Source organism: Microtus oregoni, unplaced genomic scaffold, assembly GCF_018167655.1.
Source record: "Microtus oregoni isolate MIOR12 unplaced genomic scaffold, Mior012 000041F_ref0000270, whole genome shotgun sequence".
In the NCBI taxonomy this organism is placed as follows: domain Eukaryota; kingdom Metazoa; phylum Chordata; class Mammalia; order Rodentia; family Cricetidae; genus Microtus; species Microtus oregoni.
In genome coordinates, this window is record NW_024543208.1 from 16,717,872 (window position 1) to 16,789,960 (window position 72,089).

General features: G+C 41.2%; 2 protein-coding genes and 1 pseudogene across 2 annotated transcripts; 1 reads left to right on the forward strand and 2 right to left on the reverse strand.

The window, feature by feature from the left end:
• The first annotated feature begins 9,001 nt into the window (after positions 1–9,001).
• LOC121433797 (golgin subfamily B member 1-like) lies at positions 9,002–33,658 on the forward strand. Its single transcript, XM_041632365.1, has 4 exons — positions 9,002–9,114; positions 18,231–18,409; positions 33,280–33,388; positions 33,614–33,658. Exons 1-4 carry the CDS (start codon positions 9,010–9,012, stop codon positions 33,656–33,658), a joined length of 438 nt encoding a protein of 145 aa, XP_041488299.1. The 5' UTR covers positions 9,002–9,009.
• Positions 33,659–43,393: 9,735 nt separating this feature from the next.
• On the reverse strand, positions 43,394–44,356 carry LOC121433798 (olfactory receptor 4F15-like). The gene has a single exon (XM_041632366.1). It carries the CDS (start codon positions 44,354–44,356, stop codon positions 43,394–43,396), a length of 963 nt encoding a protein of 320 aa, XP_041488300.1.
• A 27,072-nt stretch (positions 44,357–71,428) lies between these two features.
• The window catches only part of LOC121433861, a 945-nt pseudogene continuing 284 nt past the window's right edge, over positions 71,429–72,089 (reverse strand).

Consider the following 72,089-nt stretch of genomic DNA (forward strand, 5'->3'; position numbering starts at 1 on the left):
CCTGGATCTTTTCACAAGAGCAGCAAGTGCTAGTTGCCACTGAAACATTGCTAAACGTCTATACAGATCGCATTTGGGTTTTTTTTTCCTGTGGATGGCCTGCATTTACCCATGATCAAAGAATGGGAAGTGTTGCATCTCTTCTAATACTAGCTGCCACCTATTCCTGCAAATACTTCTTGTTTACCTTGGATTTTTCCCTATTTCACAGGAACATCAGATGTAGCTCTATTGCTGTCTTTTTTATCATTATTATTTTATATTCTCTAATGCCAAGAAAATCCCAATTTTTCTGGTTTGCCCTTAACTTGTTTAGTGCAAGGTTTGTAGGATAGTTTTTACATATTGTTACTGATTTCCATGTTTTTCTGCTCACTGTCTATTTGGTCTGTCTCTTTGCTATGTTAGCTTTCACCGAAATTGAAAAGCGTATTGCTATTGCTTCTGTCTTCTTCTGAAAAGTTTTGGCAATTCAATGATACTTTATAAATTAGCAAATAAAATTCTTTTTGCATTAAAGTGGAAATTAGTATAAAATAGGGTAGGTATTCAAGGCAAATGAGAAAGTCAAAAGAACTAAAAGTTGCCAATCCCATTGATTAAATAAATATTTTCCCCTTCATTTGGATAAGAAATCGGCTGATATGGAGGAGATTGTCCTGATGAAGCAGCAGCTTCAAGAAAATGAAGAACTCATTAGCACTTTCCGGACTGAGCTCAGGCAGACAAAGGAAGAGCAAGCTGCACAGGTAGGATGATGGCGCCTCCATTAGGATAGTATCCATGGGGTCCAGAATGGTGCAGGTGGCAAGTCAATCCCGGCAGTCACTTGAAAAACTTGGTAGATGAAAGTATGGTAGGTAGGATATTAAAGCCAAGCCTAGGAGGGTGTGGCAGAAGAAGCTACAAGTATACAAGTGGTTCATATCTTAGTAGGAAACATCAGAAACCCTCAAAAATGCCATTTAGGTTGGTGAACTTGCCCTAGCTTTATGATGACTGTTTTTATTCCTTGGGTCAAGATACTCCATTTTAATCGCACACAGAGATTCTGTATCTCAGGAACGGGCTCATGGCAGAACTCAAAGGAAACGGATAGATACAACAAAAGAAATCAAATCAATACCTCCATTCTTTTCTGATTAAAATCTTGTTAGGAAGATATATCTTAGCCTTAAAGCTACTTACTGAACATAAACTAAAGAAGTGGAGAGGGTATGAGGCTCATTGCTAATGACTCTAGTATGCAGCGTTCTTCTTCATGGTCATTCTGAAGCCAGAGCCAGATCAGTAGCTCTCTCCTGTCAGTCTGTCCCTCCCTGCCTGCCCCTCCTGCTCTCCCCTGCTTCCTGGTCTACTCATTTATTAGAGTTTGCATGTGTGTGTCTGTGTGTGTGTGTGGTGTTCTTGGTTGGTATTTGCACATACTCTGTGTATTCTTCATGTATGGATCGTGTGTTTTCAGAAACTCTTGAATTACATGATGCATATAGCATTCGGTCTGCTCCGATGCTTTCATTTTTTTCCTTGCAGGTTTCTGTTAACCTTTACTTTTGGTTGTGTGTTTTTTTTTTTACCAATTGTGATTAATATTTTTTTGATTTATCCTTTTTCTTATTTAACTCAAGGCATTCTGTTTTGTGTTTGGCTTTCTCTTCTGAAACGAGTTTTCTTTTACATCAACTTCATGAATTTTATTAATTTTTCAAACTTTTCTAACTCTAATTTTCCTTTCATTTCCTCTTCATTTTTCTTAAACATGTTTAACGATGATATAGGTTACAGTGTCTTTCAGCATATTTTTCTTCTCCTTATTCTTCGTGATTTTTGTTGTTTTTGAAGGAAGGTCTCACAATGTAGCCCAGTTTTACCTTGAACTTGTGGCAGTCCTCCTGTCTCAGCCTCTTGAGTGCTGGAATTATAGGCATGAGCCACCATGCCTGACTTTTGAATGATATTATGTAATTGTTCATGCATCTTTTGTGTGAATGTTTTTGCTTACATGTATGTATATGCACTACATACCCCCAGAGGTCAGACGAGGACATCAGATCCCCTGGAACTGGAGTTACAGATAGCGTGGGTGCTGTGATGGAACCTGGATCTTTTCACAAGAGCAGCAAGTGCTAGTTGCCACTGAACCATTGCTAAACGTCTATACAGATCGCATTTGGGTTTTTTTTTTCCTGTGGATGGCCTGCATTTACCCATGATCAAAGAATGGGAAGTGTTGCATCTCTTCTAATACTAGCTGCCACCTATTCCTGCAAATACTTCTTGTTTACCTTGGATTTTTCCCTATTTCACAGGAACATCAGATGTAGCTCTATTGCTGTCTTTTTTATCATTATTATTTTATATTCTCTAATGCCAAGAAAATCCCAATTTTTCTGGTTTGCCCTTAACTTGTTTAGTGCAAGGTTTGTAGGATAGTTTTTACATATTGTTACTGATTTCCATGTTTCCTCTCACTGTCTATTTGGTCTGTCTCTTTGCTATGTTAGCTTTCAACGAAATTGAAAAGCGTATTGCTATTGCTTCTGTCTTCTTCTGAAAAGTTTTGGCAATTCAATGATACTTTATAAATTAGCAAATAAAATTCTTTTTGCATTAAAGTGGAAATTAGTATAAAATAGGGTAGGTATTCAAGGCAAATGAGAAAGTCAAAAGAACTAAAAGTTGCCAATCCCATTACTTAAGTAAATATTTTCCCCTTCAGTTGGACAAGAATTTGGTTGAGATGAAGGATTTCAGCCTGATGAAGCAGCAGCTTCAAGAAAAGGAAAAAATCATTAGTACTTTGCGCACTGAGCTCAAGCAGACACAGGAAGATCAAGCTGCACAGGTAGGATGATGGCGCCACCATTAGGATAGTATCCCTGGGGTCCAGAATGGTGCAGGTGGCAAGTCAATCCCGGCAGTCACTTGAAAAGCTTGGTAGATGAAAGTATGGTAGGTAGGATATTAAAGCCAAGCCTAGGAGGATGTGGCAGAAGAAGCTACAAGTATGGTAAGTGGTTCATTTCTTAGTAGGAAACATCAGAAACCCTCAAAAATGCCATTTAGGTTGGTGAACTTGCCATAGCTTTATGATGACTGTTTTTATTCCTTGGGTCAAGATACTCCATTTTAATCGCACACAGAGATTCTGTATCTCAGGAACAGGCTCATGGCAGAACTCAAAGGAAACGGATAGATACTACAAAAGAAATCATATCATTACCTCCATTCTTTTCTGATTAAAATCTTGTTAGGAAGATATATCTTAGCCTTAAAGCTACTTACTGAACATAGACTAAAGAAGTGGAGGGTATGAGGCTCATTGCTAATGACTCTAGTATGCAGCGTTCTTCTTCATGGTCATTCTGAAGCCAGAGCCAGATCAGTAGCTCTCTCCAGTCAGTCTGTCCCTCCCTGCCTGCCCCTCCCGCTCTCCCTTGCTTCCTGGTCTACTCATTTATTAGAGTTTGCATGTGTGTGTGTGTGGCGTTCTCGGTTGGTATTTGCACATACTCAATGTATTCTTCATGTATGGATCGTGTGTTTGCAGAAACTCTCGAATTGCATGATGCATAGCATTCGGTCAGCTCCGATGCTTTCATTTTTTTCCTTGCAGGTTTCTGTTAACCTTTACTTTTGGTTGTGTATATTTTTTTTACCAATTGTGATTAATATGTTTTTGATTTATCCTTTTTCTTATTTAACTAAAGGCATTCTGTTTTGTGTTTGGCTTTCTCTTCTGAAACGAGTTTTCTTTTACATCAACTTCATGAATTTTATTAATTTTTCAAACTTTTCTAACTCTAATTTTCCTTTCATTTCCTCTTCATTTTTCTTAAACATGTTTAACGATGATATAGGTTACAGTGTCTTTCAGCATATTTTTCTGCTCCTTATTCTTCATGATTTTTGTTGTTGTTTTTGAAGGAAGGTCTCACAATGTAGCCCAGTTTTACCTTGAACTTGTGGCAGTCCTCCTGTCTCAGCCTCTTGAGTGCTGGAATTATAGGCATGAGCCACCTTGCCTGACTTTTGAATGATATTATGTAATTGTTCATGCATCTTTTGTGTGAATGTTTTTGCTTACATGTATGTATATGCACTACATACCCCCAGAGGTCAGACGAGGACATCAGATCCCCTGGAACTGGAGTTACAGATAGCGTGGGTGCTGTGATGGAACCTGGATCTTTTCACAAGAGCAGCAAGTGCTAGTTGCCACTGAAACATTGCTAAACGTCTATACAGATCGCATTTGGGTTTTTTTTTCCTGTGGATGGCCTGCATTTACCCATGATCAAAGAATGGGAAGTGTTGCATCTCTTCTAATACTAGCTGCCACCTATTCCTGCAAATACTTCTTGTTTACCTTGGATTTTTCCCTATTTCACAGGAACATCAGATGTAGCTCTATTGCTGTCTTTTTTATCATTATTATTTTATATTCTCTAATGCCAAGAAAATCCCAATTTTTCTGGTTTGCCCTTAACTTGTTTAGTGCAAGGTTTGTAGGATAGTTTTTACATATTGTTACTGATTTCCATGTTTTTCTGCTCACTGTCTATTTGGTCTGTCTCTTTGCTATGTTAGCTTTCACCGAAATTGAAAAGCGTATTGCTATTGCTTCTGTCTTCTTCTGAAAAGTTTTGGCAATTCAATGATACTTTATAAATTAGCAAATAAAATTCTTTTTGCATTAAAGTGGAAATTAGTATAAAATAGGGTAGGTATTCAAGGCAAATGAGAAAGTCAAAAGAACTAAAAGTTGCCAATCCCATTGATTAAATAAATATTTTCCCCTTCATTTGGATAAGAAATCGGCTGATATGGAGGAGATTGTCCTGATGAAGCAGCAGCTTCAAGAAAATGAAGAACTCATTAGCACTTTCCGGACTGAGCTCAGGCAGACAAAGGAAGAGCAAGCTGCACAGGTAGGATGATGGCGCCTCCATTAGGATAGTATCCATGGGGTCCAGAATGGTGCAGGTGGCAAGTCAATCCCGGCAGTCACTTGAAAAACTTGGTAGATGAAAGTATGGTAGGTAGGATATTAAAGCCAAGCCTAGGAGGGTGTGGCAGAAGAAGCTACAAGTATACAAGTGGTTCATATCTTAGTAGGAAACATCAGAAACCCTCAAAAATGCCATTTAGGTTGGTGAACTTGCCCTAGCTTTATGATGACTGTTTTTATTCCTTGGGTCAAGATACTCCATTTTAATCGCACACAGAGATTCTGTATCTCAGGAACGGGCTCATGGCAGAACTCAAAGGAAACGGATAGATACAACAAAAGAAATCAAATCATTACCTCCATTCTTTTCTGATTAAAATCTTGTTAGGAAGATATATCTTAGCCTTAAAGCTACTTACTGAACATAAACTAAAGAAGTGGAGAGGGTATGAGGCTCATTGCTAATGACTCTAGTATGCAGCGTTCTTCTTCATGGTCATTCTGAAGCCAAAGCCAGATCAGTAGCTCTCTCCAGTCAGTCTGTCCCTCCCTGCCTGCCCCTCCTGCTCTCCCCTGCTTCCTGGTCTACTCTTTTATTAGAGTTTGCATGTGTGTGTGTGTGTGTGTGTGTGTGGCGTTCTTGGTTGGTATTTGCACATACTCTGTGTATTCTTCATGTATGGATCGTGTGTTTTCAGAAACTCTTGAATTACAGATCCATATAGCATTCGGTCTGCTCCGATGCTTTCATTTTTTTCCTTGCAGGTTTCTGTTAACCTTTACTTTTGGTTGTGTGTTTTTTTTTTTTTACCAATTGTGATTAATATTTTTTTGATTTATCCTTTTTCTTATTTAAATAAAGGCATTCTGTTTTGTGTTTGGATTTCTCTTCTGAAACGAGTTTTCTTTTACATCAACTTCATGAATTTTATTAATTTTTCAAACTTTTCTAACTCTAATTTTCCTTTCATTTCCTCTTCATTTTTCTTAAACATGTTTAACGATGATATAGGTTACAGTGTCTTTCAGCATATTTTTCTTCTCCTTATTCTTCGTGATTTTTGTTGTTTTTGAAGGAAGGTCTCACAATGTAGCCCAGTTTTACCTTGAACTTGTGGCAGTCCTCCTGTCTCAGCCTCTTGAGTGCTGGAATTATAGGCATGAGCCACCATGCCTGACTTTTGAATGATATTATGTAATTGTTCATGCATCTTTTGTGTGAATGTTTTTGCTTACATGTATGTATATGCACTACATACCCCCAGAGGTCAGACGAGGACATCAGATCCCCTGGAACTGGAGTTACAGATAGCGTGGGTGCTGTGATGGAACCTGGATCTTTTCACAAGAGCAGCAAGTGCTAGTTGCCACTGAACCATTGCTAAACGTCTATACAGATCGCATTTGGGTTTTTTTTTTCCTGTGGATGGCCTGCATTTACCCATGATCAAAGAATGGGAAGTGTTGCATCTCTTCTAATACTAGCTGCCACCTATTCCTGCAAATACTTCTTGTTTACCTTGGATTTTTCCCTATTTCACAGGAACATCAGATGTAGCTCTATTGCTGTCTTTTTTATCATTATTATTTTATATTCTCTAATGCCAAGAAAATCCCAATTTTTCTGGTTTGCCCTTAACTTGTTTAGTGCAAGGTTTGTAGGATAGTTTTTACATATTGTTACTGATTTCCATGTTTCCTCTCACTGTCTATTTGGTCTGTCTCTTTGCTATGTTAGCTTTCAACGAAATTGAAAAGCGTATTGCTATTGCTTCTGTCTTCTTCTGAAAAGTTTTGGCAATTCAATGATACTTTATAAATTAGCAAATAAAATTCTTTTTGCATTAAAGTGGAAATTAGTATAAAATAGGGTAGGTATTCAAGGCAAATGAGAAAGTCAAAAGAACTAAAAGTTGCCAATCCCATTACTTAAGTAAATATTTTCCCCTTCAGTTGGACAAGAATTTGGTTGAGATGAAGGATTTCAGCCTGATGAAGCAGCCGCTTCAAGAAAAGGAAAAAATCATTAGTACTTTGCGCACTGAGCTCAAGCAGACACAGGAAGATCAAGCTGCACAGGTAGGATGATGGCGCCACCATTAGGATAGTATCCCTGGGGTCCAGAATGGTGCAGGTGGCAAGTCAATCCCGGCAGTCACTTGAAAAGCTTGGTAGATGAAAGTATGGTAGGAAGGATATTAAAGCCAAGCCTAGGAGGGTATGGCAGAAGAAGCTACAAGTATGGTAAGTGGTTCATTTCTTAGTAGGAAACATCAGAAACCCTCAAAAATGCCATTTAGGTTGGTGAACTTGCCATAGCTTTATGATGACTGTTTTTATTCCTTGGGTCAAGATACTCCATTTTAATCGCACACAGAGATTCTGTATCTCAGGAACAGGCTCATGGCAGAACTCAAAGGAAACGGATAGATACTACAAAAGAAATCATATCATTACCTCCATTCTTTTCTGATTAAAATCTTGTTAGGAAGATATATCTTAGCCTTAAAGCTACTTACTGAACATAGACTAAAGAAGTGGAGGGTATGAGGCTCATTGCTAATGACTCTAGTATGCAGCGTTCTTCTTCATGGTCATTCTGAAGCCAGAGCCAGATCAGTAGCTCTCTCCAGTCAGTCTGTCCCTCCCTGCCTGCCCCTCCCGCTCTCCCTTGCTTCCTGGTCTACTCATTTATTAGAGTTTGCATGTGTGTGTGTGTGGCGTTCTCGGTTGGTATTTGCACATACTCAGTGTATTCTTCATGTATGGATCGTGTGTTTTCAGAAACGCTTGAATTACATGATGCATAGCATTCGGTCAGCTCCGATGCTTTCATTTTTTTCCTTGCAGGTTTCTGTTAACCTTTACTTTTGGTTGTGTATTTTTTTTTACCAATTGTGATTAATAATTTTTTTTATTTATCCTTTTCCTTTTTTACTGAAGGCATTCTGTTTTGTGTTTGGCTTTCTCTTCTGACACGAGTTTTCTTTTACATCAACTTCATGAATTTTATTAATTTTTCAAACTTTTCTAACTCTAATTTCCTTTCATGTCCTCTTCATTTTTCTTAAACATGTTTAACGATGAAATAGGTTACAGTGTCTTTCAGCATATTTTTCTGCTCCTTATTCTTCGTGATTTTTGTTGTTGTTTTTGAAGGAAGGTCTCACAATGTAGCCCAGTTTTACCTTGAACTTGTGGCAGTCCTCCTGTCTCAGCCTCTTGAGTGCTGGTATTATAGGCATGAGCCACCATGCCTGACTTTTGAATGATATTATGTAATTGTTCATGCATCTTTTGTGTGAATGTTTTTGCTTACATGTATGTATATGCACTACATACCCCCAGAGGTCAGATGAGGACATCAGATCCCCTGGAACTGGAGTTACAGATAGCGTGGGTGCCGTGATGGAACCTGGATCTTTTCACAAGAGCAGCAAGTGCTAGTTGCCACTGAACCATTCCTAAACCTCAATACAGATCGCATTTGGATTCCCCCCCCCGTGGAAAGCCTGCATTTACCCGTGATCAAAGAACGGGAAGTGTTGCATCTCTTCTAATTCTAGCTGCCACCTATTCCTGCAAATACTTCTTTGGTACCTTGGATTTTTCCCTATTCCACAGGAACATCAGATGTAGCTCTATTGCTGTCTTTTTTTATCATTATTATTTTATAGTCACTAATGCCAAGAAAATCCCAATTTTTCTGGTTTGCCCTTAACTTGTTTTTTGCAAGGTTTATAGGAATGTTTTTACATATTGTTACTGTTTTCCATGTTTTTCTGCTCACTGTCTATTTGGTCTGTCTCTTTGCTATGTTAGCTTTCAAAGAAATTGAAAAGCATATTGCTATTGCTTCTGTCTTCTTCTGAAAAGTTTGGCAATTCAATGATACTTTATAAATTAGCAAATAAAATTCTTTTTGCATTAACGTGGAAATTAGAAAAAAATAGGGTAAGTATTCAAGGCAAATGAGAAAGTCAAAAGAACTAAAAGTTGCCAATCCCATTGTTTAAGTAAATATTTTTCCCCTTCAGTTGTATAAGAATTTGGTTGAGATGGAGGATTTCAGCCTGATGAAGCAGCATCTTCAAGAAAAGGAAGAACTCATTAGTACTTTGCGTGCTGAGCTTAGGCAGACACAAGAAGAGCAAGATGCACAGGTAGGATGGTGGCGCCTCCATTAGGATAGTATCCATGGCGTCAGAATGTTACAGGTGGCAAGTCAACCCCTGCAGTCACTTGAAAATCTTGGTAAATGCAAGTATGGTAGCAAGGATATTAAAGCCAAGCCTAGAAGGGTGTGGCAGAAGAAGCTACTTTTTGAACATAGACTAAAGAATTGGAGAGGTTGTAATGCTCATTGCTAATGACTCTATTATGCAGCGTTCTTCTTCTTGGTCATTCTCAAGGCAGAGCCACCCTTTTTGCGCGGGCTCCCTCTGATCTGTTTTTCTCAGTTTTTCGTAATTCTCCTTTGAGGATGCTTTTGTGCCATGCTGTATTTTCATCCCTGGAGGTCTTTGCACACAACACGCAGCTGATCTTAGCCATCAGACATATTGGTAATAGAGGTGTCTTCCATGTAGTGATGGCTGACAGTTGAACACAGAGAGTTTTATACCCAGAAATTGATAATCTGATCCTATTAACTTCTATTGAAGCTTTCATGCTTCATATATATTGTAGAATAGGGAAATTTTACACATTTTTTATTCTTTTCTTTTATTGATAAAAGGAGAATAAAAACAAATTTCCACCTCTTCCCAGCCTCCCATTTCCCTCCCCCTCCTCCCACTCTTCTCCCTCTCTTCCCATCTTTCTCCCCCTCCCCTCACTCCTCTCTCCCTCCCTCTCCAGTCCAAAGAGCAGTCAGGTTTCCCTGCCCTGTGGTAAGTCCTAGGTCCTCCCCCCTCCGTCCATATCTAGGAAGGTGAACATCCAAACTGGCTAGGCTCCCACACAGCCAGCACATTAAGTAGGATCAAAACCCCGTGCCATTGTCCTTGGCGTCTCATCAGCCCTCATTGTTCGCCATGTTCAGAGAGTCCAGTTTTATCCCATGCTTTTTCGGTGACAGTCCAGCTGGCCTTGGTGAGCTCCCAGTAGATCAGCTCCACTGTCTCAGTGGGTGGGTGCACCCCTCGTGGTCCCGACTTCTTTGCTTATGTTCTCCCTCCTTCTGCTCCTCATTGGGACCTTGGGAGCTCAGTCCAGTGCTCCAGTGTGGGTCTCTGTCTCTATCTCCATCCATCACCAGATGAAGGTTCTATGATGATATGCAAGATATTCGTCAGTATTGCTCTAGGATAGGGTCATTTCAGGTTCCCTATCCTCAGCTGCCCAAGGAATGAACTGGGGACCTCAGCTTGGGCACCTGGGAGCCCCTCTAGGGTCAGGTCTCTTGCCCACCCTAAAGTGGCTCCCTTAACTAAGAATTGTGCTTCCGTGCTCCCCTATCCAACCTTACTTTATCCCAATCCTCCTGTTTCCCTATGTCCCCCCTCCTTCCCTTCTAGCTTTTCTCTCCCCATCTCCCCTTACCCCCATCCCACCCCACCACCAAGATCCCAATTTTTTCCCCGGCAATTTTGTCTACTTCCGTTAGCCAAGAGGATAACCATATGTTTTTCCTTGGGTTCACCTTCTTAGTTAGCTTCTTTAGGTTCACCTATTGTAGACTCCGTGACCCCTATTTTTGGTTAGAAACCAATTATGAGTGAGTACTTCCCATGTTCCCCTTTTTGGGTCTGGGATACCTCACTCAGGATAGTGTTTTCTATTTCAATCCATTTGCATGCAAAATTCGAGAAGTCATTGTTTTTTACCGCAGCATAGTACTCTACTGTATATATATTCCATACTTTCTTCTTCCATTCTTCCATTGAAGGGCATCTAGGTTGTTTCCAGGTTCTGGCTATTACAAATAATACTGCTATGAACATAGTTGAACAAATGCTTTTGTCATATGATAGAGCATCTCTTGGGTATATTCCCAAGAGTGGTATTGCTAATTCCAGGGGTAGGTTGATCCCACATTTCCTGAGAAACCGAAACACTGACATCCACAGTGGTTGCACAAGATTGCATTCCCACCAGCAATGGATGAGGGTACCCCTTCCTCCACAGCCTCTCCAGCAAAGGCTATCCTTGGTGTTTTTGACTTTAGCCATTCTGACAGGTGTAAGATGATATCTCAAAGTTGTTTTGATTTGCATTTCCCTGATTGCTAAGGAAGTTGAACACGACCTCAAGTGTCTTTTGGCCATTTGAACTTCTTCTTTTGAGAATTCTCTGTTCAGTTCAGTGCCCCATTTTTTATTTGGTTTAATTAGCATTTTAAAGTCTAGTTTCTTGAGTTCTCTATATATTTTGGAGATCAGACCTTTGTCTGTTGCAGCGTTGGTGACGATCTTCTCCGAGTCAGTAGGTTGCCTTTGTGTCTTGGTGACAGTGTCCTTTGCTTTACAGAAGCTTCTCAGTTTAAGTAGGTCCCATTTATTCAATGTTGCCCTTAATGTCTGTGCTTCTGGGGTTATACATAGGAAGCGATCACCTGTGCCCATCTGTTGTAGGGTATTTCCCACTTTCTCTTCTATCAGGTTCAGTGTTTTCGGGCTGATATTGAGGTCTTTAATCCATTTGGACTTGAGTTTTGTGCACGGTGATAGATATGGGTGTATTTTCATTCTTCTACAGGTTGACATCCAGTTGTGCCAGCACCATTTGTTGAAGATGCTTTCTTTCTTCCATTGTATACTTTTAGCTCCTTTATCAAAAATGAGGTGTTCATAGGTTTATGGGATAAAATCCGGGTCTTCTGTACGATTCCATTGGTCGACTTCTCTGTTTTTATGCCAGTACCACAATGTTTTCGTTACTGTAGCTCTGTAATAGAGTTTGAAGTCAGGGATGGTAATGCCTCCAGATGATCCTTTATTGTATAAGATTGTTTTGGCTATCCTGGGTTTTTTTTTCCATATAAAGTTGATTATTGTCCTCTCCAGATCTGTGAAGAATTTTGATGGGACCTTGTTGGGGATTGCATTGAATCTATAAATTGCCTTTGGTTGATCCTCCCAATCCAAGAGCAAGGGATGTCCATCCATTTTTTGGTATCCTCTTCAATTCTTTCTTCAATGCCTTAAAGTTCTTGTCAAATAGATCTTTCACTTCCTTGGTTAGATTTACCCCAAGATATTTCATGCTGTTTGTGGCTATGGTGAATGGAGAAGCATCTCTGATTTCCCTCTCTGCTTCCATATCCTTTGTGTATAAGAGGGCGACTGATTTTTTGGAGTTGATCTTTTATCCTGCCACATTACTAAAGGTGTTTATCAGCTGTAAAAGTTCTTTGGTGGAGTTTTGGGGGTCGGTTATGTACACTGTCATATCATCTGCAAATAACGAAAGTTTAACGTCTTCCTTTCCAATTCGAATCCCCTTGATCCCATTATGTTGTCTTATTGCTATTGCTAGAACTTCAAGCACTATATTGAAGAGGTATGGCGAGAGTGGACAGCCTTGTCGTGTTCCTGAGTTAAGCGGGATGGCTTTGAGTTTCTCTCCGTTTAATTTGATGTTAGCTGTCGACTTGCTGTATATAGCTTTTATTATATTTAGGTATGACCCTTGTATCCCTAATCTCTCCAAGAATTTTAACATAAAGGGGTGTTGAATTTTGTCAAATGCTTTTTCAGCATCTAATGAAATGATCATATGTTTTTTTTCTTTCAGTTTATTTATATGCTGGATTACATTGATAGATTTTCGTATGTTGAACCAGCCCAGCATCTCAGGAATGAAGCCTACTTGATCATAATGGATAATTTTTCTAATGTGTTCATGGATTCAGTTGGCCAGTATTTTGTTGAAGATTTTTGCGTCGATATTCATGAGTGAGATTGGCCTGTAATTCTCTTTCCTGGTTGAGTCTTTGTGTGGTTTTGGTATCAGAGTAACTGTAGCTTCATAAAAGGAATTTGGTTATGACCCTTCTGTTTCTATATTGTGGAATACATTGAGGAGTATAGGTATTAGGTCTTCTTGGATGTTCTGGTAGAATTCCGCATTGAAACCATCTGGCCCTGGGCTTTTTTTTGGTAGGGAGGTTTTTGATAACAGCTTCTAATTCTTCGCGACTGACAGCTGTGTTTAGATTGTTCACCTGGTCCTGGTTTAATTTTGGTAAATGGTATTTATCTAAAAAAGTGTCCATTTCTTTTACATTTTCCAGTTTTGTTGCATACAGGCTTTTGTAGTAAGATCTAATGACTCTCTGAATTTCCTCTGTGTTTGTGGTTATGTCCCCCTTTTCATTTCTGATCTTATTAATTTGCAAATTTTCTCTCTGCCATTTGACTAGTTTGGATAGGGGTTTGTCAATCTTGTTGATTTTCTCCAGGAACCAGCTCTTTGATTCATTGATTCTTTGGATTGTTTTCTTTTAAGCTACTTAAAACAAAGGCAGCGAAGACATATGAATATGGTAACAGTTCCATTGTGGAGCAAGTCACTCCAAACAAAATACCAAAGGCTAAGTGTGTTAACAAAAGTCATTGCCCTAGCATGCAGAAGACTGATGTGTACAGATTATGGGTTTCACACCAGTGTTGGCTGCATGACAAGTTCCAAGCTAGGCCAGGCTATACAGGAAGACCTATCTCAAAAAATAAAATTGATAAATGTAGCCCCAGCTTTAAAGTATTTTGTGAACATGGTAGTTATAGAAACATAGAGGAAAAAAAGATGGGATTTAAACAGAACCCTGAGAGCTTGCTAACTCTCCAGATAAGCTATGTTCTTGTGGGGAAGACAGAGAGGAATCCTGGGAGCTAGGCAACACTCTAGACAAGCTGCGTTCTTGTGGGGAAGATTTGGGAAAGACAGAGAGAATGCATTAAAGAGAACAGCCTGCAGGAGTGACAGCTGGACATGGCTCTCTGGGGAGGTGGTGTGCCCTCGAAAACACAAACAGATAACCACACAAGATAGACTAGCCTTGTATTTCTATTTGTAGAACATTTCGAATAATGTCCATGGCTTGAACTGCTAATTTATAGGAGTGAGGGTCCAGGACCATTTTTGAGCATGAGTCTGGTACTGAAGGAGCTAACAGAAATTTAACTTCACTTGTATGTTTAATTTTCTAATCATTTCAGAATTAAAAAATATCTTCTCCCATATTTATAACATTTTTAGTGTCAATGAAGATTTTTTTAATTAAAGTTATATATGAGTTGATTAGAGTTTGATAGTAGGCTTTCATTCTTGTCTGGAAGTTACTGCTGGGCCTCTTGTTCTTCTGACATTCTCACCCTTGCCCCTCAGAGCTGATGTTTAGAGAAGCACTGTCCGTCGGTGCTGTGTGCCCATCTTTGGAGGTTAGGCTGAAAGAATTGTCTCTGAGCTACTCTGGAGCGTACCTTGTCTAGCTTCTCTGGCATGTGTCTTCAGTTGAGTTCCATGCAGCAGATGGTCCAAGAAAAGACGCCCGCTTTGAAACCCAGGTCCGCCTCCATGAAGATGAGCTGCTTCCGTTAGTAACCCAGGCAGATGTGGAGACAGAGATGCAGCAGGTGTGTTGCTCACACTCCATGGAATGACTCTTGTTTTGGTTAACATTTAATCCAGACCTCTCAGCCACTTTCCAAGCCCTGCCCTTCCCTGCTGCGCTCCACACATCCTCCATGTATTCCTTGGCTTCTTATTGGTGTCCTCTCTTTCGTTGCACATCATTTTCTGTCTTGTCCATACTTTCCCTTTTTCCTTATCTCATCAGGTCGGAACTTCCTGAGGACTTGTGGGAGTCAGCAATGGGCTGGTTTCTTTCTCATTTGCAGATTTACTGCGACCATTCATGTCCTAACCCTGATCCAAAACTTCAAATAGATGAAGTCAGTTTTGTATTTAAAAAAAAAATAAAAGAGGTAAAAAGAGATTTCAAAGGCACATTCTTTTATTAAATCTGTATTTTTTAAGGTGCATTGAAAATTGACTTTCTTGTATTTGAGCTTACCCTGTACTAACTCACATTGTGTGTACTTAGAATGTGTGTGATGGCCAGAGAACAACTTTGAATGTCATTCCTTCTTTTGGAGGAATTCCAAAAGAATTCCAGCCTGAAGGAGGAACTAGAAAGGGTAAAGTTAGAGAATAAAACCCTTTCTAAGGATTTTGAGGCTTTAATGGCAAAGAAAAACCTTCTGAGAGAAGATCTGGAGCTTCAGGGAGAAGATAGTGTACTAAAACAAGCTAGCCTAGAGGCCACTGAGAAATTCCCTCAACAAACGGATGGCATCACTGAACAAGAAACACAAGCTCTGGCAGGCAAATCGCAAGAGCAAGATACTCAGAGTGTGAGCGTTAAACTTGAAGATTCCTCACGTAGTTTTAGTCTGCCATCCTTTGCCGATATTTGACTCAGGAGGGCATTTTTCTCATTTTCTAGTGTCTGGCTAAGCCCCCTGTCACTCTGTTTCTCCATCTCTAACTCAGCAATTCTTCCCTTGAGTTGCTCAAGCTGCTGGAGGTGGTCACTGATGTCATCGTGGGAGCCCAAAGTCTCACTAGTGTCAGGCTTGGCGCTGTTTGCTGAAAGAAGACACAATTGGGGGGAAAGCTGTATGGCACCAGAGGAATAGACTCAAAGTTGTCCCCTGGCACCCAGGCTGACTCAGCCCTTATACACACATGTGCCTGCACCCACATGAACATGCATATGCTTATACATGTTTATGCCTAAAAGCAGTAGCTTATGTCATGCTGGGATTCACTCTGTTCTGAGTCAGAATCCTTGTCCTGGGTGGTTCCAGCCGATTCCATGTCAGCTCTGCTTCATCCAGGGACCGTGCACTCTGAGTTTATGCATTGGAAACCCTGGCACTGCTTTGTTCTCTCGGCACTATTGCACACTTTCTGTCCACTGAATATTGATGAGACAAGTCTTTTAAGAAGCCGTTCCTCTGCTTCTGTAACGTGCTGTGATAGTGTTTCTTGAAGCTGTCACTCTGGTTTTTATCACCTAATGAGCAAGGTATTTTATTCTGTTCTGAATGCGCTCAAATGTCCATCCTTTCACCTTCTTCTCACACCCACGAGAAGCTTCTTTCCCTTCAGCAGTTCTGACACCAGTGCTCCCATCGCATAACCTCTCCAGCAGAGAATAAATATGCTTGTGTACAAGTCATTCCCAAACTCTCCCGTTCGTATAACTGCCTGCTTAGGAACCTTTAAAAGGTTCACGATTGTCTGGGAGAAGCTTAGGATCCCTCCCTTGATCTGCCATGCAAGACCTGATTATTTGTCCTCATCTTTTCAGCCCTTTACTTGATCTTAAGCCTGCAGGCCATCAGACCCAGCTCTTCAGCAAACAGTGATGGCCCTGAGGACCTTCTACCCACATCACCATCTTATTGGTGGGAATGTATTCCTCGTTGCTTCCTTTTGGGGGCCACTCCAGATCTCAGATTCTCCTGCCACACTTCCCAGTTGCTTGTTTCTGTTTTGCCTTCTTACTTCCAAAGTGCTTGTCATCCCGTTTGACTCGCGCTGCCTGCACACAAGTGCCTATGCTCTCGGCCCTATCTTTTGACCCCGTTTGATAATTTTGTTTTTGTCACCTTGTTGTTGGTGTTCTTTGTTCTTGGTGTTGTTAACGATGTATAGTTAGCTATTTTGTCTGCATGTGTGTCTGTGTAACACATGCATACCTGGTGGTCTTGGATGTCCTCAGACTGTGGTAACAGTTATTACCATCATGTGGGTGCTAGAATTGACCCCAGCCAAATTCCTCTGGGATAGCAGACAGTACTCTTAACCACTGAGCCATCTCTCCAGCCCTGCTTCTTAATTTGAAAGAAATTTCTCTTTTCTCGTTGTTTTATGTATTTTTTTTCTTGTTTCACGGGTAAATTTTCTAACTTACCTTTCCAAGAATGGTGGTATTTTGCTTTGTTGTTAATTCTACTGTGAGTGTATGACATGTGCAGGTGCCTGTGGAGGCCAGGAGAGGGCGCTGGAATTACAGGCAATTTTGAATTGCCCAACATGGGGATTGAACTGGGGTCCTCTGGAAGAGCAGTGAGGGCTCTTAACTGCTGAACTACTTCTCCACCTCCCATTTTGCTATTGAGACAAGGTCTTATTATATAACTGAAGCTTGCCTAGAGCGTTCAGTGTGGTCCAGGCTGCCCCCAAATTCACATCTTCATGCACCAGTCTCGCAAAGGCCAGGGTTACAGGTATGTGCCTCCACACCTGACTGGTTGCTTCTTTTGGTGAGTTTCTCTTGGTAATTCTTTATTGATGCTATAATGATCTGATTGCCAGCATTCTCACCTGTCTCAGCGCCTGTGGTTTCCCCGGCTAATGTGTCATCTGCTTCTGGGCCTCAAGTGTGTGTTGCTGCTGTCCTTTGTTGTCTTCCCGCTCTTGTGTTTGCTGCTTTTTAAAGAGCTACTGGTACGACAGCATTAATGTTTGTGAGTGGGTGAAAGGTGTGTGTTGAAGGCTGTTGTCTACCCAGGTGTCCTGACGTCATTTCTGCATCAAGCTCTTAGTGGGTATTGGGAAAGAGTTTTAAACGGATCGCAGTTTTCTAAAGGCGAGTCCATCCTAACATCCATTAACCTTGTGTTTGAGACGCATTGTTTTCTTATTTAATTCTCATGTTTGTATGAGGAAAAGTGCTGATTATCTTCATTTAATAGGTGAGGGAAACAAAGACTTAGATCAACTCTCATCCAAGAAACAGGGTATCCAATTCTAGAGCCCAAGTGTCCTTAATGGTAGGGTGTGCACCTTCTTTATAATAGTGGATATCAGCTCAGCTTGAGTTAAGGCTGGAGTCCAGCTGAGATTGGCTTAGTGATAGAGCCCTTGCCTGTGTGCCTGAGTTCTGCCCGAGAATTGAGAAACAAAGACAAGATAAACAAGTCAACAACAACAACAGCACCAACAAGGAAAATGGCTGGTGTTCATGTATAAATACAGAAGTTTATGGCGGGCACATGTGTAAGTGGGAAGCCACTCTTTACATCCCCCTTCACAATAACCTGTAGGTCCCTTAAGTCTGTCTCGGGTCAAAGTCGAAGCTCTGGACCTCAGAGGTGGGGCTATGGGGTAGAATGGAAGGGATGGTTAGGCCCTGGAGCCTTGATGGCAGCTCCTTGGCTGTCTGTGGACTGTGGGAAGGTGCTCACAGTCTGTGGTGCCTGTGTGGCAAGAGCGACTGGTCAGTAAGGAATGAGAAGTCACCCTTTGTTCCCTCTGGTTAAAGCTGGAGGAACTGAAGACCCTGCAGCAGCAGTACTTACTGAGGAATCGGGAGGTCATTGAGCTACTGCCACTGAAGGCTCAGCTCCAGGAGTATCAAGAGCAGGCAGAAACCATGCAGATGATGCAGGAGGAACTTAGGCGGGAAAGCCTGGCCTGGCAGCAAGAGCTACATCAGCTCAGGTAGGATGATTCCTGCATCTGCATTTTGACCCTTTACTATTATTATTTTAACACTTTATTTTGAAATAGTTGCTGCTTTATAGAATACTGAGGAAACAGTGAGAGAGCATGTATGTACACTTCACTTATCTTCCTTCAGTGAAAGCATCCTATATGACATGTACCTGTCATACCCAGCATCCTATGTGACGTGTTACATGCCACACCTAGCATCCTATGTGACATGTACCCGTCACACTCAGCATCCTATGTGACATGTACCCGTCACACCCAGCATCCTATGTGACATGTACCCGTCACACCCAGCATCCTATGTGACATGTACCCGTCACACCCAGCATCCTATGTGAGATGTACCCGTCACACCCAGCATCCTATGTGACATGTACCCGTCACACCCAGCATCCTATGTGACATGTACCCGTCACACCCAGCATCCTATGTGACATGTACCCGTCACACCCAGCTTCCTATGTGACATGAACATGTCACACCCAGGATCCTATGTGATGTGTACCTGTCACACCCAGCATCCTATGTGACGTGATATATGTCACACCAGCATCCTATGTGATATGTACCTTTGACACTCAGCATCCTATGTGACATGTACCTGTCACACCCAGCATCCTATGTGACATGATACATGTCACACGCAGCTTCTTTTATGCATACCAAAAAAATAGCTGGTGTTCATTAGAAACTCCACTCTTTACCAAATTCAAGAAAATAAGTAAATAACAACTAATGCCTATTATTTGATATTTTACATGTGCCAGGCTTCGTGTTTGATGAGTGATGTGTGGTGTCTCATTTAATCTTTCAATAGTCCTAAGAAATAACTAGCTTATTCCTAGTTTATTGAAGGAACTTGGCAAGACTAGCATTTGCTCAGTTCTCATACCTAATATATGCAAGAACCAAAGTTCTAAGTCCTTGAGAGTCAACCCTGGTGTTGATTCTGCAATGGGGGCATGACGCCGATGAAGGACTGTGGTGGTTTCCAGTGCCCTACCTAGTCCTGCCATCAACATTCCGTATGTGTTGTTGTACACACTGACTCCCTGGTCTCGCCATCCACATCCGTACATACTGTTGTACACACTGACTCCCTGGTCTAGCCATCCACATCCGTACATACTGTTGTACACACTGACTCCCTGGTCTCGCCATCCACATCCGTACATACTGTTGTACACACTGACTCCCTGGTCTCGCCATCCACATCCTTACATACTGTTGTACACACTGACTCCCTGGTCTCACCATCCACATCCGTACATACTGTTGTACACACTGACTCCCTGGTCTCGCCATCCACATCCGTACATACTGTTGTACACACTGACTCCCTGGTCTAGCCATCCACATCCGTACATACTGTTGTACACACTGACTCCCTGGTCTCGCCATCCACATCGGTACATACTGTTGTACACACTGACTCCCTGGTCTAGCCATCCACATCCGTACATACTGTTGTACACACTGACTCCCTGGTCTCACCATCCACATCCGTACATACTGTTGTACACACTGACTCCCTGGTCTAGCCATCCACATCCGTACATACTGTTGTACACACTGACTCCCTGGTCTCGCCATCCACATCCGTACATACTGTTGTACACGTTGAATCCCTGGTCTCACCATCCACATCCGTACATACTGTTGTGCACACTGACTCCCTGGTCTCACCATCCACATCCGTACATACTGTTGTACACACTGACTCCCTGGTCTAGCCATCCACATCCGTACATACTGTTGTACACACTGACTCCCTGGTCTCACCATCTACATCCGTACATACTGTTGTACACACTGACTCCCTGGTCTAGCCATCCACATCCGTACATACTGTTGTACACACTGACTCCCTGGTCTCGCCATCCACATCCGTACATACTGTTGTACACGTTGAATCCCTGGTCTCACCATCCACATCCGTACATACTGTTGTGCACACTGACTCCCTGGTCTCACCATCCACATCCGTACATACTGTTGTACACACTGACTCCCTGGTCTAGCCATCCACATCCGTACATACTGTTGTACACACTGACTCCCTGGTCTCGCCATCCACATCCGTACATACTGTTGTACACGTTGACTCCCTGGTCTCACCATCCACATCCGTACATACTGTTGTACACACTGACTCCCTGGTCTCACCATCCACATCCGTACATACTGTTGTGCACACTGACTCCCTGGTCTCACCATCCACATCCGTACATACTGTTGTACACACTGACTCCCTGGTCTAGCCATCCACATCCGTACATACTGTTGTACACACTGACTCCCTGGTCTCACCATCTACATCCGTACATACTGTTGTACACACTGACTCCCTGGTCTAGCCATCCACATCCGTACATACTGTTGTACACACTGACTCCCTGGTCTCGCCATCCACATCCGTACATACTGTTGTACACGTTGAATCCCTGGTCTCACCATCCACATCCGTACATACTGTTGTGCACACTGACTCCCTGGTCTCACCATCCACATCCGTACATACTGTTGTACACACTGACTCCCTGGTCTAGCCATCCACATCCGTACATACTGTTGTACACACTGACTCCCTTGTCTCGCCATCCACATCCGTACATACTGTTGTACACGTTGACTCCCTGGTCTCACCATCCACATCCGTACATACTGTTGTACACACTGACTCCCTGGTCTCGCCATCCACAACCGTACTCACTGTTGTACACACTGACTCCTGCAGTTCTGGACATCACTCTGCATTCATTCTGCTGAGTTTTCTTGCCAATTTTGAATTGTGTTTCCCGTTTGGAAACCTAGCTCTTTGCTCAGGATCCAAATCCAATGGCGGCTTTTCTATGAAGGTCCTCCAGTCCTGCCAATAGGAGCTCCTCCTCCAGTCCTGCCAATAGGAGCTCCTCCTCCAGTCCAGTCACAGCCCGCTTTCACCCCTTACTGGGTGCTTCCACTTGCAAAATAAATTTTACTCTGATATGTATTAGTTTTGCTACATTGCTAACGTTGCCTAAGAAGGGAACCCTGACTGCTCTTTGGACTGGAGAGGGATGGGGAGAGGAGTGGGGGGAGGGGGGAAGGGTGGGAGGAGGGGGAGAAGGGTGGGAGGAGGGGGAGGGAAATGGGAGGCTGGAAGGAGGTGGAAACTTGTTTTTTTTTTCTCCTTTTCTCAATAAAAAAATGGAAAAAAAATAAAAAAAAAGAATGTTTGGAATATAGAATTTTTCTTCTATGCACCATGAGTATATTTGAGCCATTTTTTTCATGGTGTAGAATGGAAAAAAATACCTGGGAACTTCAGGAGAAGCGGATAAAGGAACAGTACACTATGGCCATCAAAGATAAAGATAAGCAGCTCAGTCATCTGCAGAGTCTCCTGTGGTCTTCCTCACAAAGCCAGATTCTCTCTGCACAGTACCAAAGACAGGTGAGGAGATCATGTGGTTTGCGCAGGGTGCCATGATCCAGAAAAACATCCTCCTCCTATAAGTAACTGCCCATCTGCAACTTCTACAGTGGGCATGATTTCTTCTAGGGGGAGGAGTTAAGTATGAACTGTCTGAGGAGACAATGCCACGGATGTTTGTTTCCTGGCAAGCATCCCCAGAAACATCAGTCTCCGTCGATGGCTCACAAAACCTTGAGACAGAACTTCTCAGGGCTCAGCTTAATAACAGCTTAAACGAAATTCACCAGAAAGAATTAAGAACTGAGCAGCTGAACAGCAAGGTACGTGTTTTGTGCTAGACTGAAATTCAGTTTCTTTTTTTCTCTTCCTGGTGGTAAGATTCAGCACAGGCACCAGCTCCAGCAGAACTTAGGAACAGAAGTTATAAGAGCGAGTGTTTATTCCAGAGCAGAGGACACAGGCCACATTCCCCTCGCCCTTGGCCGGTCTTTGAAAGTGACTTGGGGAAACCGATGCAGAAACTTCACCCCATCTTATCACGTGTTAGTAATGTGTCAGCATCTCCTCATGCATCTCCATCAGTCACTGTCTTCCTGCTGCTTTGACTGGTCCAAGTGTTCTCAATGGCTCCTCCCAGTCCTGCCCTCTTCAGAGAAACATAGATAGGTAGGGTCTGCCAAAATTAGATGTCATTCATGAGGCTAGTGGTTAGTGAGTCCAGGGGTCTGTGAGAAAAGTTGTGAATGCCCGCAAATGTCTGCACAGTGTGGGGTGGGTGCGTGCATCTTCTCACAAGAAGTCACAGAACACGGGTGAAAGTGCTCACCTCACAATCCTGACGACTTCCGTTTCATCTCTGGATCCCACAGTGGAAAGATAGAATCAGCTCCTGAGCGCCGCTCTTCTGTGTTCTCTACATGTGTGCTGTAGAATGAACATTCCTACACTCATGCATGTGTATTTCACACATGCACACAAACACACGCAAATACTAATAACATTGTGATTCAAAAATCATAAAAATCAGGAGATGATTTTCCCAGATGAGGAGAGAAGTCCACTTGCTCAAGGCTGCAGTCATTCTGAAGTCAGTGGTCATGTGTGTGACTAGTGTGTTTACCACACATACAAGGGACTCGTTAGAGGGATAAATTCAACCATCACTAGAATGTCAGACTCCATACGCTTTGGATTCAAATGAACTGATAAACTAAATGGCTTAGTTTTGTTTGGTGGGGAGGGGTCTCCTCTCACCTACCTATTACAGAGGTTCTGACCTTTGTAGCTCTGTGGCTGTGAAGACCCAGTGACTCCTTCCGGTCACACCTCAGCTCTTGTCCCTCTCTAAATGCTAGTCTGTAGCTCTATCGGGGCTTTTCCTCCTATGACAGCATTTTAAACAGAAACAGATGTTTATAGATGATGAAATAAATTATTTTGGTAGATGATAACAGCTGAAATTTTTTAATGATTTATCAAAGTAAAATGTAATTGGTTGTCTTCTACTCTTTTTATGCTAGCTCTTTTGGGAGCCCACCATCCAGCTCCCAAATAAATACACACACAGAGGCTTATTATTACTTATAAAATCCCAACCTTATCTTGCCTCTATCCAGCTTTTCTTTTTTTTTTATTGAAAGAAAAAAAAAAAGAATTTCCGCCTCCTCCCAGCCTCCCATTTCCCTCCCCCTCCTCCCACTCCTCTCCTGCTCCCCCCATTCCTCTCCCCCTCCCTCTCCAGTCCGAAGAGCAGTCAGGATTCCCTGCTCTGTGGAAAGTCCAAGGTCCTTCCCCCTCCATCCAGGTCTAGGAAGGTGAACATCCATACTGGCTAGGCTCCCACAAAGCCAGAACATGAAGTAGGATCAAAACCCAGTGCCATTGTCTTTGGCTTCTCTTCAGCCCTCATTGTCTGCCATGTTCAAAGAGTCCGGTTTTATCCCATGCCTTTTCAGTCACTGTCCAGCTGGCCTTGGTGAGCTCCCAATAGATCAGCCCCACTGTCTCAGTGGGTGGGTGCACCTCTCATGGTCCTGACTTCCTTGCTCATGTTCTCCCTCCTTCTGCTCTTCATTGGGACCTTGGGAGCTCAGTCCAATGCTCCAGTGTGGGTCTCTGTCTCTATCTCCAACCATCGCCAGATGAAGGTTCTATGGTGATATGCAAGATATTCATCAGTATGGCTATAGGATAGGGTCATTTCAGGTTCCCCATCCTCAGCTGGCCAAAGAGCTAAATGGGGACATCGCCCTGGGCACCTGGGAGCCCCTCTAGGTTCAAGTCTCTTGCCAACCCTAAGATGGCTCCCTTAATTAAGTTATGTGATTCCCTGCTCCTCTATCCAACCTTCCTTTCTCCCAATCATCCCGTTTCCCCAAGTCCCCCCCCCCCATTATCCCCTTCTTACTTTTCTCTCCCCATCTCCCCTTAGTCCACTCCCAACCCACCCCCAAGTTCCCAATTTTTTGCCCGGCAATCTTGTCTACTTCCCATACCCAGGATAACAACTATATGTTTTTCTTTGGGTTCACCTTCTTACTTAGCTTCTTTAGGATCACAGATTATAGACTCAATGACCATTATTTGTGGCTAGAAACCAATTAAGAGTGAGTACATCCCATGTTCCTCTTTTTGGGTCTGGGATACCTCACTCAGGATAGTGTTTTCTATTTCCATTCATTTGCATGCAAAATTTGAGAAGTCATTGTTTTTTACCGCTGAGTAGTACTCTAATGTGTATATATTTCACACTTTCTTCATCCATTCTTCTATTGAAGGGTATCTAGGTTTTTTTCCAGGTTTTGGCTATAACAAATAATGCTGCTATGAGCATAGTTGAACAAATGCTTTTGTCATATGATAGGGTATCTCTTGGGTATATTCCCAAGAGTGGAATTGCTGGGTCCAGGGGTAGGTTGATCCCGAATTTCCTGAGAAACCGAAACACTGCTTTCCAAAGTGGTTGCACAAGTTTGCTTTCCCACCAGCAATGGATGAGGGTACCCCTTCCTCCACAGCCTCTCCAGCAAAGGCTATCATTGGTGTTTTTGATTTTAGCCATTCTGACAGGTGTAAGATGATATCTCAAAGTTGTTTTGATTTGCATTTCCCTGATTGCTAAGGAGGTAGAGCATGATCTTAAGTGTCTTTTGGCCATTTGAACTTCTTCTGTTGAGAATTCTCTCTTCAGTTCCGTGCCCCATTTTTTAATTGGGTTAATTAGCATTTTAAAGTCTAGCTTCTTGAGTTCTTTATATATTTTGGAGATCAGACCTTTGTCTGTTGCAGGGTTGGTGAAGATCTTCTCCCAGTCAGTAGGTTGCCTTTTTGTCTTAGTGACAGTGTCCTTTGCTTTACAGAAGCTTCTCAGTTTCAGGAGGTCCCATTTCTTCAATGTTGCCCTTAATGTTTGTGCTGCTGGGGTTATACATAGGAAGCGATCTCCTGTGCCCATCTGTTGTAGGGTACTTCCCACTTTCTCTTCTATCAAGTTCAGTGTGTTCAGATTGATATTGAGGTCTCTGATCCATTTGGACTTGAGTTTTGTGCACAGTGATAGATATGGGTGTATTTTCATTCTTCTACAGGTTGACATCCAGTTGTGCCAGCACCATTTGTTGAAGATGCTTTCTTTCTTCCATTATATGCTTTTAGCTCCTTTATCAAAAATGAGGTGTTCATAGGTTTGTGGGTTAAAATCCAGGTCTTCTATATGATTCCATTGGTCGACTTTTCTCTTTTTATGCCAATACCACACTGTTTTCATTACTGTAGCTCTGTAATAGAGTTTGAAGTCAGGGATGGTAATGCCTCCAGATGATCCTTTATTGTATAAGATTGTTTTGGCTATCCTGGGTTTTTTGTTTTTCCATATAAACTTGATTATTGTCCTCTCAAGATCTGTGAAGAATTTTGATGGGACCTTGATGGGGATTGCATTGAATCTATAAATTGCCTTTGGTAGAATTGCCAATTTTACTATGTTGATCCTCCCAAGAGCAAGGGAGATCCTTCCATTTTCTGGTATCCTCTTCAATTTCTTTATTCAAAGACTTAAAGTTCTTGTCAAATAGATCTTTCACTTCCTTGGTTAGAGTAACCCCAAGATATTTTATGCTGTTTGTGGCTATCGTGAAAGGTGATGCTTCACTGATTTCCCTCTCTGCTTCCCTATCATTTGTGTATAGGAGGGCGACTGATTTTTTGGAGTTGATCTTGTATCCTGCCACATTACTAAAGGTGTTTATCAGCTGTAGGAGTTCTTTGGTGGAGTTTTTGGGGTCGGTTATGTATACTATCATATCATCTGCAAATAACGAAAGTTTAACATCTTCCTTTCCAATTCGTATCCCCTTGATCCCCTTATGTTATCTTATTGCTATTGCTAGAACCTCAAGCACTATATTGAAGAGATATGGAGAGTCTGGACAGCCCTGTCCTGTTCCTGATTTTAGTGGGATGGCTTTGAGTTTCTCTCCGTTTAATTTGATGTTAGCTGTCGGCCTGCTGTAAATAGCTTTTATACATTTAGGTATGACCCTTGTAGCCCTGATCTCTCCAAGACTTTTATCATAAAGGGATATTGAATTTTGTCAAAAGCTTTTGCAGCATCTAATGAAATGATCATATGGTTTTTTCTTTCAGTTTATTTATATGATGGATTACATTGATAGTTTTTCCTATGTTGAACCAGCCCTGCATCCCTGAGATGAAGCCTACTTGATCATAATGGATAATTTTTCGGATGTGTTCTTGGATTCCGTTTGCCAGTATTTTGTTGAGGATTTTTGCATCGATGTTCATGAGCGAGATTAGCCTGTAATTCTCTTTCTTGGTTGAGTCTTTTGTGGTTTTGGTATCAGAGTAACTGTAGCTTCATAAAAGGAATTTGGCAATGACCCTTCTGTTTCTATATTGTGAAATACATTAAGGAGTATAGGTATTAGGTCTTCTTGGAGGTTCTGGTAGTATTCTGCATTAAAACCATCTGGTCCTGGGCTTTTTTTGGTAGGGAGATTTTTGATAACAGTTTCTAATTCCTCGCGACTAACAGGTCTATTTAGATTGTTCACCTGCTCCTGGTTTAACTTTGGTATGTGGTATTTATCTAAAAGAGTGTCCATTTCTTTTACATTTTCCAGTTTTGTGGCATACAGGCTTTTGTAGTAAGATCTAATGATTCTCTGAATTTCCTCTGTGTCTGTGGTTATGTCCCCCTTTTCATTTCTGATCTTATTAATTTGCAAATTCGCTCTCTGCCGTTTGATTAGTTTGGATAGGGTTTTATCAATCTTGTTGATTTTCTCCAGAAACCAGCTTTTTGTTTCATTGATTCTTTGGATTGTTTTCTGTGTTTCTATTTTACTGATTTCAGCCCTCAGTTTGATTATTTCCAGTCTTCTACTCCTCCTAGGTGAGTCTGCTTCTTTTTTTTCTAAAGCTTTCAGGTGGGCTCTTAAGTCTCCAATATGTGCTTTCTCCGTCTTCTTTAAGTGGGCACTTAGTGCTATGAGCTTTCCTCTTAGGACTGCTTTCATAGTGTCCCATAGGTTTGAGTATGTTGTTTCTTTATTTTCACTGAATTCAAGGAAGACTTTAATTTCTTTATTTCTTCTTTGATCCAGGTGTGGTTCAGTAGTTGACTGTTCAGTTTCCATGAGTTTGTAGGCTTTCTGGGGGTAGCATTGTTGTTGAATTCTTACTTTAATCCATGGTGATCTGATAATACACAGGTGGTTACTAATATTCTTTTGTAACTCTGAAGGTTTGCTTTGTTACCGAGTATGTGGTCAATTTTTGAGAAGGTTCCATGAGCTGCAGAAAAGAAGGTATATTCTTTCCTATTTGGGTGTATCCAGCTTTTCTTTAACTTATATTATTCTGACTAACTTTGCCTCTGGGCTTTTCCCTTTTCTCACTTCTGTGTACCTTACTTTCCCTCTTACTCTGCGTCTTGCTGTATGTGTGTGGGGGGGGAGGGGGCTGGCCTCTGCCATCCTCCTCTCCTTATTCTCTCTTGATCCTCCCTCCAGATTTGTCCTTCTATGTATTCTCTCGGCCTGCCTGCCAGCCCCGCCTGTCCTTTCGTCTGCCTTGCCACTGGCCATTCATCTCTTGATTAGAACATCAGTTGTTTTAGACAGGCCAAGAATCACAGCTTCACGGAGTTAAACAAATGCAACATAAACTAAAGTCACACACATTAAAGTAATATTCTACAACAGTTAACACACAAAAGTAACAGATCATTGGCATAGAAGGCTACGTGTTCACAAAGAGATGTGTAACAAGCAATCAAGATAAAGAACCAGGATGTCTCACACCCCGGCAAGTCCATCATTCCTCTTCTAATCACAGGCTTAGAACTAAGTGGAGCCGTTTGCAGTATGAACATACTGCTATAGTCCATCATCACTCTGGATAAGAAATAGTTCTCTTTAGAGTCTGGCTACAAGGAAGGCACCTCCCTAGCCTCGCTCATCCACTAGTTAACAAGTAACTGTCATTGCCGGCTGAGATTCTGCTCATGGGGTAGGCACTGAGGACACACATAAAACCTTAAGTCATGTGAGCTTAGTCTCACTCCCTATAGGTCCCAGCTTCTCACTTGAGATGAAGTTGAGGGGCCGTCACACGTGTTTCTCTCTAACCCTGTCTGCCCTCGCTCCTTTGCTAAATGCTAAGGTGTTGTACACAGTTCTACCTGCTTAGCTCAATGTCTCTGTGCAGTGTAGGAATGTGATAGAAACCTTAAAACGTGACTAATGGTATAATGTTAGTCTAGCCTTAGTGGACTGAATTCAGTTAGCCTGTGAGTAAAACAGAGGCAGAAACTGAGGAGCCTAAGTGGTCTGTGCACTGCACATCTCTGTAGTGGCAGCCCCACAGCAGCCGTTCCTATGAGCAGTGGTTGCTCCAGTGAGACTCCATGTACACTGACTGGGAGGGCTGTGCTCCTGGATCCTATGCCTGCTCCTAACCCCAGAAACCTAGACAGAATGCAGACAGCCAAGATGGGTTACGAGTGGCTGATTAGTGATCGACTATTTGTCTTTGTAGTTCATAAGCCTTGCTTCCAACAAGTTTATGGGTCTGACCTCTGTTTCTAGATTTACTAGAGACAAAATGAGAAACAATTTTAAAATGGGGAGATTTGTTTTGCTTGCGTTTACTTGTGTTTGGTGTACCTGGGGGCTGTTCATTCCAGCTAGGATTGCTTCTCCTGTGGTGGGAGAGCATGGGGTTAGTCCTCACCCTGGAGTTCCTATTGTACTCAGCCCACCACCCTCAAATAACTTTAGCTCCCCCAAAATTCACACCCTTTTCTCCAGTAACAGCCTTTCTTCCCACACCCATGCCTTTCCAGTGCCCTTACTGTAGTTTAGATTGGGAAGCATCATAAAGTAGGTGGGACTCAAGACTGAGATCCACACCTGTGAGCCTTGCTCTGGGAGCTGCTCCTGCCATGGCCTTGAGTAGTGTAAACTTACTTCCTTTTTCCATCTGTAAAAAAGGAGGGAGGTGCTTTCTCTGCTTCTTTCAATGAAGATGGAATTTGTCCAAATGTTTTATAAACTGAAACTTGATCTTTAGAGTAACAACCACACGGAGTCATCTGGAGCCACGTTCAGTTACAGAGCACGTTGTAATCATGTGTGCTATCTGTGTGCATCCAATGTGTTTTCCCAGTTGTCTCTAGAAATCTGTTTTCTCTGAAGCATTGATGAACTTTCTTAACAAACACGTAGAAGAGAATCCTCAAGAGAACACAAGACTCATAGCCAGATCCATCCATTTCCTGTGACCCAAGCCTTCCCGTGTCTCCGTGGTGGGTACTCAGGACGTCTCCATGGCTACCAATGTATCTGGGTGTTAATCGTGACTGAAGTTTAAAATGACAGTCCACAAGTGAAGAATCCCAATTCTGGTTCAAGAGGAGTCCATCCCAGTCAGCTAAATGTTTTCACTCATAGTAAAAATGTTTTCTGGTTTAGAAACCAGCAGTTAGATTGCTTTGCCAGGTAGTGGGTACCCTGACTGAACTTGTGCAGGGACATATCTGACTGTGGCTTATCCCTCGGGACCTAGAGAAAAGGTTGGCATACTGTTTCTACTTGGTGAGCATCTGGGCTCTCACTTGTGCTTCACAAGTACGCATAGAGACTTATAACTTCTGTCTGCTCCCTTGGAAACATGTACACCCAGTAATACTATGACACACATTTTTAAGTGTGAGCTTGCTCTCTGTCTATACTGAGTTCTAGGGCTTGTTATTTATTAGTAATTTTAGCATGGAACCAACCTTCTGTGCTTTGCATACATTCCTGGAATAGCCTGTTCTACTGGAATTTTTGTTAGGGGGTTGGTTCTCTTTAATCGTTATTCAGTTCATAGTCCTTGGAACCAGTAAAAATAAACCAGTTTCCTGCTCTTCTTCCAGAATTAGTTTCCTTTCGTGGCTGAAACACTTAGGTATTTTTCCCTTTGAAGAAGCAGGCCGCGGTAGGACTCTAAGGTAGATTCTGCACTGCAAATCAGGTAGGTCCTGCAAGTTCAGGCCAGTTGCCTAAGCACTGCTTCCAGTGATGTGGTCTGGGCTGGCACTTATCCTCACCCCTGCTGCAATTCTCACAGCTGCTGGAGGAGAAGAACACCCTCTCCATCCAGCTCAGCGACGTCAGCCAGAGTCCCCACAAGAGCCAGCACCACTCCAGTGACCTCTCCAAGCACTGCGCTGTCCTGGAGAAGCAGGTGCAGGAGCTGTAGGAGGTTAAGGCAGCAGCAGGAAGTACTCAGAGTGATAGCTAGGGATTGTCACTTCCCTACACAGTGGAAGGCTCTCGGTTTGCACACACATGGTGTCTGAAGAGCTTCCCTCACAACTGTTGTTGTTTCTAGGGGCCACCACATATTCCAGGCGTGCCCCAGGAAATAAATGGAGAAAAAAAGAGGGATCCGGAGGCAACAGGGGAGACACAGCCAAGGTACAGGAGCATGATTCGCCCTCCATCATACACTGTGTGCAAGGAAATTGGGTGGTAGACAAGAGAGGGTGATGGGTGAATATGATAAAACTATATTATCTACGTGTATGAAAACATCGTAATGAAACCTATTGTTGTGTATGGCCAGTGTATGTTATTTTAATGAAATTGAGTTGTAATCTTGGTGGAGTAGAGTTCGCCATATGCTCTTAGTGTGGCAGGGGGCAAGGTCAGAGGACAATGTTGGGTGTCTTGGTGTAACCCTTTCTAACATTGTCCCCTGAGACAGAGTTTCTCATTGAACCTGGCACTTGCCATTTTTCAGTGACCAGGGGTCATTAGCCATCCTCCTGCCTCTGTCTTCTCCCTAGCCCTGGGGACTGCAGGTGCACACAATCAGGCAGCTCTCACATGGCTGCCGGGGGTGGGGATGCAGATCCTCATGCTTGCAAAGCCAGCGCTCTTCCCAACTGAGCCATCTCCACGACCCCATCGTCAGAGTTTTTAAAGGGCCAAATGAACGCATTCTCATCACCTGTCTGACTCCCAGATTTTGTTTGTTTGTTTTTGAGACAAGTTCTTTCTGAGTAGCTCTGGCTGGCCTGAAACTTGATTTGTAGACCAGGCTGGCCTTGAAGTCACAGGCCTCTGCCTCCCAAGTGCTGTGATTAAAACTATATGTCACCGCACCTAGCTAGCCAATTGAAATTTTAAAGATTGTAACCTAAGGGAAATAGAAGAGCACTTAAGAAGGAGTGTGGCTTGATTTATTGGCAAATGCACTACCTAACCCTGAACTTCCCTTTGCCAGTCACCGGCTTTTGGCCATCTAGGAGGGCATGAATGTGTGTGATATTGTGGGTACTCTACCGCAAATGTGATTGGAAAGACACAGCTGTGTCCTGCTCATTACTTATTCCACATCAAGGAAACTGGAGATCACTGTGTGTGAGAAGGTGGTGTGGCTGCAGCATTCTGTTGCTGAGATCCCCTTTACGTGGAAAGAAACAGCAGACACCTCCATTACATGTGTAAGGGCGAGTCACTGTGTCCGCCGTCTCTTCCCTCAGAATGAACGGCACTAGGGGTGTTTGTGCCTTCTTGCAATGCCTTCCCCAGGGAGCAGGTCTTAGCTGAGATTTCCTTCTTTCCCATCCAGCTTATATACAGCTTTTGTTCTCAACACCGTCTAGGTAGCCTTGAGGGTAGGCTCTACGGGAACACAGTGCAGCTTGTGTAGTGGCCTTGCAGAGACTTTCAGACACATTTGTTCATGGCCGTTTCTCTGCCACTTATGAGAAACCTGGTCCGTGGGGAGGCTCGGGACCACTTGAGACAGCTTATTCAGGATGAGTCTGGAGCCTGCGTCTGGACCACATTAACCTAAGGTTAGCCCCTTCCCCCTTTCCTTCGGACTGAGAGCAGAATGGAGGCCAGGTGTTGATGATGCACACCTTTAATCCCAGCACTTGGGAGGCAGAGGCAGGTGGATCTCTGTGAGTTCGAAGCCAGCCTGGTCTACTGAGCAAGTTCCAGGGCAGACTCCCTAGGTGCATAGAGAAACCCTGTCTCAGAAAACAAAACAACGATAACAACAAACCCAGAATGGAGAGCAGGGCCACTAAATATGGCCCACCTGAACCAGGTTCAGATTAAGGTATTTCCTCTCTGCTGAAGAAGACAGCAACCCATAGAAAAGTGTCCAGTTGATGGAGATTCCCTGTGTGGGGAAGAAACATGAAGAGGAAGGGGCTTCGCATGCCCCCCACTCCAGTTAAAATGTCTGCCCTGAGTGACGAGACAGGCCTTGCCCTGTTGTTCACAGAGGCCACTGAGTAATGGCAGCTTCTCCTTAAATGGAGAATTTCCAGAATGAAGTAATAAGTACATCAGCAGAAATCAGAGCAGAAGCTGCAGACGCTGCAGTGGTTGCAGCTCAGCCTCATGCTAAGAGTCCTACAAAATTTCTTGAGTCCTTTGCCTATTATAAATTGAAAAAAAAATGTTGAGAGTGATGGAGCATGCCTGTAATCCCAGCCCTGGGAAGCAGAGCCAGGACAATAGTAAGTTCAAAGCCAGTTTGGGCTGCATAGTAAGCCCCTTGCTCAAAAACAAAGAAAAAACCAGGGTGGGGTGGAGATGGAAGGGGAGAGAGAAATGAGTGAGTTTCTGAATGAAATGTAGTGTGTGGGGGGGGGGGGGAGGAACATGAGGCATAAAGACAAACGGGCATTGGGTTCTAGTTCCGTTGTTAGTCGTGCTTCCATGGGTCAGACACTAACCAGCTTCCCAGCCGGAAGCACCCAAGCCAGCATCCTCAATAAGCAGTTCCTTTACTACTGTGTGGGCCTGGCCTATGGGAGAAATCTCTGCTGCCAGTCCCCAAGCCACCTTCCCAGGATGGCTGGGAAGATGCTCATGCAGGGGACGTGTGCTGTATCTTTCTCTCAACACAGGCTGGGGCAGAGTGAATGGAATCCGCCGCCCCAGACTCCTACGATTGGTACCGGTGGCTCTCACGAAACATCTGTATGGATAGATGTCCCAGACAGCAGCTGCCGAAGGGTAAGAGGGAAGGACGCAGGGAGAACTCGGCTGTGGGAACAGGCTGAGGTATGGAGATGAGCAATGTTATTGGTGTTCAGCCCCTGAGGAAACTTTCTCCTGGAGTGCCGCTCTGCTGTGAGGATGGGATCAGTTGGCTAAGATGCAGAATTACTGGTGAAGAGAAAGAGCCTCAGGTGGAGCTGACTTCCTCATGTTGTTGTTGTTTTGTTTTGTTTGTTTCAGACCCCCAGCACTGCTATTTGGAAGAGGGTTCTGAGACCATTCTAACATTCCCGGTCCCATCTATTCCTGACGGCTCATGTCCTCCTCATCCTGTTTTTCACAAGTTATAAATAAATTTTTCACTTTATATATATAAACAACCACAGCTCTCAGAACTTGTAATTCCTTCATCTCTAATGTCAGAATTGTAGTTTTTAGAACAGCCTTCCCACTTCCAACCCTTCCGTATCTTAGAAAGTTCCCATAACAACAGAGGACAGGTTGGGACTCAAGGCCTGGTGCATCCTGTTTTCTGGATGTCCCTCCACTGGGGCTGGGGCATGTGTGCGTGTCCTGAAGCCACTCAGGAGCCGGAGCATCGCAACTTCTAGCTCAAAAACCCCTGAGCTACGGCTCGTGGTTGTAAGTTATTCTGTCTTCAATGCCATTGTCACCCGGCTCTGCGAACAGGGCTTAGACAATGGGAAGAGAAGAGGAAATTCCTGATCCAGACCTGAGAGCTGTGGTCCCCCCTTGCTAGCCGCCGGCTTTCTCATTGCCGACATCATGTCTTCCCTTCTGTGCTCATCACCTGAAGAGGGAGGACTGATGGGCTCACCGATCAGCTCTATGTTCTATGGTGATTCCATTTTAGTCACAACCTCCCAAGGACTTTCCTGAACTATTGTAAAATAATAAAGTGTTATTTTCGGAATGAAGATTTGTGTGGGGTTGTCTGTCGGCACAGTTGTTACGTACCTGTGTCTGCTCTCTGGAGAGTGGAGGAGGGATGGTTCCCAGAGTACTAAAGTTCTGAAAAGCCTCCCTTCTCACTGACCAGCCTCAGAGGGCTGTGAGCATCCTTCTAGCCTCAGCTGCTGAAGCCAAAGCAGACGAGGTGGGGGGAAGAAATCCACCCCGAGACTGAGTTAAAGAAGCAGAGTGCCGGGGTGAAGTCCTGAAGCCTTGTGTATTGTTCTGAGAGAACACTGGAAAATGTTGGGCACTTGCCTGCAACTCCAGCACTCAGAAGGCCGAGACAGGAGATCATAAGTTCGGGGTCAGTCTTGTCCATATAGTTAAGTTCAAGATAGCCTGTGGTACATAGCAAGACTGTCAAAGAAGAAAACAGCACAACAGCAAATCAGTCTCCTAAGACACGCAGTGCAGGAGTTTCATACCTCATGCAGGTTGGGTGGGTATAATTATGCTTTTGTACGAAATTGCTGCTTGGGAAAAGGTGGCTGGCTATCTCATTGTACAAGTGGATTTCAAACCAAATCTTTTTGGTTTCAAAGCTATTCCTGCATGTCACACTCCACTCAAGGGACGAACGGTGGATATCTGTAAAGGGGAAATGAGTTTTCTCTGTCTCATCTCTAAAGTCCTATGGTTTCTCCAGAGAACAGCATTGCCATATGATGTGTTATAACGTCTGCTCTGATACTTTTAATTCTGACATTGGATTAGAATTCCAGGTTAGCTAGAAGATTTCCCCTTTCTACATTGTCTCTACTTTAAAACAGCTTTAACAGAACAAATGAAATGTCCCGAGTCCAGTGTCCATCTGGAAGGGACCTTAAGAGCTGTCTGTTCTCCTGCAGAAAAGCTCTGTTCTTCTGTAGAAATGCCTCTTCAGTCCAAGATTAGAGAAACCGGTCTGGGACCCTTTCTGGGTTCATTATCTCTAAGCAAATCAGGTCACAATTCCACAGCCCACCAAGGTCAGAAGAGCCTGGGTCAGATTCAATAACAAATTCTTATGATTATCTTGGGACTTCTTTGCTGTCTCTTTGTCACTGAGGACCTCAGGCTGCCAGAGGAGTCAGGTGTGTTTGGGGGAAGGGGAGATGGGGAGGGAGAAGTGGAGGATGGGGAGAGCTTGGGGAAATGGGACTGTTGAGATGGAGGAAGGGTGGATATGGGAGCAGGGAAGAAAATATCTTAACTAAGGGAGCCATTTTAGGGTTGGCAAGAGTCTTGGCTCTAGAGGGGTTCCCAAGTGTCCAAGGGGATTTCCCCAGCTAGGTCCTTTGGCAGCAGAGGAGAGGGTGCCTGAACTGGCCTTCTCCCATAGCCACACTTATGGATATCTTGCATATCACCATAGAACCTTCATCCGGCGATGGATGGAGATAGAGACAGAGAAACATTGGAGCACTGGACTGAGTTCCCAAGGTCCAGATGAAGAGCAGAAGGAGGGAGAACATGAGCAAGGAAGTCATGACCACGAGGGGTGCGTCTACCGACGGAGATGGTGTGACTGATCTAATGGAAGCTCACCAAGGCCAGCTGGACTGGGACTGAATGAGCATGTGATCAAACCCGACTCTGAATGTGGCTGACAATGAGTGCTGACTTTTGACAAAGAAGCAAAATTGTGAAATGGAAAAGAAACATATTTAACCTTATTATTTACTTTTAATTCACCTGAAGTTGTAGTTCTCAGAGGCTTCTTATTTTAAACCTGTATTGCAGCTTTCAGTTGAAATTGCACTGCATGGCAGGGGGAAGAACACAATCTCTCTCGGTCTGCCAACCTGTCTTTCTAAGCTCTGGCGGGCAGATTTTTAAATATCTTTTTTTTAATTTTAACTTGTAAATCATAAAATTAGGAGACTTTTTGAATTCTCTCCTTTGTTTTATTGATTGACTCTGGGGTACTGACTGTGGGAGGTTAAATTTGCTCTCTAAACTTACTTTTGCTCCTGCTTGCCTTTGACCCAAAGGTGGGTTAGAATCAGGTGACTTCTGTGCTCGCATAGTGTCTCAGTCTCAGTGGTCACCTAGGTGATTCTTGGGCCAAAAGCTGTTTTCCTACCTCTTTAACAAGTGATAAAAGTTGCAATTCTGCATCTATCACACTTACAGATTTTAAGTATCTTTGCCATTGTTTTTCTTCTACTCTTATAACTCCCTTTAGCTATCAACATATGTAACTGAATACTCTTTTCTATTATTTACAAATTTTTACTCCAGATCTAAATTTTGTCCCGTTTGTCTACACTTTTTTTAAATTCTGATCTCTATTTTTGAGTGCTCAATATTCACATATCCACCAACTTTTTTCTCATTGGTTATATAGCCGAAGAAGGTATGCAAAGAGACTGACCAGAATTATAAAGTGATAGAGGATTAGAAAATAAAAGATTATAGAATTAAAGATTTGGAGAAAAATTAGAAATAAGTAAGAATAAAGAAAAAATCTTTAAAAGAACTAAGAAAATTGAACAGCATTTGTGCAATTAGAAAGAGAAAAAGAAAGCAGTTTCCTGTAGCAAAATAATGGATATTTTATGAGGAATGATAAGCAGTGATTTTCAGAGCTATCCTTCAGAAACCATAAAATTAGAATAAAAATACAATAATTTCAGGTATGTTATATATAAGTATTTTGCATATATTCATTGCACAGTGATAAATTTCATGAATCCATTCTCTTTTTTAATTCTTTTGAATGTGTATAAGATAACAATTATTATTACGGTATTTTTGGGTTTTACGTTCTAAAACTCTTTGAAGACATTCTCAATTTATCAGTTGTGAATTTGACTATCTTTTTTATTTGCAATGCCCTTCATCTAGGAAGAACTAAAAATTTGCCTAAAGTGAATTTAGCCTAAAATGATAACTCATAACTAGAGAAGAGTGAGATAGAAGTACAGCAACAATACCAGAAGATATCATATATGAGAAATTAGGAAGATTAGAATTAAAAGACAACAGTGCCAACAGCTCAATTTTTAGCACAGGGAAAGTTATATAAATATGTCTAGACCTGTTTAACTTGAGGTCCATGCCACAAGAGGGAGCCTCATGCCCTACAGTGCCTGGATGGCCTGGATAACCCAAAGACTTGGGATAGAAGCAAACACAATTGGAAAAAAGATCAATGAAGTGATTCCTAATAATATTCTGCTATAGTCATAGAACAGTGTCTTGTCCAGTCATCTCTGGCAGCAGATGTGAGCGGGTGAAGAGATCCACAGCCAGACATTATGTGGAGAGAATGTGTAAATTGGAGGTCTCTGTCTGGTCCCTCCCCTCAGAGATTGGGGACCTCCAACCAAGAGGGGGAGTAAAGACTGTAGGAGTTAAAGGGGATGGAATACACCAGGAGAACATGGCTCACTGAATCAATTATGCGGGGCTCACATGAGCTCATAGAGACTGAAACAGTAGGCACTGGGCCTGCATGTGTCTGCAGGAGGTCCTCTGCATATGTCATGACTGTCAGCTCCGTGTTCTGTGAGACACCTAACAGGGAGTGGGGGTCTCTGGCTCTTCTTACCTGCTCCTTCAGTGCTTTTCCTTCTGTTGAGTTGCCTTGTCCTGCCTCATCTGAGGGCTTTTGCCTTGTCCTATTGTATTTTGCTTTGTCCGATTTGGGCTGTCATCTCTCATCTCTTAGAGACCTATTCTTTCTGAAGAGGAAACAGAGAGGGAGTGGCTCTAGGTGAGAGGGGAGGTAGGGAGAGGTATGAGGAGTGGAGGCAGAAGATTGTAGTTGGGATGTGTTGTATGAGAGAAGAATCTTTTCAATGAATAAATATAGGTATGAAATACAAACATTAAAAAAGTTTCTAGATTGTACACAAGGACAAGATGTTCATTTACTTGGAATCCATACTTACCCACAGAGAAAACTCCTAAGACTGGTGTTTGGAATTGTCTTCACTTACACATTAGCCCTACTTGAAAGTGCTGTTTCATAAACACATTCTTTACACTCATAACTATTGAAATATCCATGATGAGAAAGACCATCCTATGTCTTTGCCTAGTGTAGTAATTAATGATTTTCCTTGGCCTATACAAAAGTATGAACCAAGGTGTTGAAATACGGAGCGGCGGGCTGTGTCCCGCCACCCAGCTAGCTTTACCCGAAATAATTACACGGAAACTGTATTCTTTTAAACACTGCCTGACCCATTAGTTTTAGTTTCTTATTGGCTAGCTTTTACATATTGATCTAACCCATTTTTATTAATCTGTGTAGCCCACGAGCTGGCTTACCAGAAATGATCTTAACCTGCTTCTGTCTGGAGTGGGAGAATCATGGCGACTCCCTGACTCAGCTTCTTTCTCCCAGCATTCCGTTCTGTTTACTCCGCCTACCTAAGGGTTGGCCTATCAAATGGGTCTAGGCAGTTTCTTTATTAATAAGAAATCACTCCCACATCACCAAGAAATACATATTCCAAGACATTCAGTCCTTAATGATGGACAAGGTGTTTGGTATTGACGTTCCTAGTACAGAGTCATCAAGTTCAATATCTTCACTGAGCAGTGCTCATGTAAACCATCCTCCATGTGTATTTCTTTTTCAGTCTAGAAATATTGCAAGCTTACTCACACACTCAATTGAAATACTTCATATTTGAAACTTCTCAATTTGCTTGGAAAATCTCTATTTTTAATTATTATTGTAGGAAATTTAAATGATTGTGTCCTTTTCAAATAAATACATACACAAATAAAAGAAAATGACTTTGTAGCCTCAAATTTTCTGGACTCAATAAACTAAATGTTTAGTTTTTCTTTTGATACAATGTCCTTTTGTGTATTCCAGGTTGGCCTCCTGGCAATCCTCCTGCCTCAGTCAACTAAGCTGTATACCAACATGCCCAAATAGCTTAAAAATCCTTTTCATGATTTCTCATTTTCTTTCTCACTTTACACCACACTTTAAAACTTACTATTTTTCAAAATTCTTTACCAATATTTTTTCTAGTTGTTGTTCAAAAATAAAATTAGTACAAACATAACCTATAAATGATAGGAGAAAATCAAAAAAATAAATATAAATCCACGGAACTTTAGATATTCTTTTGTTTTTAAATTATCCATATCATATCTAAAAATGAAATTAACTGTTTATAAAAGAATCTGAGATGGATATGAATTAGAAGTAGAATTCTAACCATTTGAAAATGCTAGGAGGAGGAAACTGCACAAAAGTCTCCCATCTTCAATGTCATATCCCTTCCTACTCTCTTATTCTGTTTTCCTTTGTAGTTTCCTGTGGTTGATAATTTCTGTGATCTACTTGAGAGTTTGTCATTTAGTTTTCAGGATTGTTTAAGCTAACTCATATCTTTTGTCTCTGGAAATTAAAACGCTCATATATTGAACATTTTATTTTCTTGAAAAATGTTAAATGTTTTGTCTGTATTTTTGCAAGTGCCTCAGGTAATATGATACACAGGTGTGTTCTGCTGTCTTCCACTCTGTGGTCTCTTGACTTTTTATATATGCTTCTCTACCATGCTAAACTACTAACACTGGAACTCTGTTTCTTACTTTATTGCTCTAAATAATAGAAAATTTTCCAGGGAAGGAACATTGCCTTATATAACTATACATCCACAAGTTTCTGTCAAGATTTAAACATCCAATGAATACCTGTTTGACAAAACAAAACTGCATAACTACTGAAAAATTAGTCCTAAAATCATGTATAAAGAAATAATTAAGGGCTGGAGAGATGGCTCAGTGGTTAAGAGCATTGCCTGCTCTTCCAAAGGTCCTGAGTTCAATCCCTGGCAACCACATGGTGGCTCACAACCATCTGGAATGAGGTCTAGTGCCCTCTTCTGGCCTGCAGACATACACACACAGAGAGTATTGTATACATAATAAATAAATAAATAAATAAATAAATAAATAAATAAATACTTTTTAAAAAAAAGAAATAATTAAAATAGTTTAAACTCGGATTATAAAAATAAGAGAACAATAACTCATGATACATTTGTCCAAGCATGAATTTTAGTTTCAAGAAGAGCACATTAATTCATAACACTGCCTTTAAAGTCATAAATGCTTCACAATAGATTGTGCACACAGCAACAAAGCAGGGTAAGAACATCAGTCTCCTCCCACAGACTCCTCTAAAGCCGTTGCTCTCTGTGTCCTACACACTTGCTTTCAAAAGCTTCTACAAACCACTAGGATGTGCTAATATAGTAAAAAAAAAAATCTGTTTTTAATACTGGTAGAAGATACCCTGAAAACTCACAATCTTCCATAAATCATCACAACATGACTTGATAACAATGATCCTTCAGTAACATTCTAAGTTTCAAAAGCATATTCCAAAATATACACAATTATTATGATTCTATCCTTTTTAAGTATATGAAAATTTTCTTCATACAATATATTCAGTTTAAGATTTTCCTTCTCCCTACTTTCAGACCCTCCCCGTTTCCCAACACACCCAAATACACGCCTTTTCCCTTCCTCTTTAGAAAACAAACAGGAATAACATAATGATAATAATAATAATAATATAATAAAAATAAGAAAAACAAATAAACAAACAGAAAAAAGAGCCAAACAAAAGTCACAAATACACACAAAGAAAAACACATTCACTCACACAGAAATCCCATAAAAAAACATCAAAATTCCATAAAAATCAATACTATATATGTAAAGGACTATTATGTTTTAGAAAAATAAACATGCAAGCAAAAAAAAAAAAAAGACCTGGCAAAACATTGTGAGCTACCTCGTGCTGTACATGAGATATGGCCTTAAAAGTGGTTTCTGTATTTAGTGAGTCTCAGAGACAACTAATTTTTCATTTGTGAGTGGTTATCAATTGATTTTGTGTTAGGAATGAGTGCTTGTGTCTGTTTCCCCTCTCAGGACTGAGACCCCGTCTTTCACATTCATTTGCGGGTCCTGCGATGCTGCCACAGTCTTTGTGAGTTCATGTGTGTATCAGTCCTGTAGTGTTTAGAAGACTTGCTTCATTGGTGTCTTATTCTCATTTTAAAACTACATCCCAAATAAGGGCAAACACCCTTTTATGATGGCTCTTAGTTCAAGGTCTCTACCTGTATTTCTTCAGATGGCATCATGTAGAATATAGTCTTCTAGGTCTTTCTTGGGACTTGCATTTATATTACAAGTATTTGCCTTGATAAATGTGTATTAACTTGTTTCTTTTCATTATTTTTGCAGTCATTATGAAAAATTACCTTGACTAATTACTCAAGGTAATTTTCTTCCAAAATCATCACAGCATGATAACAACAATGATCCTTCTGTGCATCTTTACTTACAAAAGCATATTCTAAAATATATACACAGTATTATGATTCTATTTTTTATTTTATTTATTGAGCTCTATGTAATTCTATCTTTTATTTTAAATATTTAAAATATTATTAATTTTTTTAATTTTTATTTTTTTCACCCTGCTCTAGTGAGAAAAATGAAATAATCAAGTGAAAGAATTCTGTAATAGTTTGAGAAAATTTATACAAAAACAAGAAGATTGTAAAGAACCTCAGGACCAGCAGGGGAATTCCTACAGCTACAGAACTCTAGGGATTTCTAGGAGCATAAATTAAATCTATAGTTCCAGAAAAGGGTGAGACAATAGGAGATGTAAATAGGAGAGTACCACAGATATTTCTGCAGTTTATCCTGGGCCTTATGTTCTGATGAAGCACACATCACCCTGGGGTGTGGTGCTACAATTAACATTGCAACTCCCCTTTAGCAAATCACATCACTAAACTGGAAAACTCAGTAGCTTGTCACGGAACACATATGTAAACTAGGGAATTTTATGTTATGTTTTATTTGGTATAAAATATGTCCCCTGGTCAAGCAATACCTTGTGTAAGTACAAGATGGCTTAGACAACGCATTCTATAAACCCACAACTGATTAAGCTACTATATATGTAGGATCTAGCCCACTCACACTTTAATCAGTGAGTAAGAAAAGGTACAGATGATTTCAATAAAGAATTACTTACAGGAGCTAGATTTATCTAATTGTCAGTACTAAAAGCTGCCCATGAAGATTATAATATCAATTTAGATGCAAAGTTAAAGGTGCTAGAATCCCACAAGGGAAAATGGGCATGAAACAGAGACAAAGGATAGTTAATACTGTGTCTCTTAATGCCTCCAATTTCAATGGTGTAGTTGGTGGCTAGCCTGGTGACTATCATCATAATGACACACTTGCAACTAGCTTGAAACATGGAGGAATTGAAGGGGTATATTGGAGAGAGAGCAGAACTATAACACTACTTCTGTTCCAAAGTTTCTTGATGAGTTAGCATGCTATAGAGTGGGTATGAGGTGCATAGGTTCCTACAACATAACAACTGATTTAAAAACATTATAGCTTCTTTTGCATCTCAAAAATATCAAACAAACATTTTTGCTGAACTCTGGCTTAGATAAATACTAAGAGAAAACATGTGAAATTGAAAGGAATTATAAAGGAAACTTGAATAAGTTTGAATATCATAATGTTAACTGGACAGCTTATATTCCTGAGAATTGAGTGTGTATGCTTGCAGATTCTAAACAGACAGGCAAAAGAGGCTGGAGTGCATGCAAGGTGCAGAAGATGAAAAATTGACGCAGATCAATGTCAATTTGAGAATTACACATGGAGTGCTGCATGAAAGTCCTGCATGTGAGAAAATTTATGTTCACAAAGGGAGAGACTGTGTGTGTGTGTGAGTGTGTGTGTGTGTGTGTGTGTGTGTGTGTTTACATTTCTTTTATAAGCCTTAAAGCAATCTTCTATCTTCTGTAAAACTAAATGTACAACTAAAAGTTTGCTTCACATAAAAATTTTTCTTTAGGAATTGAGCTCTGTCTTATTACAATCTTTGTTTTATAAATATATAATTGTTTCTCTGTTGCTAGAAAACACTGCAAATCTCTCCTAACAGAAAACAGGATTCACCCAAATATCAGTATAGGTAAGCAAATATGACAAAGGAAAGTAATTTTTCACTGAATTGTATCAACAAAAAAATTATATAATGATGATTGTAAACATTTGGGAGATCTTCCCGTATTTCAGTAACTGTCTGCATATTCTCTTCATTGATGTCTTCATTTCTTGATTCCTCAGCATGTAGAACACAGGGTTCAGAAAAGGAGTACCAACTGCATCAAATATGGCCAGATACTTATCCAGGTGTGTGGAGGGAGAAGGCCGTGTATAAACAAATATCAAGGGACCAAAGAATAGGACCACAACAGAGATGTGAGCAGAAAGTGTAGACATGGCCTTAGAGAAACCACTTGAGGAATGTTTCTGAACAGTGACTATTATGACAATATAAGATATGGCCAGTATGAAGAACGAGCCTACAGAGATGAATCCACTGTTGGCTGATACCATTAATTCTAATTGGTTAGTATCTATGCAAGCAAGTCTAATGAACCGAGGAAGGTCACAGTAAAAACTGTCCAAAATATTTGGTCCACAGAAAGGCAAATTCACTACATAAACAAATTGAACCAGGGAATGCATCAGGCCAACCACGCAGGCAGACACTAAGATGAAAATGCACATTTTGGCATTCATAATGGTCAAATAATGGAGAGGCTTACATATGGCTACATATCTATCATAAGCCATTCCTATAAGCAACACCACCTCTACACCACCAATCACATGGATGAAGAACATTTGAGTGATGCAGCCTCTAAAGGAGATGACTTTGTGCTTTCTGAACAGGTCATAAATCATCTTGGGACAAGTGACACACGAAACCTCTAAATCAATGAAGGAGAGATTGGCCAACAAAAAGTACATGGGAGAATGTAAGTGAGTATCAGAAGCCATTGTGAAAATCATGAGGGAGTTTCCCATCATGCTTGCCATATAAAACATTGAAGCAAACACAAACAGAAGTACTTGCAACTTCCAGGAGTTGGTCAGTCCCACGAACAGAAATTCTGACACCATAGAGTTATTTCTTCCTTCCATTGATGCTCTTTGCACCACTACCTAAAAGAAACTGAAAATTGTAATAATTTTATTAATAGACAAAAACATTAGAACTCAGAGGTGTGGAAATCTTGTTTTGATTTAGCATTTAAAGCCAATCCAAAGATGAACAAATATATGTGAAAATGTTTACATGGCTACTTACCAGGTGACAGAAAATTACAAACACTCTGAAATACCCTTCCATACTTGTTAAAAGAGTTTTATCAAAGGTTCAAAAATAACAAGTTTTTTTTAGGTGATAAAAATGAACCTTGTGCAAGAGAAGTTATTGGGAACATAGATTAGTGTATGCATTTATTTAAGAAAGTGTACAGAGGAGTTGGGGATTTAGATCAGGGATAGAGTGCTTGCCTAGGGAGTACATGGCCCTGGATTTGGTCCTCATCTCCAAAAAAAGAAAATACATAGCCATTTCTGTAAATATTTTAAAGTGGGGTCTTGGTATTTATCAGTATATTACTCATGCCTTACAGTGTTTAAGGCCCTAGATTTTATCCCCATTAAAGAAAGAAAGGAAAGAATGTAGAAAGAGAAAGGACAAAAAGAAGGGAAGAAGAGAAGAAGGGAGGAAAGAAGGAAGGAGAAAGGGGAACAAACAGAAAATGGAGAAATAGAGATGGAGACAGAGAAAATGCAAGAGGAAACAGGATAAAATGGACTGGAAGAAAATGAGAGAAAGAAGGAATGAATCATCGAGAGGAAATGACACTGTATTGGCCCATGATCATTGAAATATTATTTATAGTAACTAATATAGGCATCCCATGTGCTCCTTTACAGATGAGTGGAAAATAAACATAAATGCAGACACACACACTCACATATATACATAGTACAGATATAGTGGACTATTCCATAGCCCTTAAAAATAAGGAAAATTTGGGTTTCATACTAACATTAATGATACTGGATGCCATTTTCATGAGTGAAACTACAGCCACAAGAAGACACGTGCTGAAATATCTTATATACATATAAAATCTAAAGGAAATCATACTCTTAGAAACAAAGATGGGGGACCAGGCAAAAATGGTGTCAGACATGGGAGCAAGATGATAATGATGGCAAAAATACAAAGCTCCATTGACATAATAGTTACTTCCTGGAGATCCAACGTAGCATGGTGATTACAGACAATGATAATTATGTGTGATACTCCTGAAAATTGCTGATAACCTATTATCATTGTTCTCACAACAGATAAGTATGTAAGGTAAACATTTTGTTAGTTTAAGATATGTGTTATATATAACTTAATATATGTATTATGTATTAATACATAACATATGTACTATATGTAACATTAAATGTAACTTGATACATGTACTAGCTTAATATATAAATAGATATTAATAATAAATATATAATAACCTAATATACTATATATTTAAACAAATGTTGCATACCAAAATATACAATATACAGTTCTGTTAATTGTGCCTATACAAAAGCAGTAAGGGAAAATCTACCTATAGTACCCATAGAGTTTTGAAGCCGAGACCATACAGTGATACTGGTGGCAGTCATGCAGTGTTCTGTACAATGTGATATAACTAGATTACAATGATACCCTTCAGTATAGAAAAGGACAGCTAAATGTGAGATTTCATATTTTAGCTAAGTGTTTGTTATAAAATAAGATGCATAGATGAGAATTGCTTGCTGGAGATTTCAGATCATGGGTAGAAATTTTAAACCTCTCATGGTAGCCATGCTGTAGTAGATAGCATTTGTACAACTTTGAAAAAAATTATAACAGTATGTTGTAGGTCTACTTCTCCTAAGAGAACAAATAACACAGTAGAAACAAAACAGACTCTCAAAACAAAATTAAGATAAAAATACAAAATTCAGAAAAACAAAATTAATACCATGGTTCAGCTACTAGCAAATCATTCCAGAGATTGTTTATTAATCTTTTGTATATATTATAAAACTCACATTTCACATTACAATATAGACACAGGATGTATTCAACATGTAGGTGTTCTACACGAACTAATTAATACTGATACTAATATTCTTTCATTTTACCATAATATTTTGAATACATGAGATAAATGAATGAATTAAAAGAGATAGTATCATAAAACAGAGAGGAAGAAATTCAATATCTGAGTGATGTTTCAAAATATATTACCTATTCCCCTTCTTCAAAATATGCTAACTACCACTTATGCAATAATAGATTATTCAGGTTACTTAGTAATCAAAGTGTGCTTTCAATGTAATTTAAATGTTTTTTTTCAAAAAAAAACTCTGTGTTTCTCCTTAGTGCTTAAAATTAATTAAGTGTAATTTATTAAGTATTATATATCAACTAGATATAACTCCCATAGATTTAAGGACTATAACGATTACTTTCATAACCCATTCTAAAATTCAGAATTACAACATAATGTATATAAGTATTTGTTGAAACAGAGATAAAGATGTAGTTTGATTATTTCAAGCACACATTAAAATATACCTGATTATAGGTTTAAAGACAAGAAAGGAGATTTGCAGAGTTCTGAATTGACAGAGAAACTAGAAGCAAACCATTATAAAAACAAAGAAAAAGACAATGAGGTCAAAGTAAAAATCTAAAACCAACAATTTAATTTGGAATGTATGTGTGGGTATGGAGAAAAAGAAAAGCTTAAGTAAAGACAATTTATTCAATTTGTACTGTTTTCTGACCATTCTTCAAAAGCCACATAGCTAAAACCAATCACAGAGCTTCAAACATCTTTCAAGTTCAAAAGCTATGGGAAACATTGTCAGGAACCCTATGTCCACCATGAATTTGTCTTTTGGACAGCCAGTCTCCATCACCTTGGTAAAACCCAAGAATGCTTTTGACTTTAGAGTAGAATGATATGTAACTATACCACAGTATCATGGAATTTAGAAAGAGATAATGGTCAAGACATGACGGGCTTATAGTCACTTGACACAGAATAGCATCCAAAAATAAGTCCAAAGAAGATTCATGTAGACATCTGCAACGGAGAAGGAAGGATACAATGTGTATTTGCCTATGAGCTACCAACAGCAGAGGAAACACACACAGGAAAGGTCATTTTAAATCTTTTCTTACCTTAACATCATTCCTGTTCATTATATAACATAAATTCACTTACAACTATTAAAATATCCAAGATACAAAGGGCAGACATCATTTTTTTTACTTACATTTTTTTACAAGTCTTCTTATTTGTACTTTTATATAATCCTACATGTCATACCTAAAATTCTCCAAAACAGATTTCCAGACACCTAAATTTTTAATAATTGCCTAATTCTTAAAGGGAGTATTTGGTAATGAGGTTCCTACTGCAGAGCTGTAAGTTCAGCGCCCCTATAGTTATCTGCTATGTTAGAGCAAAGCACCCATCAAAACTATCACCTGTGAATATTTTCTCCTGTTTGATAAATATTGTAAGTTTATTACTCTTGCAAGATAAACTCTGGATTTTTACTTCTCCAACTGTTATGAAACCTGCTTTACACTCAAAGAACCCCCAAACCCTTTTAATTTAAGAACAACTGCTGCTTTTATTGATTACTAGGAAAAATATAAGTAACTGTATGTCTTTTTCAAATAACTACTTATGAGAATACATGAAACAAAGCAACACCCTTAGCTTTTTAATTTCAAAGTTCAATCAACTCAATACCTTTTGCATGTTAATTACTCTGATTCCCATTGTCACCCAAGAAAAATTGTTATTTACATTATTATTTACCATTTGCTAAAATCTTTAACTGTCTAACAGTTCAGAAAATAAATTAATATAAACATTTGTTATAGGCCACAGGAGATGGAGCTGGAGGGATGGCTCAGTGGCTGAGAGTACTCACTGATCTTGCAGAGGAAATGGGTTCAGTTTATCAGTACCCACATGGCAGCTCATATCTCTCTTTCATTCCAGTTCCAGAGAACCTAACACATCCTTCTGGCTTGCTCAAGTACTGCTTGCAAGAAGTGCACGTACATACATGGAAGCTAGAACTTCATATGCATAAAATAAAAACTAATCTTTTTTTGCATTTTTTTCGAGACAGGGTTTCTCTGTAGCTTTGGAGCCTGTCCTGGAACTAGCTCTTGTAGACCAGGCTGGTCTCGAACTCACAGAGATCCGCCTGCCTCTGCCTCCCAAGTGCTAGGATTAAAGGCGTGCGCCACCACCGCCCGGCAAAACTAATCTTTTCAAAACAGAGTAAATGTGAAAAATATATATATTTCATGATATGTAAACTTTATTTTGTTTTCAAACTCTCAACACACATGGGGAAATGAATATATATTGTAAAATTGCCCCTTGAATAAATTAAAAATACTACAAAGTTTTTAGATGTTTCCTAGTGTCTTTTACATTTCCTCATATACAATGTTATTCTAGCTCAAAAATCAAAGAAAATTAGCATTGTTCTAAACATCACAGAATTTTTTCATAGTTATTTTCCCATGCAACTGAATTCCTTTTCCAGGTTGCTATCTGCTTTAAACAAACACAAGCACTTTAGGTATGATCTACGCTCATAGCAATTTCAAAACAAGAATTGCATCTACAAATAAAGCCACACTGCTCATTGTTTAAACATCTCTGTGCATTTTACCTGTATAAAATGTATAACATCTTCACAGACTGACTTTCCTGATTTCTCTAGCCTAAAATACCAAATAATAACCTTACATAAAATATAGGAAGCTAATTAATAAAACCTCAAGAGATCATTAAACAAAAGATTCTGAAAACACTAGATAGGATTAAATGGGATCATAGTTTAGACTCTCTCCCTAGAGGACAATGTAATTTGTCCAGTGCAACTAAAGGATATCATACCTCATGAAACAACCTCATAAATAGAAAAAGGGAAACAAAAATGGAAATTTTTATATCATTGTACTATTTTTGCTGTAAATATTGATAACCAGTCATTGTAATTAATCCCTAAAACTAGATAATTAGCTCAAATCCTGACTATAAACAATCATTTAAGCACTCTAGTATATATTTTTATTTGTTTGTGTTTTTCATTTTAAATTTTTATTTTATGTTTTAAAAAAATTGTCTTTTATTATTTTTACATACCAATCCCAGTTCCCATTCTGTCCCCACCTCCTATTCCCTCCACCTTCCCAAATCCCAACTGCATCCAATCATCAGAGAAGGTAAGGCACATTACTTTGGGTAAGATCCAAGACCTTCCCTACTATATCTAGGTTGAGCAAGGTATCCATCTAAAGAAAACTGGTTCTCAAACAGCCAGTACAATCAGTAGGGATAAATCCTGGTGCCACTTCAAGTGGCCCCACAGTCTGCCCCAGTCATACAACCATTACCAACAATCCAAGGGCCTAGTTTGTTCCAATGATGGTTCTTTTCCTATCTAGCTGGAGTTGGCGAGCTTTCATTAGCTCAGGAAAACTGTTTCAGTGGGTGTTTGCATCATGATCGTGACCTCTTTATTGATATTCTCACTTCTCCCACTCTGGACTTTGGGAGCTCAGCCCAATACTCTGCTGTGGGTCTGTTTCCATCAGTTGCTGGATGAAGGTCCTATGGTTATGTTTAAGATATTCATCAGGGCTGAGAGATGTCTCAACGGTTAAGAGCACTGACTATTCTTCCAGATGTCCTGAGTTCAATTCCCAGCAACCACATGATGGCTCATAAGATCTGGTGCCCTCTTCTCACCTTCAGGGACACATGTAGGCAGATACTGTACACATAATTAATAAAGCTTTTTTAAAAAAATTAAAAAGATATTTATCGATCTGAAAATAGGTCTAGGTGAGTCTGGGACCTCCTAGGATATAGGCCTGAGCCAGGACCTCTGCCAGAATTGGCCCAAGGGAACAAACTCAGCATAAAGAATCCCAAGCAAGCAGTTTCCAAATGAACCCTGGTATTGCAGAGCAAACCCCAGGAACACCAAGAAACCTCCAGGAACATGTATTGACCAATGGAGTAACTGGAACCAAGGCCCTGACTGCACCACGAGGAGCCACCTTCTGGGCCTTGGATCCACTAGCACCTGGAAGATTGATCACCAGAGTCACAGACAGCCCAAAGTACACCAATCAGAGGAAAAGATGGATAGACAAGGTAAGAACACGTGCAACACCACAAAGAGCAATATGATAACAGTAAAACTAGTGACCCTACAACAGCAAGACTGGAACAACCAAATATAGATGAAGCAGAAGAAAGTGACCTAAAAAATAACTTTAGGACAAAGTCTGAGGCCATTAAAAAGGAAATCAAAAATTACATCAAAGAAATGGGGGGGGGGGGGAGGCAAACAAAAAAATTGGAAGAAATCAACAAATACGTTAAAGAAAACCATGAAAAAGAAATCAGACATATGAAAGAAACTATGCAAGACTTGAAAACTGAAATAGAGATTATAAAGAAAACACAAGCCAAGGGAATTATAGAAACAGAAATCATGAGGAAATGATCAGGAACCACAAATGCAAGCATAAAGAGCTGAATACAAGAGATGGAAGAGAGAATCTCAAGCACTAAAGATACAATAGAGGAGCTGGGCGGTGGTGGCGCACGCCTTTAACCCAGCACTCGGGAGGCAGAGGCAGGCGGATCTCTGTGAGTTCGAGACCAGCCTGGTCTACAAGAGCTAGTTCCAGGACAGGCTCCAAAACCACAGAGAAACCCTGTCTCGAAAAACCAAAAAAAAAAAAAAAAAAAGATACAATAGAGGAAATAGACTCATCAGTCAATGAAAACATTAATCTAATTACAGCTTAACACAAAATATACAGGAAATATGGAGCACTATTTAAAGACCAAACATAAGAATAATAGGGATAGAAGGAGAAGTTCAACTAAAAAGCACAGAAAATATGTTTAACAAAATCATAGAAGAAAATTTTCCCAACCTAGAGAAAAATATGTCTATAAAGATACAAGATACTTACAGAACACCAAATAGACTGGATCCAAAAAAAAGTCCCCTTGCCACATAATAAACAAAACAGTAATCATAAAGAATAAAAAAAAGAATATCAAGAGCTACAAAGGAAAAAGGCAAAGTAATATATAAAAGTAGACCTATCAATTACACCTGACTTCTCAGTGGAAACAATGAAAGCCGGAAGGTCCTGGTCAAGCATTACGCAGACATTAACAGACCATGGATGCCAGCCCAGACTACTAAACCCAGCAAAACTTTCAATCACCATAGATGGACAAAACAAGATATTCGATGAAAAAAACAAAATTTAAGCCACAATCCAGTCCTACAAAAATAATGAGAAGGAAGACTCCTAACCAAGAAAGTTGGCTACATGAACAAAAACATAAACAATAGATGATCTCACAGCAGCAATTCTCAAAGAATGAAAAAACACACAAAATAATATAACCTACAACAAAAACTAAATTAACAGGAGATAGCAATCACTGGTAATTAATATTCCTTAATATAAATGGACTCAACTAACCTACAAAAAGATACGGGATAACAGAATCCATCTTTCTACTGCATACAAGAAACACACCTCAACCTCAAAGACATCCTCTCAGAGTAAAGGGTTGGGTAAAAATTTTCCAATCAAATGGACCTAAAAAGCAAGCTTGTGTAGCTATTTTAATATTTAACAAAATAGACTTCAAACTGAAATCAATCAAAAGAGCAAAAAAGGACATTTCATATTAGTCACAGGAAAAATCCATCAAGAGGATATCTCAAAACTGAACATCTATACCCCAAATACAAGGGCACCATCATGTGTAAAAGAAACACTGCTAAAGCTTAAATTACACATTAAACCCCACACACTAATAGTGGCAGACTTCAATACTCTATTCTTGCCGGGTTCTTTGGCAGAAAGATCAGGGGCAGAGCTGGAACCTCGGACTCTCCCTAGGGCTAAGTAAGATGGTGAGCATTCAGTGGTCCTGCCACCCTTCCCTACCACTTTGGCCACAGAGGGGGAGGGGGCAGGGGGTGGAGAAACACACCCACTGAGTCAGGAGTCTCTTGAAGCAGGATCTCGTTTAATGGTATCAAGCAAAAACTCATATAGGGATGTGATGGGGGTGGAGAAGCCTGGAATGGACCAGGCAGAACAAGGAATAAGGGCCAATAATATTCTGCCACATTAGCATTGGCTGGGCAAAGGCAGACCTAGGTTGGGTAGACAGAGACAGGACTCCAAACTCAGCTTCTTTATTATTTGTATATGAGAGGGCTACTGATTTTTCTTTTCGCTAGTGTTTTTTTTAATTGATCTTTTATCCTGACACATTATTGAAAGTATATATCAGCTGTCAGAGTTCCTTGGAGGAATCCTTGGAGTCACTTATGTTTACTACCATATCATCTGAAAATAGTGAAAGTTTGACTTCTTTCTTTCCAATGTGAATCCCTTTGATTTTCTCCTGTTGTCTTATTGCTCTAGCCTGAACTTTAAGAACTATGTTGAATAGACATAAAGAGAGTGGACAACTTTGTCTTGTTCCTGAATTTAGTGGAATTGCATTGAGTTTCTCTCCATTTATTTTGATGTTGGCTGTCAACATGCTGTATATTACTTTTTTATTTTTAGATATCTTCATTGAATCCCTGATCTCTCCAGAACCTTTATCATGAAAGCGTGTTGGACATTATTGAAATTTTTTCAGCATCTAATGAGATGATAATATGTTTTTTTCTTTCAGTTTATTTATATGGTGGATTGCATATATGGACAGATTTTCATATGTTGAACCATTCCTGTATCTCTAGGATGAAGCTGACTTGATCATGGTTGATGATTTTTTATGTGTTCTTGGATTTGGTTTGCTAAGATTTTATTAAGTATTTTTGCATCTATGTTCATGAATGAGATTGGTCTGTAATTCTGTTTCTTTGTTGAGTCTTTGTGTGGTTTCAGTATCAGGGTAACTGCAACCTCATAAAAAAGAGTTTGGGAATCTTCCTTCTATTTCTATTTTGTGGAACACTTTGAGAAGTATAGGTATTAATTATTCTTTGAAGTTCTGGTAGAATTCTGCACTGAAATCATCGGTACCCAGGCTATTTTTGGTTGAGTGGCTTTTGATGACTGCTTCTATTTCCTTGCAGGCCTATTTAAATTGTTCACCTGGTCTTATACTAAATGGTATGTGGTATAAGAAAATTGTCCAGTTTCGGCGCCAGGAGACCCAGCATTGGGGTGAGTTTCTGGCCCACGGCGCCAGCCTGGGACGGGGAGCTCGGGGGTTTCTTGGCCCCCTGTCCTGCTTGGGCTCTCTGCTGCCTCTTTCTTCCTGGCCCACCCAGCTTCCGTCCAGAGCCCTCCCCACTTCGCCCCCACTGCCCTCTTTTGGCGCGTAGCATCGCCCAGCGCAGCCTATCTGGGCGCTGGGTCCGAGTACCCGGGGCTCCCGGGCGGGCAGCAGTTCCTTTGTTTCTGTGGCCTGCCTGCACCAAGCGGGGTAGGCGCTTTGTCTGCGGGCTGCCCAACCAGCACGGAGGCCTGATCTTTCGGCGCCAGGAGACCCAGCATTGGGGTGAGTTTCTGGCCCACGGCGCCAGCCTGGGACGGGGAGCTCGGGGGTTTCTTGGCCCCCTGTCCTGCTTGGGCTCTCTGCTGCCTCTTTCTTCCTGGCCCACCCAGCTTCCGTCCAGAGCCCTCCCCACTTCGCCCCCACTGTCCTCTTTTGGCGCGTAGCATCGCCCAGCGCAGCCTATCTGGGCGCTGGGTCCGAGTACCCGGGGCTCCCGGGCGGGCAGCAGTTCCTTTGTTTCTGTGGCCTGCCTGCACCAAGCGGGGTAGGCGCTTTGTCTGCGGGCTGCCCAACCAGCACGGAGGCCTGATCTTTCGGCGCCAGGAGACCCAGCATTGGGGTGAGTTTCTGGCCCACGGCGCCAGCCTGGGACGGGGAGCTCGGGGGTTTCTTGGCCCCCTGTCCTGCTTGGGCTCTCTGCAGGGCCTCTACTCCCCGGGTGCTGCCTCTTTCTTCCTGGCCCACCCAGCTTCCGTCCAGAGCCCTCCCCACTTCGCCCCCACTGCCCTCTTTTGGCGCGTGGCATCGCCCAGCCCAGCCTATCTGGGCGCTGAGTCCGAGTAGCCGGGGCTCCCGGGGGGCAGCGGTTCCTTTGTTTCTGTGGCCTGCCTGCACCAAGCGGGGTAGGCGCTTTGTCTGCGAGCTGCCCAACCAGCACGGAGGCCTGATCTTTCGGCGCCAGGAGACCCAGCATTGGGGTGAGTTTCTGGCCCACGGCGCCAGCCTGGGACGGGGAGCTCGGGGGTTTCTTGGCCCCCTGTCCTGCTTGGGCTCTCTGCAGGGCCTCTACTCCCCGGGTGCTGCCTCTTTCTTCCTGGCCCACCCAGCTTCCGTCCAGAGCCCTCCCCACTTCGCCCCCACTGTCCTCTTTTGGCGCTGAGTCCGAGTAGCCGGGGCTCCCGGGGGGCAGCGGTTCCTTTGTTTCTGTGGCCTGCCTGCACCAAGCGGGGTAGGCGCTTTGTCTACGTGCTGCCCAACCAGCACGGAGGCCTGATCTTTCGGCGCCAGGAGACCCAGCATTGGGGTGAGTTTCTGGCCCACGGCGCCAGCCTGGGACGGGGAGCTCGGGGGTTTCTTGGCCCCCTGTCCTGCTTGGGCTCTCTGCTGCCTCTTTCTTCCTGGCCCACCCAGCTTCCGTCCAGAGCCCTCCCCACTTCGCCCCCACTGCCCTCTTTAGGCGCGTGGCATCGCCCAGCCCAGCCTATCTGGGCGCTGGGTCCGAGTATCCGGGGCTCCCGGGCGGACAGCAGTTCCTTTGTTTCTGTGGCCTGCCTGCACCAAGCAGGGTAGGCGCTTTGTCTGCGAGCTGCCCAACCAGCACGGAGGCCTGATCTTTCGGTGCCAGGAGACCCAGCATTGGGAGAGCCAACATTGGGGAGAGACAGCGTTTGGTAGGCAAGGAGACCTAATCCGGTAAAAGAATATCCATAGGGAGCATTTGGAAGAAGAGATGGGCCGACGTCAAGGCAAGAATTCGCCCAACAAGCTGAAAAGCAACATGAAGCTACCAGAAACAAGCGACCTCACAACGGGAGGACAAGAACCCCTTAATCAAGAGGAAGGAGAAAAGATTGACTTCATGAAAGTGATTGACACCCTTAAACAGCATGTAAAAAACGCCCTTATAGAAATGGATGAGAAATATAACAGAAAGTTTGAAGAATTGAATAAATCAGTGAATGATACCCTAGAAAACCAAGGAAAAACAATCAAACAGATAATGGAAACAGTTCAAGACCTGAAAACTGAAATGGAGGCAAAGAAGAAAACACAAACAGAGGGCCGTCTGGACATGGAAAATCTAGGTAAACGAATAGAGACTACAGAAACAAGCATAACCAGCAGAATACAAGAGATAGAAGAAAGACTCTCGGATTCTGAAGATACCATAGAGAAAATAAACACACTGATCAAAGAAAACAGCAAGTCCAACAAACTCTCATCACAAAACATTCAGGAAATATGGGACACAATAAAAAGACCAAACCTAAGAATAATAGGAGTAGAAGAAGGAGAAGAAGGGCAGCTCAATGGTCCAGAAAATCTATTTAATAAAATTATAGAAGAAAACTTTCCCAACCTAAGGAAAGATTTTCCTATGAAGGTGCAAGAAGCATACAGAACACCGAATAGGCTGGATCAAAAAAAAACATCCCCTCGCCATATAATTATCAAAACACAAAGCATACAGAATAAGGAAAGAATATTAAGAGCTGCAAAGGAAAAAGGCCAAATTACTTATAAAGGTAAACCTATCAGACTTACACCTGACTTCTCCATGGAAACCATGAAAGCCAGAAGGTCCTGGATAGATGTACTGCAGAAACTGAGAGACCATGGGTGCAAGCCCAGATTACTATACCCAGCCAAGCTTTCGTTCACTATAAATGGAGAAAATAAAATTTTCCAGGATAAAAACAAATTTAAACAATACGCAGCCACAAATCCAGCCTTACAGAAAGTAATTGAAGGAAAATCACTAACCAAGGAGTCCAACAATGACCACAATACCTCAGACATCTAGAGACCCTTCACCAACACAAAACAAAGAAGGGAAACACACAAACTCTACGACTAAAAAAAAATGACCGGAGTTAACAACCACTGGTCATTAATATCACTTAATGTCAATGGACTCAACTCACCTATAAAAAGGCACAGGCTAAGAGATTGGATAAGAAAACAGGATCCAACATTCTGCTGTTTACAAGAAACACACCTCAACCACAAAGACAGGCACCTACTCAGAGTAAAGGGCTGGGAAAAGGCCTATCAAGCAAATGGTCCTAAGAAACAGGCAGGTGTGGCCATGCTAATCTCTAACAAAGTTGACTTTAAACTTAAATCAATTAGAAGAGATGGAGAGGGGCATTTTATACTCATAACAGGAACAGTTCATCAGGATGAAGTCTCAATCCTGAACATCTATGCCCCTAATATAAAAGCACCCACGTACATAAAAGAAACATTGCTAAAATTCAAGGCAGACATCAAACCGCACACACTAATAGTAGGAGACTTCAACACTCCTCTCTCACCAATGGACAGGTCAATCAGACAGGAACCTAACAGAGAAATAAGAGAATTAGTGGAGGTAATGAATCAAATGGACTTAACAGACATCTATAGAACATTCCATCCAAATAGGAAAGAATATACCTTCTTCTCTGCAGCTCATGGAACCTTCTCGAAAATCGACCACATAGTCGGTAACAAAGCAAACATCCACAGTTACAAAAAAATATTAGTAACCACCTGTGTCTTATCAGATCACCATGGATTAAAGTTAGAATTCAACAATAATGCTACCCCCAGAAAGCATACAAAGTCATGGAAACTGAACAGTCAACTATTGAACCATAGCTGGATTAATGAAGAAATAAAGAAAGAAATTAAAGTCTTCCTGGAATTCAATGAAAATAAAGAAACAACATACTCAAACTTATGGGACACTATGAAAGCAGTCCTAAGAGGAAAGTTCATAGCACTAAGTGCCCACTTAAAGAAAACAGAGAAAGCTCACATTGGAGACTTAACAGCCCACCTGAAAGCTCTAGAAAAAAAAGAAGCAGACTCACCTAGGAGGAGTAGAAGACTGGAAATAATCAAAATGAGGGCTGAAATCAACAAAATAGAAACACAGAAAACAATACAAAAAATCAATGAAACAAAAAGCTGGTTCCTGGAGAAAATCAACAAGATTGACAAACCACTATCCAAGCTAATCAAACGGCAGAGAGAGAATTTGCAAATTAATAAGATCAGAAATGAAAAGGGGGACATAACCACAGACACAGAGGAAATTCAGAGAATCATTAGATCTTACTACAAAAGCCTATATGCCACAAAATTGGAAAATGTAAAGGAAATGGATACTTTTTTAGATAAATATCATATACCAAAGTTAAATCAGGACCTGGTGAACAATCTAAATAGACCTGTTAGTCGCGAAGAATGAGAAGAGTTTATCAAAAACCTCCCTACCAAAAAAAGCCCAGGACCAGATGGTTTCAATGCGGAATTCTACCAGATCTTCCAAGAAGATCTAATACCTATACTCCTTAATGTATTCCACAAGATAGAAACAGAAGGGTCATTACCAAACTCCTTTTATGAAGCCACAATTACTCTGATACCAAAACCACTCAAAGACTCAACCAGGAAAGAGAACTACAGGCCAATCTCACTCATGAATATCGACGCAAAAATCCTCAACAAAATACTGGCAAATCGAATCCAAGAACACATCCGAAAAATTATCCATTATGATCAAGTAGGCTTCATTCCTGAGATGCAGGGCTGGTTCAACATACGAAAATCTATCAATGTAATCCAGCATATAAATAAACTGAAAGAAAAAAACCATATGATCATTTCATTAGATGCTGAAAAAGCATTTGACAAAATTCAACATCCATTTATGTTAAAAGTCTTGGAGAGATTAGGGATACAAGGGTCATACCTAAATATAATAAAAGCTATATACAGCAAGCCGACAGCTAACATCAAATTAAACGGAGAGAAACTCAAAGCCATCCCACTTAACTCAGGAACACGACAAGGCTGTCCACTCTCCCCATACCTCTTCAATATAGTGCTTGAAGTTCTAGCAATAGCAATAAGACAACATAATGGGATCAAGGGGATTCGAATTGGAAAGGAAGAAGTTAAACTTTCGTTATTTGCAGATGATATGATAGTGTACATAAGCGACCCCAAAAACTCCACCAAAGAACTCCTACAGCTGATAAACAGCTTTAGTAATGTGGCAGGATACAAGATCAACTCCAAAAAATCAGTCGCCCTCTTATACACAAAGGATATGGAAGCAGAGAGGGAAATCAGAGAAGCTTCACCATTCACAATAGCCAAAAACAGCATAAAATATCTTGGGGTACATCTAACCAAGGAAGTGAAAGATCTATTTGACAAGAACTTTAAGGCATTGAAGAAAGAAATTGAAGAGGATACCAAAAAATGGATGGACCTCCCTTGCTCTTGGATTGGGAGGATCAACATAGTAAAAATGGCAATTCTACCAAAGGCTATTTATAGATTCAATGCAATCCCCATCAAGATCCCATCAAAATTCTTCACAGATCTGGAGAGAACAATAATCAACTTTATATGGAAAAACAAAAAACCCAGGATAGCCAAAACAATCCTATACAATAAAGGATCTTCTGGAGGCATTACCATCCCTGACTTCAAACTCTATTACAGAGTTACAGTAATGAAAACAGTGTGGTACTGGCATAAAAACAGAGAAGTCGACCAATGGAATCGTATAGAAGACCCGGATTTTATCCCACACACCTATGAACACCTGATTTTCGATAAAGGAGCTAAAAGTATAAAATGGAAGAAAGAAAGCATCTTCAACAAATGGTGCTGGCACAACTGGAAGTCATCTTGTAGAAGAATGAAAATAGACCCTTATCTATCACCGTGCACAAAACTCAAGTCCAAATGGATTAAAGACCTCAATATCAGCCCGAACACACTGAACCTGATAGAAGAGAAAGTGGGAAGTACCCTACAGGAGCTGGGCACAGGAGATCGCTTCCTATGTATAACCCCAGAAGCACAGACATTAAGGGCAACATTGAATAAATGGGACCTACTTAAACTGAGAAGCTTCTGTAAAGCAAAGGACATAGTCAATAAGACACAAAGGCAACCTACTGATTGGGAGAAGATCTTCACCAACCCCACAACAGACAAAGGTCTGATCTCCAAAATATATAGAGAACTCAAGAAACTAGACTTTAAAATGCTAATTAACCCAATTAAAAAATGGGGCACTGAATTGAACAGAGAATTCTCAGCAGAGGAAGTTCAAATGGCCAAAAGACACTTAAAGTCGTGCTCAACTTCCTTAGCAATCAGGGAAATGCAAATCAAAACAACTTTGAGATATCATCTTACACCTGTCAGAATGGCTAAAGTCAAAAACACCAAGGATAACTTTTGCTGGAGAGGCTGTGGAGGAACGGGTACCCTCATCCATTGCTGGTGGGAATGCCATCTTGTGCAACCACTGTGGAAGTCAGTGTTTCGGTTTCTCAGGAAATTCGGGATCAACTTACCCCCGGACCCAGCAATACCACTCCTGGGAATATACCCAAGAGATGCTCTATCATATGACAAAAGCATTTGTTCAACTATGTTCATAGCAGTATTATTTGTAATAGCCAGAACCTGGAAACAACCTAGATGCCCTTCAATGGAAGAATGGATGAAGAAAGTATGGAATATATACACGCTAGAGTACTACGCTGCGGTAAAAAACAATGACTTCTCGAATTTTGCAGGCAAATGGATGGAAATAGAAAACACTATCCTGAGTGAGGTGTCCCAGACCCAAAAAGATGAACATGGGATGTACTCGCTCATAATTGGTTTCTAGCCATAAATTAGGGCCACGGAGTCTACAATAGGTGAACCTAAAGAAGCTAAGTAAGAAGGTGAACCCAAGGAAAAACATATAGTTATCCTCTTGGCTAAGGGAAGTAGACCCAATTGCCGGGGAGAAAATTAGGATCTTGGGGGTGGGGTGGGATGGGGGTAAGGGGAGATGGGGAGAGAAAAGGTAGAAGGGAAGGAGGGGGGACTTGGGGAATCAGGAGAATTGGGATAAAGGAAAGGTGGATAGGGGAGCACGGAACCACAATTCTTAGTTAAGGGAACCACTTTAGGGTGAGCAAGAGATTTGACCCTAGAGGGGCTCCCAAGTGCCCAACATGAGGTTCCCAGTTAGTTCCTTGGGTAGCTGAGGATTGGGAACCTGAAATGACCCTATCCTAGAGCAATACTGACGAATATCTTGCATATCATCATAGAACCTTCATCTGGTGATGGATGGAGACAGAGACAGAGACCCACACTGGAGCACTGGACTGAGCTCCCAAGGTCCCAATGAGGAGCAGAAGGAGGGAGAACATGAGCAAAGAAGTCGGGACCACGAGGCGTGCACCCACCCACTGAGACAGTGGAGCTGATCTACTGGGAGCTCACCAAGGCCAGCTGGACTGTGACCGAAAAAGCATGGGATAAAACCGGACTCTCTGAACATGGCGAACAATGAGGGCTGATGAGACACCAAGGACAATGGCAGGGGGTTCTGATCCTACTTAATGTGCTGGCTGTGTGGGAGCCTAGCCAGTTTGGATGTTCACCTTCCTAGATATGGACGGAGGGGGGAGGACCTAGGACTTACCACAGGGCAGGGAACCTGGACTGCTCTGTGGACTGGAGAGGGAGGGGGAGAGGAGTGGGGGGAGGGGTAGAAGGGTGGGAGGAGGGGGAGAAGGGTGGGAGGAGGGGGAGGGAAATGGGAGGCTGGGAGGAGGTGGAAACTTGTTTTTTGTTTATGTTTTTTTTCTTCTTTTCTTAATAAAAAAAATTATTAAAAAAAAAAAAAGAAAGAAAATTGTCCATTTTTTATATGTTTTCCAATTTTGTTGAGTACATGTTTTTGTAGTATGACCTAATAATTCTCTGGACTTCCTCAGTATCTGTTTTTATGTCCCCCTTTGTATTTCCGATTTTATTAATTTGGATGAGCTCTCTCTGCCTTTTGATTAGTTTGTATAAATTTTTGTCTGTCTTGTTTATTTTCTCAAAGAGCCAGCTTTTTGTTTCTTTGATTCTTTGTATTAGTTTCTTTGTTTCTATTTTATTGATTTAGACCTTCAATTTGATGCTTTTCTGTCATCTACTCCTCCTGAGTGAGTCTGCTTCTTTTTGTTCTAGAGTTTTCAGGTGTGCTGTTAAGTCACGAGTGTGAGATTTCTCCCCTTTCTTTAGCGCTTAGTGCTATGAACTTTCTTCTTAGCACTGCTTTCATAATGTCCCACAGGTGTCGGTACCTTGTGCCTTCATTTTTGCTGAATCCTAGCAAGTCTTTAATTACTTTCTTTATTTCTCACTTGGCCCAGGCATGGGGCATTTGAGCATTGTACAAGTTCCATGAGTTTTTAGGCTTTCTGAGAGTAGTATTGTTGTTAAATTCTAACTTTAATTTGGTGATCTGATAAGACACAATGGGTTACTTCAATTATTTTTTATTTGTGGAGGTTTGCTTTGTTTCTGAGTATGTGGTCAGTTTTGGAGAAGGTTCCATGAGGTGCTGAGAAGAAAGTATAGCCTTTTGTTTTGGGGTGGAATGTTCTATATATGTCTGTTAAGTGCATTTGATTGAAAGTATGAGTCTTCACAGAGCAGCAAAAATGGAGGAAACATAATTGATTTCTGCACACCTAAAGATATTCATATATATGGTCCACAAACACATTTCAAATGCTTCTGCAAATAAAAAGAATACACTTTACTTATGATACACTCTTCTGAACAGGCAGTTCACAGGTACACCATGCTTACATTCAGAGTAGTAAGAAACACAGCAAAATTAAACGTCATTACCTGTATCATTTTAGTAAGAAAAAAAGTTATGTCTAAAATATGAAAGCTAAAAATTTTAATTTTAGAATTGGCAAATGTGACTGAATATTCAAAGTCACAGGATACCTAACAGAAGCAGAGATCATTTGATGGGGGAGAGTCTTCTGTTTTGTGTTAATTTCATTGGTTATATAAAGAAACTGCCTTGGCCCTGATAGGACAGAAAATTAGGTAGGCAGAGTAAACAGAACAGAATGCTGGGAGGAAGAGGAAGTGAGCTCATATGCCTTAGCTCTGCTCTCTGGGGCAGATGCAATGAAGCTCCGACCCAGGATGGACGTAGGCTAGAATCTTCCTGGTAAGTGCACCTCGGTGCTACACACATTAATAGAAATGGGCCAGGCAGTGTTTAAATGAATACAGTTTGTGTGTTGTTATTTCGGGGCATAAGCTAGCCAGGCAGCTGGGAGCAGGGCAGCAGGAATGTAACCTGCAGCTCCTCACTACAATCATTGGCTACCATTGTTGAGTTTTAGAATAATTTCTAATATAGAGTGCTTGAATCTATTCTCATATTTTAAGTTAAAACATCCCTCATAAAGGCAAAGCTGCTTTGATAAGAATGTTTCAATCATTTCCCCTGTCATTTTAGTAGGGAAAGGTTTCCTGTACTGTATATTGTTCAGAACCTTCCTGTGCTTTACATTTATAAGTATTTCTCTTTTATAATGTACATAGCTGCACTTTCTTTCTGCAGCTTTTCAGATGGTATAAGGAATTGGCTGAGAGCTAGAAAGAACACATCATTTTCAGTTAGGGATTATATACTAGTGTTCAGGAATAACTAATAAGAACATGAAAGGCTACCAAAACTAATGAACTCTAAAACAAAATGGCTACTGTTACTGCCCTTCTTGTCCTCCATACCTACATGGTAAGATCCTGTTGTTGAAGACATTACATACTTTGATTGCAGAGTATTGAGGAATCAATCTCGAATCAAAAAAAAACCACTCCTGATAGCTAAATTCTACAATGCCAAAAGGTGCAATGTAGGCCAATGCAGGAAAATAACAGTAATCTTACCCAGTGCTGAATCTTGCATATTGCAATAATGACCTGCGAGGCACTGGTGCCGTGGTGCCATAACTGTTATATGGATAAATTAATGGCTTTCTAGTGGAGAAGAGTTCCTCAACAGGAATTCACATACATGCAAGACTGTATAATCCTAGTCAAAAGCTCATGCCTGGAGAACTCATGTGTCCTGGAGTGTGGCCTACTACTTTTATTTTATCAATACTTATGTCATTGTGTTGCCTTCTAGAGAGTTAAGTCTATGTCCACATGATGGGAAAACTCTGTCAATCAATCACATTTAATTAAGGCATGGCGACCTGGACCGCAGGGAGAAAAATTGGGAGGACCCAGATGCATGCCCTCTCTGCACGGTGCCTGCTGGACAGATAGGACGTCAGATCTCCCACCCTTGTAGCGTGATTTTCCCCTTTTTAACCATTAAAATGTGGCTATTATTCTTGAGCTGGCCTGGTTATTTATCGTACCGACCTAATTTGCAACATCCACAGATCTAGAATTCTCTCAAACATGGTCAGAGAAGCTTCTAATTGTGGTGGGTAAAAGTCAGTTATGAGATACATGATTGTGGAAATGATGACAATAAGGCACAAAGAGCTCAGCTGTAAATGAAGTATCTTTATCAATATCCACCACACTGCCAAGGTCCCAAGAAGACTGTGGAGGAGGAGGCAGAAAGAATGTAAGGTCCATCCAAAGGCTGGGGAAGAGTGCAATGGAATTCAGTCTTCTGGACAGGATGCAACAACCACACTCATAAACTCACAACAGCTGTAATTACTTGCATATGATGTACACAAAAGCAAGCCAATCAAACTTCAACCATAGATGTGCCTTTCAGGCCCCACTCATTTCTGAGAAGCTATTGCCATTAGTAGCTCCTTGGGAAAGTAGAATCATTCTTCTTCAAGAATGTTCCCATTGGGAGGTTTTCCATGCTTCAGGGAATGACCCTAGACCCATACATATGGACAGCACTAACAAGACTGAGTAGGTTGGCACTGGTTCCGAATCCTCGGGACACCCAAGCAGGCAGGAGTCTCGGGAGTCTGTTTGTTTCTATGGCCTGCCTGCACCAAGCAGGGTAGGCGCTTTGTTTGCGACCTGCCCACCAGCACGGAGGCCTGATCAATAGGCGCCAGGAGACCCAGCATTGGGGTGAGTTTCTGACCCTGTGGCGCCAGCCCGGGAAGGGGAGTTCAGAGCTTCCTTGGCCCCATATCCTTCTTGAGCTCTCAGCAGGGCCCCCACTCCCTGCATACCTCCTCTTTCTTCCTTGCACACCCAGCTTCCATCCAGAACCCTCCCCAATTTGCCCAACCGCCCTCTTTCTGCACATAACATCACCCAGCCCAGCCTGTCTGGGCACTGGGTCCGAATCCTCGGGGCATCCAAGCAGGCTGGAGTTCCTTTGTTTCTTTGGCCTGCCTGCACCAAGCAGGGTAGGCACTTTGTTTGTCACCGGCCCATCAGCATGGAGGCCTGATCTCTCGGCGCCAGGAGACCCAGCCTTGGGGAGACCCAGCATTGGGGAGAGACAACGTTGGGGAGATCCAGCATTGGGTAGGCAAGGAGACCTGATCCAGTAAAGAAGATCCATAAGGGAGCATTTGGAAGAAGAGATGGGTAGACGCCAAGGCAAGAATTCGCCCAACAAGCTGAAAAGCAACATGAAGCCACCAGAAACCAGCGACCTCACAACGGGAGGACATGAACACCTTAATCAAGAAGAAGTAGAAAAGGTTGACTTCATGAAAGTGATTGACGCCCTTAAACAGCATGTAAAAAATGCCCTTATAGAAATGGATGAGAAATATAACAGAAAGTTTGAAGAACTGAATAAATCAGTGAATGATACCCTAGAAAACCAAGGAAAAACAATCAAACAGATAATGGAAACGGTGCAAGACGTGAAAACTGAAATAGAGGCAAAGAAGAAAACACAAACAGAGGGCCGGCTGGACATGGAAAATTTAAGTAAACAAACAGAGTCTACAGAAACAAGCATAACCAACAGAATACAAGAGATAGAAGAAAGAATCTCGGATTCTGAAGATACCATAGAGAAAATAAACACTCTGATCAAAGAAAAGAGCAAGTCCAACAAACTCTCATCACAAAATATTCAGGAAATATGGGACACAATAAAAAGACCAAACCTAAGAATAATAGGAGTAGAAGAAGGAGAAGAAGTGCAGCTCAATGGTCCAGAAAATATATTTAATAAAATTATAGAAGAAAACTTTTCCAACCTAAAGAAAGATATACCTATGAAGGTTCAAGAAGCATACAGAACACCGAATAGGCTGGATCAAAAAAGAACATCCCCTCGCCATATAATTATCAAAACACAAAGCATACAGAATAAGGAAAGAATATTAAGAGCTGCAAAGGAAAAAGGCCAAATTACTTATAAAGGTAAACCTATCAGACTTACAGCTGACTTCTCCATGGAAACAATGAAAGCCAGAAGGTCCTGGATAGATGTACTTCAGAAACTAAGAGACCATGGATGCAAGCCCAGATTACTGTACCCAGCCAAGCTTTCGTTCACTATAAATGGAGAAAATAAAATTTTCAGGGTAAAAACAAATTCAAACAATACGCAGCCACAAATCCAGCCTTACAGAAAGTAATAGAAGGAAAATCACTAACCAAGGAGTCCAACAATGACCACAATAACTCAGACATCTAGAGACCCTTCACCAACACAAATCAAAGAAGGGAAACACACAAACTCTACGACTAAAAAAATGACCGGAGTTAACATCCACTGGTCATTAATATCACTTAATGTCAATGGACTCAACTCACCTATTAAAAGGCACAGGCTAAGAGATTGGATACGAAAACAGGATCCAACATTCTGCTGTTTACAAGAAACCCACCTCAACCACAAAGACAGGCACCTACTCAGAGTAAAGGGCTGGGAAAAGGCTTATCAAGCAAATGGACCTAAGAAACAAGCAGGTGTGGCCATACTAATCTCTAACAAAGTTGACTTCAAACTTAATCAATCAGAAGAGATGGAGAGGGGCATTTTATACTCATAACAGGAACAGTTCAGCAGGATGAAGTCTCAATTCTGAACATCTATGCCCCTAATTTTAAAGCACCCACGTACATAAAAGAAACATTGCTAAAACTCAAGGCAGCCATCAAACCACACACAGTAATAGTAGGAGACTTCAACACTCCTCTCTCACCAATGGACAGGTCAAACAGACAGAAACCTAACAGAGAAATAAGAGAATTAATGGAGGTAATGAATCAAATGGACTTAACAGACATCTATAGAACATTCCACCCAAATAGGAAAGAATATACCTTCTTCTCTGCAGCTCATGGAACCTTCTCAAAAATCGACCACATAGTCGGTAACAAAGCAAACATCCACAGTTACAAAAAAATATTAGTAACCACCTGTGTCTTATCAGATCACCATGGATTAAAGTTAGAATTCAACAACAATGCTTCCCCCAAAAAGCCTACAAACTCATGGAAACTGAACAGTCAACTACTGAACCATACCTGGATTAAGGAAGAAATTAAGAAAGAAATTAAAGTCTTCCTGGAATTCAATGAAAATAAAGAAACAACATACTTAAACTTATGGGACACTATGAAAGCAGTCCTAAGAGGAAAGTTCATAGCACTAAGTGCCCACTTAAAGAAGACGGAGAAAGCACATATTGGAGACTTAAGAGCCCACCTGAAAGCTTTAGAAAAAAAAGAAGCAGACTCACCTAGGAGGAGTAGAAGACTGGAAATAATCAAACTGAGGGCTGAAATCAGTAAAATAGAAACACAGAAAACAATCCAAAGAATCAATGAAACAAAAAGCTGGTTTCTGGAGAAAATCAACAAGATTGACAAACCCCTATCCAAACTAATCAAACGGCAGAGAGAGAATTTGCAAATAAATAAGATCAGAAATGAAAAGGGGGACATAACCACAGACACAGAGGAAATTCAGAGAATCATTAGATCTTACTACAAAAGCCTATATGCCACAAAACTGGAAAATGTAAAGGAAATGGACACTTTTTTAGATAAATACCATATACCAAAGTTAAACCAGGACCAGGTGAACAATCTAAATAGACCTGTTAGTCGCGAAGAATTAGAAGAGGTTATCAAAAACCTCCCTACCAAAAAAAGCCCAGGACCAGATGGTTTCAATGCGGAATTCTACCAGAACTTCCAAGAAGACCTAATACCTATACTCCTTAATGTATTTCACAATATAGAAACAGAAGGGTCATTGCCAAATTCCTTTTATGAAGCTACAGTTACTCTGATACCAAAACTGCACAAAGACTCAACCAAGAAAGAAAATTATAGACCAATCTCACTCATGAACATCGATGCAAAAATCCTCAACAAAATACTGGCAAACCGAATCCAAGAACACATTAGGAAAATTATCCATTATGATCAAGTAGGCTTCATCCCAGGGATGCAGGGCTGGTTCAACATACGAAAATCTATCAATGTAATCCAGCATATAAATAAACTGAAAGAAAAAAACCATATGATCATTTCATTAGATGCTGAAAAAGCATTTGACAAAATTCAACACCCCTTTGATAAAAGTATTGGAGAGATTAGGGCTACAAGGGTCATACCTAAATATAATAAAAGCTATATACAGCAAGCCGACAGCTAACATTAAATTAAATGGAGAGAAACTTAAAGCCATCCCACTAAACTCAGGAACACGACAAGGCTGTCCACTCTCGCCATACCTCTTCAATATAGTACTTGAAGTTCTAGCAATAGCAATAAGACAACATAATGGGATCAAAGGGATTCGAATTGGAAAGGAAGAAGTTAAACTTTCGTTATTTGCAGATGATATGATAGTGTACATAAGCGACCCCAAAAACTCCACCAAAGAACTTTTACAGCTGATAAACACCTTTAGTAATGTGGCAGGATACAAGATAAACTCCAAAAAATCAGTCGCCCTCTTATACACAAAGGATATGGAAGCAGAGAGGGAAATCAGAGAAGCTTCACCTTTCACAATAGCCACAAACAGCATAAAATATCTTGGGGTAACTCTAACCAAGGAAGTGAAAGATCTATTTGACAAGAACTTTAAGGCATTGAAGAAAGAAATTGAGGAGTATACCAGAAAATGGAAGGACCTTCCTTGCTCTTGGATTGGGAGGATCAACATAGTAAAAATGGCAATTCTACCAAAGGCAATTTATAGATTCAATGCAATCCCCATGAGGATCCCATCAAAATTCTTCACAGATCTTGAGAGGACAATAATCAACTTTATATGGAAAAACAAAAAACCCAGGATAGCCAAAACAATCATATACAATAAAGGATTGTCTGGAGGCATTACCATCCCTGACTTCAAACTCTATTACAGAGCTACAGTGATGAAAACAGTGTGGTACTGGCATAAAAACAGAGAAGTTGACCAATGGAATCGTATAGAAGACCCGAATTTTAACCCACAAACCTATGAACACCTCATTTTTTATAAAGGAGCTAAAAGTATACAATGGAAGAAAGAAAGCATTTTTAACAAATGGTGCTGGCATAACTGGATGTCAACCTGTAGAAGAATGAAAATTGACCCATATCTATCACCATGCACAAAACTCAAGTCCAAATGGATTAAAGACCTCACTATCAGTCAGAACACAGTGAACCTGATAGAAGAGAAAGTGGGAAGTACCCTACAGGAGATGGGCACAGGAGATCGCTTCCTATGTGTAACCCCAACAGCACAGACTTAAAGGGCAACATTGAATAAATGGGACCTACTAAAACTGAGAAGCTTCTGTAAAGCAAAGGACACTGTCACCAAGACAAATAGGCAACCTACTGACTAGGAGAAGATCTTCACCAACCCCGCAACAGACAAAGGTCTGATCTCCAAAATATATAGAGAACTCAGGAAACTAGACTTTAAAATGCTAATTAACCCAATTAAAAAATGGGGCACTGAACTGAACAGAGAATTCTCAGCAGAGGAAGTTCAAATGGCCAAAAGACACTTAAGGTCATGCTCAACCTCCTTAGCAATCAGGGAAATGCAAATCAAAACAACTTTGAGATATCATCTTACACCTGTCAGAATGGCTAAAATAAAAAACTCCAATGATAGCCTTTGCTGGAGAGGCTGTGGAGGAAGGGGAACCCTCATCCATTGCTGGTGGGAATGCAATCTTGTGCAACCACTTTGGAAATCGGTGTTTCGGTTTCTCAGGAAATTCGGGATCAACTTACCCCTGGACCCAGCAATACCACTCCTGGGAATATACCCAAGAGATGCCCTATCACATGACAAGAGCATTTGTTCAACTATGTTCATAGCAGTATTATTTGTAATAGCCAGAACCTGGAAACAACCTAGATGCCCTTCAATGGAAGAATGGATGAAGAAAGTGTGGAATATCTACACATTAGAGTACTATGCTGCGGTAAAAAACAATGACTTCTCAAATTTTGCATGCAAATGGATGGAAATAGAAAACACTATCCTGAGTGAGGTATCCCAGAGCCAAAAAGATGAACATGGGATGTACTCACTCATAATTGGTTTCTAGCCATAAACAAAGGTCATGGAGTCTACACTTGGTGATCCCAAAGAAGCTAAGTAAGAAGGTGAACCAAAGGAAAAGCATATAGTTGTCCTCTTGGCTATGGGAAGTTGACAAAATTGCCGGGGAGAAAATTGAGATCTTGGTGGTGGGGTGGGATGGGGGTAAGGGGAGATGGGGAGAGAGGGGGGAGAGGGGGAGAATGGGGGGAGCTTGGGAAAGGGGGAGGATTCGGATGAAGGAAGGTTGGATGGGGGAGCACGGAAGCACGGTTCTTAGTTAAGGGAGCCACCTTAGGGTTGGCAAGAGACTTGAACCTAGAGTGGCTCCCAGATACCCAAGCCGAGGTCCCCAGTTAGTTCCTTGGGCTGCTGAGGATGGGGAACCTGAAATGACCCTATCCTAGAGCAATACTGACGAATATCTTGCATATCATCATAGAACCTTCATCTGGTGATGGATGGAGACAGAGACAGAGACCCACAGTGGAGGACTGGACTGAGCTCCCAAGGTCCCAATGAGGAGCAGAAGGAGGGAGAACATGAGCAAAGAAGTCGGGACCACGAGGGGAGCACCCACCCACTGAGACAGTGGAGCTGATCTATTGGGAGCTCACCAAGGCCAGCTGGACTGTGACTGAAAAAGCATGGGATAAAACTGGACTCTCTGAGCATGGCCAACAATGAGGGCTGATGAGAACCCAAGGACAATGGCACGGGGTTTTGAACCTACGTAATGTGCTGGCTTTGTGGGAGCCTAGCCAGTTTGGATGTTCACCTTCCTAGAAATGCACGGAGGGGGGAGGACCTAGGACTTACCACAGGGCAGGGAAATCTGACTGCTCTTGGGGCTGGAGAGGGAGGGGGAGAGGAGTGGGGGGAGGGGGAGAAGGGTGGGAGGCGGGGGAGGGAATTGGGAGGCTGGGAGGAGGAGGAAATTTGTTTTTTTTTCTCTTTTCTCAAAAAATAAAAAAATAAAAAATAAAAAAAAAGACTGAGTAGGTTATCCAAAAAGAAAAAGACATGAAGTCTTGAGGGGAACGTCTTGGAAAGTTGAAGGATGGAAACAAAAGAATAGTGATGATCTTTGTTAATTGAATACATGTGTGAAATTCTCAAGAATATAGAAAAATTAAAGGTTGAAAAGAAAAACAAATATCCCTAGTAAGTACTGCCAGACTTTCTTTTATGTGATTTTAAAAGCCTATTTTTCTTGGTTCTAAACGTCTTAGTATAGGCTTCCAGCTTCCTTACATCTAAGAGTTTATATTTAAAAAATTCCTTGGGAATTGAGGATTGTGATTACTATAATCTTTAGCTTGCACATGTAATCCCCTCTGTGTTCAGAAGGGATTATCTCACCTTCATAAGTAGAAAAAATAGACTAAATTTTGATCTATATAAACATAGTGTGGAAAGGCATTTTTTCACTGAGATGGTCCTAATGTGCTTCTATGTGCACAACGCAAGCACTTAGGAGATCTTTCGATAACTCAGTAGCTGTCTGAATACTCTCTTCATCGACATCTTCATTTCTTGGTTCCTGAATGTATAGATCACAGAATTCAGAAAGGGAGTGAAAACTGCATCAAATATGGCCAGAAATTTATCCAGGTGTATTGAGGGAAAAGGCCAGGTATAGACAAATATCAGAGGACTGAAGAATAAGACCACCACAGAGATGTGAGCTGAAAGTGTGGACAGAGCTTTAGTGGAACCACTTGACGAGTGTTTTTGTACAGTGATTATGATGACAATATAGGAAATGATTAGTATGATGAAGGAACCCACAGAGATGAATCCACTGTTTGCTGTGACCATGAATTCCAGTTTATGGGTGTCTGTGCAGGCAAGTTTGATGAACCAGGGAAGGTCACAATAGAAGCTGTCCATCACGTTTGGTCCACAGAAAGGTAAATTGACTACAAAAGCCAGTTGAACAACAGAGTGTGTAAGGCCAACTACCCAGGCAGTTACTACAAAGAAAAGACACATTTTTGGGCCCATAATGGTCAAATAATGGAGAGGTTTACATATGGCTACATATCTATCAAAAGCCATGGCTATGAGCAGCACCATCTCCACACCACCAATGACATGGATGGAGAAGATCTGAATGACACAAGCCCTAAAA

What these genes read in the sequence shown, in the direction of transcription:
- LOC121433797 (XM_041632365.1), top strand. Translation starts at nt 9,010, where the DNA reads ATGGAGGATTTCAGCCTGATGAAGCAGCATCTTCAAGAAAAGGAAGAA. An exon ending in AAGAAGAGCAAGATGCACAG is followed by an intron (nt 9,115 to 18,230) that starts GTAGGATGGTGG and finishes CTCTGGTTAAAG; the next exon opens with CTGGAGGAACTGAAGACCCT. An exon ending in CAGACAGCAGCTGCCGAAGG is followed by an intron (nt 33,389 to 33,613) that starts GTAAGAGGGAAG and finishes TGTTTGTTTCAG; the next exon opens with ACCCCCAGCACTGCTATTTG.
- LOC121433798 (XM_041632366.1), bottom strand. Translation starts at nt 44,356, where the DNA reads ATGGAAGGAAGAAATAACTCTATGGTGTCAGAATTTCTGTTCGTGGGA.